We start from the raw sequence: 72,089 nt of genomic DNA, 5'->3' as shown, positions 1-72,089 counted from the left end.
CGGACCAGCCCGCCAGACATAACCCATTTGGCCATCTATAGTCGAACACCTCTCCCTCATCGTCCTTAATCTCACGAGCGGGGGGAAAAGCGAGAGAGAAAACATTATCTCGTCTCACCCCACACAACATACCTCTCCGCATGTCATCTCCGCCTCTCTTCTCGCGTACATCGCCACCTGACGTCTCTACGGAAAAATCCTAGGTGCACCGCAAGAAGCAATCGAATCCACACGCTCTGTGACCCAAGGAGCGTGTCGCCGCATGACCTGATCCGTTTGAGGCACGCCGACAGCTCTGCCACTGCAATAGGGACTGCACACGTCGTACACCCAGTTCGGCATTGGTTTGGTTCGATCTTGAGACACACCAACTTATGGTGCATTAATGACCCTATCCTAGTCCCCAGTTATACCCCTTTAGTTTGGTGAGATATGGAACCTATAGGTTTAAATCATGTTTGAATAAATATCTCATTCAAGCAATATTTAGCTATATGATATATATAGAAACCGTAGCCACATATGGGCAACTAAATAGTGTATCATATCAAGGGTATATATATAGCTTGACATGTGTCAACATCTTGGCTCTCCGGCCTAATGATTGTCCCCATGATTATACATATTTTGTGATTATTATTGCACCACTTAAAAGTCTTCAATGTCGTGCAATTAATTAGAGTGTTTGAGTGCTAATTAAGAAAGGGACTGAAATTGTGATATATTGGGAGACCTTTGCATAATAAGGCGTCAGAAAGACACATGCTAGCTACCATATGTACGAACTATATGCATATCGATATTGTGTGTGAGACTACAAAGTAGAAGTGTATAAGAGTAAGTATAATAAGATGATGTAGACGAGTTGCAAGATATGTCATGCCAGATTTATAGTGGTGTGGAAAAAAAGAAATAGAGAGGCAAAACAAGTGGGTTATAAGCTATATTTATTAAACTTGCTCCAAGGCAGTGCATACCGTTGTTTCATAAAACTATTTGATGGATAAAAACTTTATTTGCATGCATCTTCCCTATCACTACCGGAATTAATCGCTTTGCCGAGTGCCTGAAGCACTCGGCGAAGCCTTAAAAACACTCGGCAAAGGCTTTGCCGAGTGTCACACTCGGCAAAGAAGACTCGGCAAAGACTGCATCGGCAAAGGCTTCTTTGCCGAATGCTTTTTCTCGGGCACTCGGCAAACCTCTTTGCCGAGTGCCAGAGAGCACTCGGCAAAGAAAAGTGGTCGTTACGGCGCCGGGTGACGGAGACGGCGGCTTTGCCGAGTGTCTTCCAGGCAGCACTCGGCAAAGAGTCCATCTTTGCCGAGTGCCAATTGGGATACTCGGCAAAGAGCCCACCAGAGAGGGTCCCCATGTCAGGCTCTTTGCCGAGTGTTCTGTGCGGCACTCGGCAAAGCCGACCTCTTTGCCGAGTGCCAGCGACATAACACTCAGCAAAGAACCTAAGCCGGTGCCTAGGTCTGTGCTCTTTGCCGAGTGTTATGACCCAGACACTCGGCAAAGGGCCTCTTTGCCGAGTGTTACACTCGGCAAAGTGACCAGTATATACCTTTTTTATTTGTTTTTTGTATTCCATCCACACAAACAGAAGATATCACATATATATCACATATATACATCACAAATATCATCACAGACATAAATAGCCAACACAAACATAAAACCGTCACCACAAACATAAATATCCATCACAAACATAAGTGTTCAACACAAGTATCAAACACAAACATAAGTCTCAAACGTCGCAAGGTCTCACATAAGTATCAAACACAGACATAAGTATTATACATAAGTTCTGAAGTCTAAAACAATGAAAACACAACACTCATGGAGGTGGGCGGTTTGACCGGGGCTGCGTTGGGCTGAACCCTTCCGGAGGGTTGTTGGATGCCGCTCCAGATTGGCCCTGCACAGATAAGAGATTGCATGTGTTATACCAAATGCATTACAAAAATCTAACTACAATTTTGATACTCACAGGAGTGTGGAAGAGAGCAGGGTCAACTGGAGGGAACAATGGAGGTGGTGGAGCGATGCCCTGTGCGGCGCCAAGGCTCTGCATGTACTGGAACATCTCCGCCATCCTCTGATGATCTGCCCGGCGCTCCGCCTCCCGCTCCGCCATCATCCTCGCCTCCATCTCGTGACGTTCCCTCCTCTCTTCTTCTAGTTTGGTCTGTAATATTACAAGCCAACGTTATAGTAACTCAAAGAGTAGGTATATAACTCAAGGAAGGACGAGTTACAGAAGCACTAACCTCGAGTTGCTGTATGTGATGCTGTGAGCTGTCGTGCCGAGGTCGAATGGCTGGACTCGAGCCCGTGCTCCTTGCTCTCACCTGAGACAGAGTGGGAGTGGAGGACGAGTCGATTGCCCCGTCGGCAATCCAGTACCGCCCATGTCTCTTGCCTCCTCCGACCCTCATGAGCACATCGGGGTCGATCGGCTCGGTGCTCGGATCATAGTCTGGGCCATAGACCTCCTGCGCCATGGCGGTGTAGTCATGGAGGCGACTGTAGACGGCGGGGTTGGTGTAGGCCTCGGGCCCGTCATCCGGGTTGTAGGTGACGTCGGACGTCGCCTTACCCTTATGGGCTATAGCATAGGCCGAGAAGGTGGAGCAAGGCCTGCCACCATGTGACGCCGACTGCAACGAAAACCAACGAGATAGTTAGAAATAATATCTAACTTAGTGCTATATATCTAAATAAAAAAGGTGGCGTACCCATGCTTCGGCATATTGGCCCAGGCTCCGGCTGCCTTGGTGGTGGGAGGGGCCTTGCATCATCAAACGCCGTTCCCGGCTAGCTGTGTGCGCCTCGTCCCACTCAGCCGAACACCACCTATCCACCATCTGCTCCCAACACAGAGGATGTGTGGCGCACCAATGTGGAATCACCTACAAAGTAAACACATAAAGTGCATATCAGAAGATAAAATAAAATTCATGCATGGAGTACTGGTACCAAACATGCATGACTTTACCTGCAGGTACTGCTCCCTGGTCAACGACATGGTTCGGGCTTGAGGTTTGGTCACCTTCTCCCCAAGGACGGAGCCGTGGTAGGTGATGATGGCCTGGATGCGGGCCTCATAGTGCATGTCCATGACGAGCTTCTTACAGCTCGTGGTGGCCACCACATCCGTCCTAGCCTCGTATCCAGCATCGCATCTGAAGAAATCCTGCATACAAAAACGATGTATCCATAAATTATTTCAAGAATTTGCAACGGATGCGACATATTTTACATTATACTAAGACTTACCCACAACTCTTGCTTCACCCGCTCCGCCTTGTTATTGAATTCCCTGCCGTCCCGGTCTACTGCATCGGGGGCGACGGTGTAGTGGTCGAAGGTGAAGGTTGGGCCCGTCACTCCGGCGTTCCACAAGTCCAGGGAAGTGTTCCCTGCACAGCAGACCTAGGATGTTATTGGGGGGGCGACGATGACCCCCAGCATAGTCCAAAACCGTCCAAGACCTGTCCAAGTGATAAATAAAAAGTATTAGTTTATATTATGATTTTGAACACATAATATGAACAAGAATGAAGAACATAAAGTTACATACCTCTCCCCTTCCGGTCGAATCAGCGGTCGTCTGTCCCGAAGTATGGGACGCGGCGGGAGACTCGCGGGGCCTCGCAGGTAGATGATCCTCGAACTAGAGCCGCCTGAACCTGAGGCGTCCTGCTGCTGGTCGTCGTCATCCTGCTGCTGGTCGTCGTCCTGAGGCGCCGCCTGCTGCTGCGCTGCCTGCTCTGCCTCGTCCTGCTGCGCTGCCTGCTCTGCATCGTCCGCCGTCCTACTCCTCCTCCCCCTCCTCCTCCTCAGGAAACCGCCCACCATATTTGTCTAACAACCTGCAATTAAGAGTAAACAAATAAGCACATATAAAAAGATGTATTTAAAAACAGGTGCGAAATAAAAAGTCATATAGCATTACATCGATTAAAAATAATCTCCATATGTGTCGGGGTTAGCCGGATCATAACTCTCATCATCACTATCAAGCATTTCAATCTCAACACCATCGGAAGACGCAACCTCGTCATTGCCTTCAAGGATTACTAAGTCATTATCATTTTGCACCTCATCATCCTCCTCATCAACAACCATTTCAATATCTACGTCCATTCCGATAGCTTCAGTTAAGTCTATCTCAAATCGCCCTTCTAGCCCATCTTCTTGGAAGAACTCTCCATCATATGTGTCCGGGTCTAAGTTATAATCTTCATCGTTAGGAACAGGTAACCTCCCGTGTGGCGATACCTTATACACAACATCCCAACCCTTAAGATGTTCTTTCGTTTGACACGCATATGGGAGATAATACACTTGTGTGGCCTGTTGGGCCACGATATAGACATCGTCTCCTGCTAAGGTGGAATCATGTCGAATTTCGACTATCCCAAGATTAGAATGTGTCCGTCTCGTCACTTGAGGGTCAAACCAATGACATTTGAATATCACTGGAGTAAGAGGTTTGGAACCATAAAAATTGAGCTCATATATTTCTTCAATTCGTCCAAAATAATCGACATTGTCAAGGCCCGGCGTAAAGACTCCAGAACACGTTGTTTTCCGATTGGGCCGACTTTTGTCGTAGTGTGTTATGCGAAAACGGTATCCATTGACGTCATACCCAGAATATTTCTTGACCCTATAAGCAAAGCTGTTGGCTACTTGTCTCAACTCGGCACTCATAGACGGATCTCTTTGGCCCTGCAAGTATTCGCAAGTTAAAAGACGCTAAATTGAGTTCAAAGACGTATCTCTTTTACAAATTAAGCACGTACCTTACGTTTGAACCAGGAAATGAAATCAGGCAACCCATTTCTCGCACCCTTTCTAAGAAGAGCGTCATATTCCTGTGGAGTGGGATCCCTTGATCGACGCCAGAATTCATGAAGAAATTGTTCCATGTATGGCGTCACCTCTTCAAGGTTGGTCAATACGTATAGCATGATATGCCGCCACTCTTCATGTGTCAGGGTCTTGGTGGTCGAGCCACTTGCGCTTCTGAGTTGGCCTCAAAATATGCTAAGGTTCGATTCATTGTCGCCATCATTGTAACGAGGGGGTGGATTATGCACGCTCGGCAGTTTGTCACCATAATAAGTTGTTGTGAAGTTTGAGACCTCCTCTAGAATGTATGCCTCTGCAATGGAAGCCTCGATTTTGCATTTATTTCTACATTTCTTTCGAATAGTCTTTAGACATCTCTCGATTGAATAGCACCAACGTCCCTGCACGTGGCCCCCCATTCGTGCCTCATAGGGGAGATGAAGAATCAAATGCTGAATTGGATTGAAGAAGCCGGGTGGAAATATCTTCTCAAGCTTACACAGTAACACGGAGGCCAATCTTTCCAAGTCTGCAACAACGGTCCGAGATAACTCTTTTGCACAAAGCTGACGGAAGAAATAGCTCAACTCTGAAAGCGCTAGCCATACATGCTCAGGGACATAGCCTCGAACCATCGCAGGAAGAATCCGTTCAATCCATATGTGGAAGTCATGACTCTTCATCCCTAAGACTCGCATAGTAGATAAGTTCACCCCCCCTACTCAGGTTAGATGCATACCCATCAGGGAACATCAACATCTTGATCCACTGAAGTACTTCCTTCCTCTGGGCCCTGCTTAGGACGAAATCGGCCTTAGGCCTTCTCCACGTCTTTCCGCCACTTGGCGGCTTCATCTCTAGTTTTGGTCTATCACATAACGCTGCCAGATCCACTCTTGCCTTCACATTATCCTTTGACTTATCAGGAATGTCCATAATTGTTGCCCATAGTGCCTCGGCAACATTCTTTTCAGTGTGCATCACGTTAATGTTGTGTGGAAGGAGCAGGTCGTCATAATAGGGGAGCCGAGTCAAGCCAGACTTATGTGTCCACATATGCTGCTCACCATATCCCACAAAACCACCTTCTGTATTGGCCACGAGCCCATCTATCTATTGACGAATTTCGGCACCAGTCATCGTTGCAGGTGGGCGGTCTGTCACTACGACACCTTTCATAAAGTTCTTGATGTCTAGGCGGAATGGATGGTCAGCAGGAAGAAATTGTCGATGTTTATCGAAGGACGAATATTTGCCACCCTTTTTCAACCAAATGAACCTGAGAGCTTCCTTGCAAACTGGGCATGGGAACTTACCGTGAACACACCAGGCACAGAATAGCCCATACGCCGGTAAGTCATGCATGGAGTACTGGTACCAAACATGCATTCTGAAGTTTGTCTTCGTAGCTCGGTCATACGTCCATACCCCTTCCTCCTAGGCACGTACCAATTCATCGATCAAAGGCTCCATGTACACGCCCATTTTGTTCCCCGGGTGTCCGGGAATTATCAACGACACGAATATATTCTGCCTTTGAAAGCACACACCAGGGGGGAGATTGATTGGGATAACAAATACGGGCCAACATGTGTACGGGGCAGCGCTCATTCCATAGGGATTGAACCCATCTGTGGCCAACGCAACACGTACGTTACGAGCCTCTTCGGCTTTCTCACGGTGAATGTCATCAAAGTGTTGCCATGCTTCACCATCTGATGCGTGCACCATCTTGTCAGGATTGTATCGTTTTCCATTTTTGTGCCATGTCATCTGTTTCGCGGATTCCTCTGTCATGTAAAGACGCTGGATCCTCGGTATGAACGGAAGGTGTCGTAGGATTGTCAACGGGATGTCGAGCTGCCTCTTTTGTCCATCACCAGAGTCTACCTCCATAAACCTAGACGAATTACACTTGGGACAGTACTTTGCCTCCGCGTATTCTTTCCTAAATAGCACGCAGCCCTTCGGACAAGCATGAATCTGCTCATACGTCATCTTGAGTGCACGAAGTAGTTTCTGTGCCTCGTACATGCTCTTTGGCAGAACGTGATCATCCGGAAGCAGACTCCCAATAACCGTCAACAAGACATCGAATGCGTCTCTACTCATGTTGTAATGCGACTTGAACGTCATTACACGCCCAATGGCATCCAGTTGAGAAACCTTTGTCTTGCCGTGAAGGGGCTAATGTGCCGCGTCGAACATGTCGTAGAACGCCTTTGCAGTCGGCTTTGGCTCGTCATCCATACATCCTCCCGTGTACTGTGCCTCCTGATAGTCGTTCAACATATCTGCTACCCCCGCATCCGCGTCATAATCCTCGATACGTTTTCTCAACACCTCCTCTCTCGTACGATGCGCTTCACCATGAAATATCCACCGAATATAGCCCGGCGTAAATCCATTCTTCCAAATATGTTCTACCATGGCCTTCTTTGGTTTTCTTTTCCGGTTGTCACATTTGCTGCACGGGCATGGGACTAGACTCACTCCTTTAGCAGCTTCGCCATATGCCCGTTCCACGAAATCATCGGTCTTTCTAATCCATTCTGTGGTGACATCGTTCCTTCCACTACGGCCCGTGTATATCCACTCATGGTCCTCCATCCTATAACATATATAACCGACTATAGTTTAATATAACATGTAAGACATATGCAAAAAATAACTCAAGCCTATCAACAAAAATTCGGCAGCACCTCCCCTCTACGGGGATGTTTACAAAAACCTGTAAATAAAACTAGCAGCACGATGGCTGGCATCCACAAATATATCTAATTGATACACATAGTATAAACTCCCTAAATTCAATAATCACACATAATTCATTATAAAAACATAATATAAACACGTAGTATACACACAATAAATTAAATAAACATGTAGTATAAATTTAATACAACACATAATATGACAACAAACACACATAAATTTAATAAATTAAATAACATATGACAATAATACCGACGGTGGAGGGCGCGGGCAATGGCGGCGGCGTTCCGGGCGCGTGGGGCGGGCGGCGGCTTGGGCGCGGCCGATGGCGGCTTGCCGGGCGCGTGGTGGCGGGCGTGTTACGGCGGCGGCGGCGCGGCAAGCGCGCGGCGAGCGCGGGCGGCGCGCGGGCGCGCGGCGAGGCGTGGACGGCGGCGAGGGCGGCGCGTGGCCGGCGGCGAGGGCGGGCGCGGGCGCGGGCGGGGCGTCGGCGGCGAGCGCGGGCGGCGGCGTGAGCGAGTGAGCATGAGTGAGAGAGAGAAGAAGGAGAAGCCGTCGGTTTGGTTAAGTTCATGTTCTTTGCCGAGTGCCCGCGATGCGGCACTCGGCAAAGATTTTTTTTTATTTTTAAAATTTGGTTTGCCGAGTGCCAGATCGGCGGCACTCGGCAAAGGCGCCTTCTTTGCCGAGTGCCACCCAGGGGCACTCGGCAAAGATTAATTTACACTTCTTTGCCGAGTGTCACCCAGGGGCACTCGGCAAAGCATACTTTGCCGAGTGTCAACTGGTTGACACTCGGCAAAGTACATTTGTATTTTTTTTGTTTTGGGCACCAAAATTTTTGTGGTATGTTCCTAAACTATGTAGACCTACATGTATCATTTTGGGACAATTATAACAGTGTTTGCAATAGCTAGTAGATTTAGTTCGTTTATTTGAATTTCTTTGGAAAATTCAAATTTGAACTGCAGGTCACTCGAAACTTGGAAAACCGTGCATGAAAAAATGATATTCATGGTACTTAGCATAAGTTACGACCGATTTCAGAAGCGTACCGGAAACTTCGAGCAACATGCTCACTAAACATGGCCATGAACTTGGCATCCACATGTTTAAAAATTGTATAAAACACAAACAAAGTTAGAAAATCATGAAACTTGTCCACGTGTCATGATATCATATGTATAGGCTGTGATAAAAAATTTAGAATGTTTGGAGAAAGTTGTGAGACACTATGTGTAGAAACCTAAGAGATCCACATTGAAACTCTATGATTTCATGTGTAGTCCTCTTAGGTTTCTACACATAGTGTCTCACAACTTTTTCCAAACATTCTAAAATTTTTATCACAGCCTATACATATGATATCATGACACATGGACAAGTTTCATGATTTTCTGACTTTGTTTGTGTTTTATACAATTTTTAAACATGTGGATGCCAAGTTCACGGCCATGTTTAGTGAGCATGTTGCTCGAAGTTTCCGGTACGCTTCTGAAATCGGTCGTAACTTATGCTAAGTACCATGAATATCATTTTTTCATGCACGGCTTTCCAAGTTTCGAGTGACCTGCAGTTCAAATTTGAATTTTCCGAAAAATTCAAATAAACGAACTAAATATACTAACGATTGAAACTCTGTTATAATTGTCCACAAATGATACATGTAGGTATACATAGTGTAGGAACATACCACAAAAAGTTTGGGAGACAAAATAAAAAAAATAAAAATACACTTTGCCGAGTGTCTAGAGATGACACTCGGCAAAGCCTCCTTTGCCGAGTGCCTACTATGTGGCACTCGGCAAAGAAGACTATTTGCCGAGTGCCAACCGTTGGCTCTCGGCAAAGACTGACGGCCGTCAGCTTTGGGACGGCCGCTGACGGCCCTTTGCCGAGAGCCCCCTTTGCCGAGTGTTAGACACTCGGCAAACATATCTTTGCCGAGTGCCGTCCTGTGCCGAGTGTTCAGCACTCGGTAAAGGGCCTCTTTACCGAGCGCCTAACTTTACCGAGTGCGGCACTCGACAAAGGCTTTTTTGCCGAGTGCCCGACAAAAGACACTCGGTAAAGAATACAACACTAAAGCCTCGGATTTCGGTAGTGTATGAATGTTTTTTGTTCTCTCCTTGCAAAAAAAAAAGCAAGCCGTCGAGATATATATAGAGAGAGAGTACATGTGTTTGTGTTTGTTTGTTCTCGATCCCGCGTCTCACCGAAAGAAGCTAATTAGCGCCATTGTTTAGTCTGCGCCTCGCTCCGATGGTTCTAGCTAGCTAATACGCGGGAGAATCTGTGGAAAGTTGGTTGGCGCTTGAAGTCTATTGTTTCGGCTCATTCCCCCTCTTTATATTATGATTTCATTTAGGGTTAATTTGGTAAATCTATTTTTCTAAAAGATTTCTATTTTTCTAAAAAAAATTAGTTTATTTTTTCTTGAAAAAATAAAAAATACTTGTGAAAATAGAGTTCTCAAACTTGTCCTTATATATATAAAGGATGATGTGTTAGAATATTTAACTGCTTTGGCGCAAAGAGGAAATGTGAACTGCTGCTTTGGCGCCATGCAAAGGATGTGAACAAAATAGGAGGACAATAAACATATATAAGTTAATTAGGTTTAGGTATACATCCAGATCAATCTATCAAATGGATCCACTAAGTTTCTATTTGTTTGTGATTATAATCAATCCAGATTATATAATCTAACTTATTTTGATCTAACACTTAGTTTAAAATAAAATATATTATATCATCTGAGTAGATTATAATTTCAAAGAAACACCCACTTAGTTTACATTTTTAAATTGACTTAAGTTTGCAATAAAGTAGTGCATTGACCATTAGCTAGCTACTAATAATGCATTTATTGATCTAATCATGGGCATAACGACGACGATGACACGCACTCATGGTATGGGGGAGATGTCAGTGATCACTAGGAAGTGACGAAGGACCTTTTGTGACGATGATGCGGCCAAGCAGGAAGCTGCTTGGAGATGCAAATTTTTGGAACCTACTGAATGGCCTTTTATTTATTTATTTATTTGTTTGTTTGTTTGTTTGTTTTGTGTGACTTTTTTTGTGTTGCTTACATCACCTTTCTTGATATATAGGTCGCAAAGGACAGTGGGTATACATTTTGCAGCGTCGGAGGGGACACAACATCTACAGTGACTAGTGAAGCTGCCCAGCGGCTGCTTCAGTTTGGAACTCGCTTTTGCCAAACACCATCGTACTACAGTATAATTGCTACTTCCATAGCTGGTCACAGGAAAATGGTAATGTAAGAAACAACATGGTTGACACACGAAACCTAGCTACCATACTGTGCAGGACCCCACACTTTTTTCCCTGAGTACACAGTACATGCGCGTCAGGGAACAAGAGGCATTTTCGCGGGCTAGGTACCGTTGATAATAGGTTGTATGTTACCGAAAATAAACTGTTTTTACTGTATACAGCCTATTTTATAGTATCCGATAAAAAATAGCCGAAAATAAATAAGGTTTAATTTTTTGTGGTAGAGACACGGCTGTCGAAAATAACTAATTTTCTACTGTATTAGTGAGCCAAGGAAAATAAGTTTTAAATTTTTGGCAGCCACATCTCTAACTGCCAAAAAAAATTATGGCCAATTTTAAGCAGCCACCCTAGTCGTCGAAAATAAGCCATTTCAGAGGGAAAAATGTTGCACCCGATTCAACAAACATCACAAATATTACAACATTGATGCCTCAATCCATCACAATTGTCGGGTACCCAGGAATGGGATACCCGGAACAAGGCCATAAACCCTTTCTCCCGTCCCCGTCGAGCAAGTCTGCGAGGCAGAGCGGGCGACCATGTCCCCGCCAAGCAAGTCTACAAGACGGAGCTGATGACCAAGATCCACAAATGTTTTGAACTCGCGTCTGTGTTTCGTAATTTTCACTACTTCATTCAAAGGAATGGTGGCCGGATCCATCCTAGGGTTGGTTCAAATCACTTTGTCAAGTTTTGTGTCCGCTGAAGTTTTGATTTGATTTTGTTCTCGCGTTCTTCCCTTCCTTATCTCTTTGGATTTGTGGAAGAACCATCGAGATCTTATGTTGTGGGTGCTGTTGGGGATTGCTTGGTGGTGAATACACTATTTGGATCACTGCATACTCTGTGTTGGTGTAGTTCTTTGTCGTGATTTGAGTTGATCTCCATTTGAGTTTGTTTGAGAAAACCCCAACAAAACCTCAACCTTCTCAGTAAATCTGATCTGCGTTCGAAGTTTTGTTTTGCTTGAGTTGAAACTTTACAAATCATCTTCTTTCCCCTTGCGCAAACTTCCTGTGAAGTTTCAGGCGATTCCGAGCCTCTTTGCTTGCCCAGCACTGCCGCCCCTGTGGGTGGCACTATCAGACTGCTGTGCGGCACTGCTGCTTGTTCCGCTGTGCGTTTTTTACTCTAAAATTTTGCAAAAATGTTGGGCAGGTTCCTATGTAGCAGTTTGTTATATTCAGTCAACACTGGACTGAGTATTATTGTGCTACACAATTTCAGTCGTCCTCTGGGGTTGCTTTGAGTTTGGGATCAAAGTCACGGTGTTCTCGATCGGAGAACTTTGAGTGGCTCCCATTCACCCCTCTGGTCATATGAAAAATAATAAGTTGGCGATGGAGTCGGCTGGGCGAGGACAAGAATTAGTGGATTGGCTATAACATTTGATACAAATTTCTTGTCGTTGTTTTCTTTGACTCTTATACTCACATGGTAGGGGCATTACCTAACTCATGCATGCAGGCACCGTTACACCTTCAATCACTCCCGATAACTCTATGTTGGGCCTGTAGATTCACGCACGCCCATAATCGCTATTTTTAAGGTGTTTAGTTTGAGGAATGAGCTAGTCCATCATCTTCTCACTCCTCATTTTTTCGTTTGGTTTGTGGAATGAAATGAATTGATCCATCCCCACCTCATTCCTCATAGTTAGTTAGTTAGTACTAATATGATTAATAGTGTCATCGCACCAAATTTGAGAATTAGACCCATGATACATCATCTTATTTTGGATGTAGTGATTCCTCAAAACAGACACACCTTTCATGACATGACGTAATAGTGTACCATATCTACTAGTTAAAGTTGTGCCGGAAAGAATTTTCTTTATTAATGTGAATATGTGATACTCTCTTTGAATTTTTCAAGGGATCCATCGATCCAACATATTTATTTAATATTGTTGTTTAATTAAAAGTTATGTCATTACCTGTAAACTCTTGTTTTCCCCTGCTCATATGAACCCTTTGTTTTTTTTTTAAAAAAAAAAGATGATGCAGTGAGATATGTTCTCCGTGTGTTTGTACACAAATACAAAAGATCAGATGGGTGCCCATGAGGCCATGACAAACACAAGCGTTGTACACCGAGGCTTTTCAGCGGTGCCGACCTCCTTTCCTAGTTTATTGGAGATGGAGTTGCAACGAGAACATCAAGAAAAAGTCATCACAGCAAAGTTGGACTGCCAACAGTGAATGCGCGTGCATGAAAATGAACGAACCTCTCTCTCGCCCGCCCGAAAAGCTGATGAGAGCCTGCGCGGACTGCGAACGATGTTGTTGCCACCGGCCCTGCCGCTGCTGCTGGCTGCTGGCACTGTTCTGTAAAGTGATGACGGGCCCACCTAGCAGTCCACTGGTAGCTGTGCTTTTCCCCACTTGGAAACAGGGGATTGGTTGGAAGGCTCGCTTTGACAGCATGTCACCAGTTGGTGTTTTTGCTTTCAGTTCATGTAACACACGGTTCATTTAGTTAATTAGCATTCCTTGAAAAAGAAAAGGTTACACACGGTTTATTTAGTCAATTAGCATTCCTTGAAAAAGAAAAGGTTACACGCGGTTTTTGTGGAGTATAGCATAAGGTTCCGATCACCACTTCCCCATGCATAGCAAGGATACTGTATAGTAATTGTTTGGCCGTGGTCGGTGCCTAGCTTACTCGCTTAATCTTAATGGTGGGAACTTTTTTTTCATTGTCGGCTGCATTTTTGAAATTAAACGAGAAGTTTATACTTTTATGTGTTTCGGCATATATGATTATTTCAAACATTTGAGATGCATTATATAGTGCCCCCCATATGCATATTTTTCTTTTCTTGCTAATGACATGTCGGTTTCTCCAGTAACTGATTATATATTCTATTAATATTTTTTTTTACAAAAGTTACAACCTTGGGACCGGGGGACTTCATTTAACCAACTTGATTTGTAGTTAACAAAAATATATCTCGATATTTATTCTAGGCAATAAGTTTTAAAATATGATACACAACTAATGCTATAGGATTATCGAGATGGACCAAAATCAAAGGTGGACATATTAGGAAACAATGTGACTTTCGATGGCCATGTTAACTTTCGATGGTCATAGAGTTAAGCATCAAAAGTTAATCAAAATTTGCCCAATACAACGCCTTGTCGCCTCTCTCACATGTCTGGTCATCATATTCCTCCCTCTCGTATGCCACCTAGTCGCGTCCCCCGCGCCATCTGCCTTCCTCGTGCCACTCATCTTATGTGTGCCTCGCGCGTGCATCGCCGCCTTGCCCTGCTCCACCATGGTTACGCGCCTGGTAGCCCACACGTCGCGGCGTGCCACCCACTTGGCCCTGCACTGCATCATTGTTGGGCCGTTGTGTGCTCCCCTAGTGTCACCATCGCTCCCGTGTGATCCGTCGTGTTTCTAGTGACTCTACTCATGGCTTTAGTGTTGCTCTACCCCCATCTGTGCCTGCCTCCAATTCCCACCATCGCGAGTCTAGTAAGTAACATTTTTTAATTGGTTAATTTCCATCGCCAAGATTAACTTTCATCAGTCATGTTTCTTTCTTTTATTTTAATTAAGTTATTCATTGTAATTTAAGTTACATTAGTTAATTAAGATAGGTTCTTAGTTCTATTTATTTAGTTTGATGAATTAGTTTTGTTTTGTTGGTTAGTGTATTTTTACTATATATACACGATTAGCGTAACAAAACTTATGTAACAAAAATCATGTTATCAAATAAGTTAGTATAACGAAACTTATGCATAACCTATTTCGATTCTGCATGACGTACATTTGTTATGCATGTACGATGTGTTAGTTCAGAATTGATACTTTTTTACATCCTATGAGTTGTCGAAAGTGTGTGATACTTATAATGAGACACATGTTCGGTCGAGATTGCGATAGCATAGTCATGTTGTTGTATTTTGCAGCACTATTGGTCGTGCAATAGAAGATAGGGGGTATGCTGCCAAAATTTTAGTCAAACTTGTGACTCTTTGTAAGTGTCATGCTCTTTTGGGCACTCTTGGGTGGGTTTAGGACCTATCTTTTTCTATAGATCTAGGAATCTTGATAGGGACCTATTACTATGAACACTCATTATTTCTATTATTAGTTTATAGCGAGAAATATGGTTGATGACAGTTGATGGATGTACGATGGGTGGAGTAAGAGTGGAGATCACTCGAGAGAGTGGATGAACAAGACTCAAAGTTTTACCCATTATGCTTTGTCACTTTTAAAATCTGCTCTATGAGGTGCCCATCCCGTTAGTGTTGAAATTATCAGTCATACGATAAGAGAGAACTGACAATGCATCTTTATTGATTCGGTCTCATGCCAAGCTATGAGGTGTGGGTGCATGACATGGAGCATCCACATAAAAATGCCTTAGTAGTGGAAGAAGTTGACATGTCTCACAATGATAGGCTGGATTAGATGATTGATGATATGCGAGTAGAGATTGATTTAGAGTCAGAGGAACCACATACATCGAAGGTTAAGAAGTTTTATGACCTCCTTAAAGCTTAAGAAGAACAATTACATATGACCATAAACAAGTCAAAAATCTCACATTTGTGACTAGACTTATGGCTATTAAGACAAAGTTTGCATTTTCATGTTATTGTTATAAGGAACTTTTGAACTTAATCAGTGATGTTCTTCTAGCTAGTCACAAATTGCCTAAGGATATGTAGCACTCAAAGAAATTGCTTTCTATCCTTCAAATACACTATGAGAAGATTGATATATGTGTATATAATTGTATGCTTTTCTAGAAAGATCATATAAATGAGAAAAGTGTCTGAAATATGGAAAATCAAGTTTTGTATAGGTTGTGAATGACAATGGTAAAATTGTGACAACTAAAGTTGCACATAATGAACTTCATTATATGTCTCTCACTCCTCATAAAAAATGTTTATTTATCTCAAAGAAAACCACTAAACACATATGGTACCACAAAGAAGGTATACGGGAGAATGAACAAGTGATGGTTCACCCATTTGATAGTGATGCTTGGAAAACTCTAGACAATTTTGCCCAGATTTAACAAGAGATGCTAGAAATGTTTGCATTGGGTTAGTAACAAACAACTTTACTCCTTTCACTGAGAATGCAACATTATGTAATTGTTGGCTAGTATTTTCTATTCCATACAACCTTACAACTACTCTTTGCATGAAATGTGAGTTTATATTATTATGTATCATTTTACCTAGCCTTATCGTCCTAAACTACTCATTTGTGTGATGTTGAAAGCATTGATCGATGAGTTGAAACAACTATGAGGGGGTTGAAGCATAAGTTGTTACAAAAAGCATAAATTCACATTTTGAGCTACATATTTGTGGTCAATATAAGATTTTATGGTCTATGTTATTTTCTTGGGGTGGAGTGCCCATGGAAATCTAACATGCCCTATCTATGGTAAATGGAATTGTTGGATACTTGATTTTCAACCCCTAAAGGTCTTGAAGATCAAGGCAACATAATTAGATCTAGCTTCACCTTCATTGTTTCCTATTAACCTTCTTTCGAAGGTGTGGTTAAGGGAAAGGATGAAGGTAAAACTTCAAAACAAACGGATAAAATATTGATGTGCAAAGTATGGATAATATCAAATAGGAAAGCATACAATATAAATATGAGGAAAAATATATTATTGTGTATTTCTAGGTTTCTGTTATTAAACAAGGGTTTGAACAAGTACCTTCTCCTTTGTAAACTTTACAAAGAGAGGGGAGAAACAAGTTATAGCTTCATATAGATAAAAGTGAAACTTGCCCCGTCCAAAAAGCCTGAACAATGCAAGGCAATTTTCATCTATTTATAGGCACGAGATACAACCTTGGTGAATTTACAATTGTGTCCTTGAGCCTATACATTCAGTCTAATATACATGCTAACGATGAAATTGTCCTCCTCTTCTTCTGAGCTGTTAATTAAGCTTCGGAGGCTTCTCGTGGTTCTTCTTTGCTTCATCGTATATGAACACTTGGTAACTTCCCGAAGCTTCTTCCTTCGAGAATGAGTCTATCGGCAATTTTGGTCGAAACTTACATTCGACATTAACCCTGCAATATGTGAAATAAGGTAGAAAATTGTCATTAGGTAAGTGTTTAGAGGACCTTCGGAGGAAGAAGGCCTCCAATAGTAGCCCCTTCGTGGTGCTAGTTTGTTTTTTATAACGAGCTCAGTCCATGAAACACATGAAGGTTTTATGCCGAAGGCCCGAGAAACACCTTCCTTAAGCGCCTTAATAAAAAACGTGGAAAAATGCTTCACGTCGGCGCACCGATTAGAGGGTATAATTGTCGCGATCGCTCGTATCTACCGCTTACCGGGCTATATAAGTTAGATAGACAAGTATGAAACTTTACAACATTTATTGCTTTTTCCACCACCTGCTACTCAAATTTTCATTGCTTTCGAAGCTCTTTTTCCTATGTGAGGTCCTTCGCATATAGCTTTGACTTTGTTCCAATGGCTAGGGTTTGCTAGACCGCTAGACTCGCCAGCAAGGGTGAGACGACGGACATAGTTGAGACAACTCCGATTTCAGAGGTGATGAGAGAGTCTGGGATTGTTGAGCCAAAGGTTTTGGAGGACATTGATATTGCGGAGAAGAGTGATTCCGAGGCTGAAGCGGATAGCGATGAAGAAGACCTAACATTCTTCGCCCAAGAAAGCCTAGTCACGTTGAATTTGGCAAATCAACTATAAAGGCCAAAGATCTAGATGTGCTGAAAATGCTAGAATATATTGGTCAAAAAGATGATGGTGCAATCAGATTCACTGGTGATGAGATCATTCATGAGCCGAATGATAATGAAGTTGTTGTTTTCATGAGCTTCTTCCGTGTAGGGCTTCGCTTCCCGATGCATGAGATGATCGTTGTGGTACTTAAAAATTGGAATATTCCTTTATTAGCTAACGCCAAATGCAATCGTCAAAATCAACATTTATATATGGGCCCTCTAAATTCAACGTTTAAGCGTAAATACTAAAGGGTTATATAGAATTCATGAACTTCATTATTAGACAAAGTCAAGATCCCTAAATGATTTCCATAAAAACTTTGGGTGCTACAATTTTGCATACAGAAAAGATACCAAGGCTCCGGTATTAGGATATCAGAATAAGTGGCCAACTGGTTGGACCAATGTGTGGTTCTATATGAAGTTGATGTCAAAGATAGCGATGAATTTACGAACACGGTGATGAGCCCGATGAGTTTGAACTTTGGCTTAACGCGATCGGTTTGTGGCATGGCTCTTGGGTCACCGACGCAAGTAGCCCAAGTAACCTTCAGTACTGTAATTGAGCATATTAGCACTCGAGATTTGGTGCAAGAATTTTTTCTTACAAGGTTCTCCGAATACTGTCTAGGTGGGGAGTGCCGAAGCTTAAAGAGAAAGTGAATAAGGGAGACCTTGTTAGGTTGACGTATCATTTTAAGTTCGAAGATGTGTTCAAGGAACCATGCGCTGAATGGCTAGAGATGATTTAGATGATGTGTAATGAAATTTTGGGTAACTTTACGAAGAAAGAAGATCAACTTATGATAGCTTCCTTTGGTAACCGAGAGAAACAAAGGTTGAACAGGGTGGTGGATGCCTTGAAATTTGACTATCCTGATTACCCGAAGCTATCCGAAGAAGTTGCTAGTATAAAAAGGAAGAGAATTGTTAGCATTATGAATAGACAAGCGGAAAGATCTGTCAAAGAAAAGAAGAAGGAGGAGATGACTACAAGACAGTAGAGACAAGAAGCCGAAGAAGGGGAGCTTCATGGTCAGGACCAAAGTCTCCTCCCCAGAAGAGGCAGAATGTTACGAAGGTGAAGAAGCCTTCAAAAGTAGCGAAGGAGGTTGCTGAGACGACATCAGCTTCGTCCATTGGTGTTACAGAAATCTTAGAGGTAATGACTCGACCCTTGCCTTTTTCTATGCTGAGCCCATTGGGGTTAGATCTAACTAGCTTGTTGATGAAGGATAAAGTTTTCGAAGGTGAGGTAGCTAGAAGTACTTTGGAGGTGACTGCAAAAAAAGTCAGCTAAAGCACATACTAAAGATAGTACTCAGAAAAAGCGTCGAATGGGGGCAATAATGAAGGCTATTCACAAAACTCCCCCAATGGAGGCGAAGAAAAAGGCCCTAGTTGTCGAGAAATATGTTGAAATAGCCCCGACTATTGTGGTGGATTAAGAAACCGAAGATAGTGGAGGTGCATATGGAACCACTATGGCTGCCATTGAAAGGCTAATTGTGGAGCTAGTACCTGGGGAGCCTGAGAAAGTTGTTCCTAAGAAAACTTTTGAAGAAATAACTAAGGTTACTAAGGTTGTGAAGCAGAAGAAAGTTGTAGCAAAGGAAATTAGCTTCGAAGGTGAACAAAACTAGGGCTTCCTCTAGCGAGGAGAAAACCTTTGACCTGAGGCACCTGGGCGGTGGCAAACTTAGTGCTGAACAATTGTCTAAACTTCGGGAGTTTGCCATTGACGAAGGTTACTAGTCTGGTATCGTTCTTTTTGGCGGTGTAGATGAAGAAGTGCTAGAATGTCTTCCTGACCAAACTGAAGCTAGAGTGGTTAACACTCTAACACAATCTATCTGCTTTCTAAAGCTAAAAATGAACTGAGCAATTATAGAAAGCAACATATTGCTGGTAGTTTAGTCTATTCAAATTTTAAGGTATGAAGCTACTTATATGATGTGTTTTATAAGTTTATTAGGGTTAGATTATGTGGAATCTTACTATGCTTTGACATTGTTGTAGAATTTTTTAATGAGCAAAGCCCTAAAACTTCAGCAAGAATCAGAGGATCACAAAAATGAGTTTATTATCTCTGAGTTAGAAAACAAAGTTGGAAATTTACAGGGGCTGATTACAGAAAAGATGCAACAATTTTGTCGCTTAAAACAAATCTAGTCAAAGCTCAAAAGTCAAATGAAGACAAGAGGTTAGAAGGAAAGATGAAGGATGAGAGAATTATCGAACAAGATAAATACGTTCGTGATTTAAAGGATGAAATAGAAAATATGAAGACCAATCACAAGGATGATGTGAACCGTCTTTATACATAGGCCAAAGATCTGGGGCAATAGATTAAAACGAAGGATGAAGAAAATTCGAAGTTGACGAAGGTATTGGAGATTTTTTGGAGTACCTCTTTGGGTTCGTCGGTCGATGCTCTAGGCAAATACGTGAAATCTTTGATTCCTTTAGAAAAGGTCAGTTTTGCTCCTGATGATGTGCTCAATGCTTTGAGAAGGCAGGGTGTACCCATCTGAAGGTTGTGAATAGGCTGAACTTCGAAATTTCCGCAGATGACCTGAATGCAGTATCTACCAAAGCTTTTAGTGTGGGAAATAGATTTATTACCCATATTTGGACAAAAGGTGGCAGAGAGGTTGCATGCAACAAAGCTAGGGCAATCTTAGATGAGGTATGCTTCGATTTCATTTTTGTCATTTTTCTATCTTCTCCATTTGAATATTGATACACTTGTGCTTTTTGTAGGATGACGATGAGGATGGAGCTGAATATTAGGACATATCGCTAGAAAGCTTAGAGTACTTGTTAGTGTAATTTGATGGAACAAAAGAATTTGTTGTAATAACTTTGTAAATGTATGAAAGTAACTTATTGTGTTACCTTTATTCTGTCCCTTTATGCTTTGTTGTGGACGAAATCGAGAACAATATTTTGATACTAAAGTGAAAAGCACCTTCCCTTCTTTTTGTTTATGCAAAAATGCCATGATGACATGAAACTACGATGTCTAGATGAATGCTTATGTGAATGCATAATATGATAAGTAATGTGTAATTTTACCGAAGCTTTTATGACAAAGCTAAGGAATTAAATATAAGACTATGCATCCCCTTAGGAACGACTTCGTAGTCTTTTCACCTTTACTAGGTAATTTCTCTGATTCTGCATTCCCTTAGGAACGTCTTTTGAGTCTTTTCACCCTTACTAGGTTATTTCTCTGACTATGCATTCCATTAGGAACATATTTTCAATCTTTTCACCTTTACTAGGTGATTTCTCTAACTCTGCATTCCCTTAAGAACGTCTTTTGAGTCTTCAACACCTTTACTAGGTGCATTAGTCTTCTTTCCTTTTTCTACACTTGATGTAGTCTCAGGTTTAGATTTTACATCATAGGGGAATTTTGCCCTTATATCCATTGGGCTGAAGCATATGAATTACACGCATGCCCCATTAAAAACCTTTCCCTTTCTGAAAGGAAAAAAGGGAACCATAATGATAAAAATGGAAAAATTAAATGGCTATCTATACATAGTACTGATGGAGCTCATAATCCCTACCAGAATGATATTGTTTGTTGTTTCAACCAAACCATTGGACTCTAGATGCCTTACTACTGCAAAATGTATATTAGTGCTAACTTGATTGCATAAAGTTTTGAAAGCTTTATAATCAAATTGAGTTCCATTGTCAACTGTTAAGATCCTTGGCACTACAAAGCGTCAAATGATGTTTTGCCAATAGAATTTTTGGATTGTGGTAGAAGTTATTGTACCTAGAGGTTTAGCTTCGATCTAGTTGGAAAAGTACTCAACTGCCACTAGAACATATCTTAGTTTCCCTGAGCTAGTGGTGACGGGCCAAGCAAATCCATGCCCCACCTTTGTAATGGCCATGTTGGCTAGATTAGCTGAGTTAACGACAAATGTTGTTTCTAATCCCTATCGCATATGTGGCAATTGTCACATTTCTGGACCAGTTTTGCTGCATCTAAAGCAGCCTTCAGCTAGTAGAATCCTTGGCAAAAGATTTTTCCCAAAAGTGATCTGGATCCTATGTGTGAATCACATATGCCTGGATGAATTTATTCCATTAGCTCTTGACCTACAACTCTTGTATGGACTTGTTCTAGCGTGCATCCTTTTGATATAAACTTCATCAACTGAAGGGTGATTGCCTTGAAGGAAAGATATGATTTATGTTCTCTAGTCTTCCCTGTGTGTTGGTGATATTGTTAAGACAACTCTTTCTACGAGATCTACCGAAGGTGCTTTGAGGACTTCAGTAAATTAACCGCTTAGACGTATTATTACGCCTAGTCAACTCAAGCAACTATTTTGCAAACAAGACTGTATACACACCCATTGGGTGTATAGATCGGATTTCTAGGAAAACGAAATCTGCAAAATATCAACGACAGTCGTGCAAAACGACAAACTCGAAGAACTGGCAGAAATCTTCTAGTCAAACCTGAGACAACTGGACCTCTATTAGTTGAACTGAGTCGGCAGCCTCAACAAGCCCTAGCTAGACGCACCCCGACTGGAGTCCAGTCGGCTAACTTTCATTCAGCCAAATCGCTCTCGAGCCAAACTCAATCGGCAAGGCGTCGAAAGACCAAAATAAGATCCAAAAAGGTCAAGCAAATCCTACTGAAATAAGATCATATGGACCTTCGAGTTGATTGATATCCAAGTTAGCTCGAAGCTCGAGGGCTACACCCATTGGGTGCACCTTGGATCCAAACAGGGCAAAGTCGCACTCAAGGAAATATGATCAAATAGGGTGACTCATTCTTAGAGTCTCGAGCCAATTACTCTCAAAAATTGGCTTGAGCCTCGGGGGCTTGTGGGAGATAGATATCCACTAGGTCCTCATAGCGTGGACATGTCCCATGGGCTGCTTGGTGGGCCCCTGATAAGTTGTCCAGTAGGGGTATACTGTTGGGCTGCATCCAAGCGGAACAGACTTCAACAGAAGAAGATGACGCCCAGAGCTAGAGGCGATCCCGAATAACATGGCGCAAGATCGTTAACGTTCCGAAGACATGTCTCTCGCACAACCAAATGGCGAGATACTCGAAAGGAAGCGACCAAACTCCGAAAGATCGGGAGCACTCAAGAATATAGACATGGAATTGATTAGATAAGCTTCATGACTTGTAAAGGGATATCCCTCTAGTCATCAATATAAGGTTGCTCGGGTACCCTTACAAAACTCTCTCTAGCTCTTGCCCATTATCCATTAGATAGATAGGAACTCCTTCATCCACCCTCACAACTGATTGTAATCCGCAAACTCATAGCAATCAAATACTCAACACCACATAGGATGTAGGGTATTACACATTCATGCGGTTCGAACCTGTATAAACCTTGTCTTTCGACATGCACCCACACATACCATTGAGCAGCGGTCGACGTCACCTTCCTCCCAAAAGCATTATGTGGGCAACGCCATAGTGCGCAGCTGGAACCAAACTCCGACAGATTCATGGTTGTGGTCTTTGATGAGTTTACTTGAGGTGGGCGCCAAATGTTTTGGACATGTCGAAATTCTAGAAAAACAACTAGAGGGGCATATTATTATTTTGTTATACCCATCAGGGGCTCTTCGAGGAGAAGATACTATATGTGCAGGGTTACAAATGCCCAATTATGTAGTAGTGGCGCTATTCATTTATTTATATGGACGAGATGATATACACCTTGGTATGCGATTACGACTTTGCCCCTACAATTGCATTGCAACCCTTCATTACGAGGGAGTACAATTACATCATTTTACATCTTGACATGTCGTGTACGCCTTTTTCTTCGTCTTAGAGATCTCGTCGCTTTTCTTCTTTGTAGCCATTACCAAAATGTTGAAGCATATCTTTTCCTTGCTTCGGCTCCATATAAGCTTCCACTTTGCCCATCATCCAAAGCTTCTTTAAGTGATGCTATCTTACCTTCAGTTGAGGCTCTTATCTAGAAAATGTTTATACATTGATCTTATTAATATAGACCTTCAGCTAGAGACCTTCTCCCCAATTGATCGTGATGCTCTTTCCTCTCCCGCACTTGGCTCCGGTGAACCCACCTTCTCTATCCTCCCCTAGGCGAGCCCATTCCTTCGAGCATGGTCCTAGCTCTAGCCATCATGTAGGACCTTCGTTGCCATGCAGGCAAGCGAGTCCACCGCCATGGGCGAGCATTACTGTGGCTACCATGCGGTGTTGCAAATGAGCACGACCTCGTCCGGGGATCAATCCAATACTTCATAAAACCTTTTTGCATCTGATATTGCTTTTGCTTTACTTTTCTCATCTCGAGTTGTTCAATGCATCTCTCCATGAGTTAGCGGTGTTTTGTATGGTCTTGTTGATTCTAATACAATGTCATCGTGCATCTACACAGATGGTTCTAGGTGTTCTCGAGTTTTTGGCCACAAAGGACAAAATCTAAGTAAGTCCAATCGATCTTCGTTGATCTTCTAGTTATTTTCTGTGGGAGGAAGACACGAAAGCAAGTTCGGGCGCGTGCCAGTTGCCTTATAAGATAAGGTTAACTTTGGGCGGCTCGAGGTCACCGTCGAAGTTACCCCTAAATTTCGGTGACTAATTGTTCAGATCGCCAAATTTTACTTATCGTCGGTGACTAAATCTAGGCTGTCGAAAGTTAATCAATTAAGTTTGGCAGCTCTCATCAGTGAGTCGCCGAATTTTTTTTATTTTTTTTACTTTCGGCGCCACGCTATCAACTACCAAAATTAATCTGTTAGCTTTCAGCGGACTAGGCTTAACCGCTAAAATTTAGGATAGCCGTCGAAGCTTTATGATTTATAGTAGTGTTTGTTTATTCTTTTAGGGTGCGTTTGGTTGCGGGACAGTCAGGACAGGGACGTCTTCTGGTGTCCTCTCTCGTTCCTCCAATTTTAAGGGATAACTGAGGACAACACTGGGATAGTCCTGTCCCAACCTTTGACTCTGAACCAAACAAACTTATTTAAGAGATTGTCTCGTCCTATCCCGTCCTGTCATTGCAATCAAAAGCACATAGGGATATGAGGGGATATAGAATCATGGATGTCAGCGTTGTAGCAAATGAAACAAATAAAAACCGGGAAACGACTGGTGATAGCATGCATAGTGCGCATGGGTTAACTAACTAACTAACCGTCGACTTTTTTTAAACTAATATAAAAAGGAATAGTAAATGGGATGGGGTTCTCGCATGCAACGTGGATCTCAATAATAGTGGCCGGGCTCAGGCTGGGCAGGCGCGGCAGCAGAAGAATTAGCAGATAAGCGCGAGAGGAGGAGCGTGCGTGGCACAGCGAGCGGCGCGGCGCGGCGATCGACCGGTCCAACACTCTTCAACGAACTCGTCCCCTGCTAGCGTGCGGCGACCGTGGACGCATGCATCGAGGAGGATGGAGAGGGAGGGAATCCGCCGCGCCGATGCAAACAATGGGCCGGCGGCGGGCGGGTGCGTGGCTCTCATGCAGCAGTACCAGCACCACCAGCCTCCTCTCCCCACTGCCCGGGTCGAGGGCATCCCTGCATGTGTGTAGTCAGTCGCTGCCTGCAGCCATAGCCACCCTCATCGTCCCCAGGGTCGTCACACGCACCAAGGCGGCCGGCCAGAATAATCTCTCGTATTTATTGTTATATAAAACGAGATAAAATCTGCATCGAATTTTCCCATTCATCCTAGAGAACGAGGAGAGCTGTGGATGTTAGAGCAAGACATGCGATTTAAACTAATTTCGTTTATTTCCATTTTAAAATTCGATGCAGATTTTAAAAAGGACATGATTGTGACGAGGGGACCACCCAAGCGTCTTAGTGGTCCAGAGATTCTCGCGAGACTTAATATGATTTGAAACTAAACGAGACTTAATATGATTTGAAACTAAACGAACATGAAAATCGTTTTGAAGGTTATGGATCCGAGCATAATTAGAATCATAAATGTGGTTTATGGGAACTCCCTTATATGAAAGCCTTGATTCTAATGCATAACATTGATGTGATACACCAGAAACGGAATATAGGTGAAAGCATTATCAGCACTTGCAATATAACTAACAAAACAAAAGACAACCCTAAGGTTAGAAAAGACTTGACCTTAATCTGTAGACGACCAACTATGGAGATAGGAGAGAACCAGAAGAAGTCACGTGCTCCTTTCAGTAGACGACCAACTATGGAGATTGGAGGGTAGTGTACAAAGTTAATCCTCGTGAACGACTATATGCTCCTGGTGAAGCTAGTTATGTTGAAAGTCAAATCGAGCAGGAAGTGGGGGCTGCTGAGATTTTCCAAGACGACGAACTTACCAGCACGTTTAATGTACAAACTGAAATGTTGGAAGAATCTTTATTAAGCGATCAAAATGATGTAGAGATTCCTCCAAAAAGAAAAAGAGTGACGAGAAAGAAGAAAGCTACTTGGCGTCCATTGAATCGACGAAAGCAACTAGATCCTGATTTTGATTACGAATACAATTGACGAGTATGGATCATTATTTTATTGTATATTTTATATATATTTTAATTTGTTTCATTATTTTGTTATCGATTTATGTACTAACTTGTTTTTGTTAAAACAGGATGTCAAAGAAAATGAGGTCTTTTGCTCGTAGTTTGCTTGGGACGAGGAGCAGCTCGAGGAGTGAGGATTCGGTTTTTCAGGGCACAGGTACTACCATGAGCAGACGCAGAGCGCTGGCAGAACATTTGCCTCCACACGATGTTAGTTAGTTGTTAAATTACATTATGTGAGTTACTTAATGTTGTATGATGTAAGTTACTTGTTTCATAGGATGCTGAAATCGAGCAACAGTCGACGGAAGATGCTGCAGTTGGGGCGGTGGTAGAGGATCATGCGAGAGATGATGATGAAGATGATGATAGAGATGATGCTGGAGACGATGCTGGTGGGTATTTGTTGGAGACTCGTTCTCAAATGCTATGAATTAAGAACAAGGCAACATAAAATGTTAAATGTTAATGCCCTTCGTCCAATGAAGCATTATTCCTTTAAGGATTAATGAACTTCGGACGAAGGTTAAAAACGATACAATTACGAAGGTTAAATCTTCGTAATTGAACTCTAGTAGATTATATGAAATAATACGAAATATGAAGCATTAAAGACAAATAAATTATAAATAAACAACATCACTTTTATATTATCTCCATTTAATGTATTCAAGTACTAAATACATTTATACCTCTGCCTTGACAAAGATTAATTCCCGATTGACGCGATTGCAATTGCAGGAATGCGTGAACAGTAAAGGAGTACTGTTCACTATTTATAGGCACAAGACATAGCCTGTGAGGAATTACAATCATGCCCCTCATAAAAGTTTACAACAGCGACTCAAACATTTATGGACTAAACGGTCATTCTATTTTTAAGTCGGTTTGTAATTCCGAAGCTTCATGGAGAGGAACCTTCGGTCATCACATGCGGACAGCTTCAGCCGAAGCTGTTTCTTCCTGCAGGACCTTCGGCGACGAAGCATGGTCCCAACAGTAGCCCCTTCGCGGTGCTAGATCGTTTTTCGTAACGAGCTTGATCCGTGAAAAAGTCTCTTAGGCTTCAGGGAGCCGAAGGTCCGAAAAACACCTTCCCTAAGCTCGTTGTCGAGAAACGATTCAGTTTCCGAGCGCGTAGCGGTCCCACCCTGCAGAGTTACTATTTGGTCTCTGCGGTCCACCGCGCAGCGGGTGTAAGCAGCTGTTCGCCTGGTGTAAAAATCCTGACGATTCACCTTCTTACCTGCAGCACTATATAAACAGACGGGTAGGTGTGAAGTTACCATAGCATTCATTGCTATTGCACTGTTTTGCTGCCAAAATTTTTAACCATAGCCGAAGCTTGACTCTCGCAATCAAACGAAGCTTCCAGTTTAAAGCCTACTTCGTCAGAAGAAAAAACTTCGGAAGAAAAAGTTTTTAGTTCCCAAAAAATTCAGAATTAAATGGCCAAAGTGCGCTCTACCGCTAGGGTTGAGCGTGAGGGAGGCGAAGCTGAAGGATCGGAGACTGTTCCCATCTCCGAAGCGATGCAAAGATCTGGACTGGTGACCTCGGAAGGAATCCGTACTGCCGAGACAGAGCAGACTGTTGCCGAGACAGAACAAGTTGCTGCCGAAGCAGAAGAAGGAAATATTGAGGAAGCTGATCCCGATGATGATTACCATATTGTCATGCCAAGCAAGCCCAGCCACTTGGACTTCGGAAAGTTGACTGTCTCTAAGGCTGATCTCTCCAAGATGGTGAAGTCGGGTTACTTCAGTGAGAATGAGAAGAAGCTACTTCGCTTCGGGGGGGAAGAAACTACCCCGAAGCCAGAAAAGGATGAAATAGTCATTTTCAAGAGCTTCCTAAAGGCTGGGTTAAGATTTCCCTTAAATAGGATGATCTCTGACGTGCTGCAAAGATTTGGCATCTATTTTCACCAACTGACGCCCAACGCGATTGTCAGGCTCAGCGTCTATATCTGGGCTCTCCGAAGCCAGGCGGTGGAGCCATTTGCCGACAGCTTCTGTCGAGTTCATGAGCTGCATTACCAAACAAAAGCCAGAAAAGATGGATTGCATGAAAATTTTGGTTGCTATAACTTTGCTTATCGGAAAACCACGAAGTTTCCCGTGATCAGCTACCGAAGCAAATGGCCGGCAGGCTGGAAATCAGAATGGTTTTATGTCAAAGTTGACGAAGACAAAGAAAAGCTGGTTCAGAGCCCTCTTGAACTAACCTTCGGAGAAACAAGACCCCGATGCAGAATGGAAGTAGAAGGTCCAACTTGGGCTGCACTGGGCGAATTCAAAATTATTGCATAACATATTGGCACTAGAGATTTAGTGCAAGAATTCCTGGCCTTCAGGGTTTTTCCAACTATGAAAGAGTGGACAATGCCAAAGCTTAAAGGGGAAAAGAAAAAGGGGGAACTCGTCTGACTGCCCTACCATTATAAGTTCAAGAAATACTTTAAAGTACCCTGCCAAGAATGGCTTGATACAATTGAAATAATGAGCAATGAAATTCTTGGGAATTACTCTAAAAAAGAGGACCAACTGATGACAGCGGCCTTCGGCACTCGGCCGAAACGAAGGCTGAACAGAGTACTTGATGCCATAGGATTTGAATATGCTGACTACGGTCGTCTGGGCGGAGATGCTGGGGGCCCGAAGCGAAAAAGGATTGCTAGCACTACTGACGAAGAAGTCGTCAAGGCAGCAAAAAAGAAAAAGAAAGATTCTGATAACATTAGCGCTGAAGAGTTAAATCCTGAGCCGAAGGTGCCTACGGCAAAAAAGAGAAAAAGTGCATCCCAGAGCCGGAAACGCCGGTCCAAGAAGAAGACACTCCTGCTTCTCCTTCTGCTATTGAAGTAGAAGAAATTATGAAGGTAATGACTGAACCTTTGCCTTTCAGGCTAAGTCCGCTGGCACTGGAACTGACGAAGTTTTTTCAGAAGGACAAGGCAGCTTCGGCAGTAGAAAGTCCTGCGAAGCCAAAAAAGCGGAGAATTATTCAAGTAACAGATGTGATCCATCAGACGCCGCTACCGGCAACGGTGTCAAAAATTGTTTTTGCTGAAACTGCCGAAGCCAAAGCTACTGAAATGAAAACTGCTGAAGCTGAATCCGGCGAAGCCGAAGCTACCGGGGCCGAAGCAGGGGCCACCGAAGAGTCGAACCTGGAAACCACACTTGAGGTTATTGACAACATACTGCTGAAAATGGCTGAAGAGGAAGCTACCGTGGCTACAGTGAATACGGCAACTGAGAAGGGGAAAGAGCAAATTGATGAAATTTCAGAAGAAGAAGATTTTAACTTTCAAGATTTGCTCGGACAAGAATTAACGGACGCCGAAAAAGAGGAGTTGAAAAAATATGCCACATCTTGTGGATACAAATCAGGGGCTATGCTTTTTGGTGGGGTCAACGAAGGGAAATTAAGATGCCTTCGGAACCGCACCGAAGCCAAAATTGTTAGAACCCTTTCCAAAAGCGTTGGCTTGCCGAAGCTGGAAGTGGACTTGTGTCGTTATCAACGACACCACATCGCCGGAAGCTTGCTTTATGCTAACTTCAAGGTAACAAATATTTTTGTTATTTTATTACTATTATTATTAACTTTTGTGTCGTGTTCTGACGAAGATCATTTCGACAGAGCATATTATTAAGCAAGGTTCTGAAGATGCAACAAGATCTGGAGGAAGAGAAAAACAAAACCTTCATTCAAGATTTGACTGAAAAAGTTGAAAATCATGAAGCCAATCTGAAAAAGAAAGACTTCACAATTCAAGATCTTGAAATCATGGTCAAAGAGCACGAAGGTGCACTAGAGAAGAAGGATTTTATTATTCAGACCATGGAGGGCTCTTTGGCTGAAGTCCAAACTGAAAATGACAAATTAAAGAATGAATTGCTCCGTCAATCAAAAAAATTCGAGCAAGAAAAGAAATATTTTGAAGCAAGCCTGAAGACTGAAGTGGATAAATACTCAAATCTGCAGAAATCCTTTACAGAACTTCAGGAGAAATGCTTAAACTTCGGCATCCGATATGTGCAGCGGCTGAAGGACGTGTTTCACTCTGTCGGAGCTAGCTCTTCGAAATTTACACCTTCAGCTGAAAACTTGCCAAGAACATTAGAACATATTGAAGGCGAAGTTGATGCCCTTGACGAAGTTATTGGTGGGCACGCTGACTTCTGTGCCCTGGTAGCTTCTCGGGGCACAGCTGCTGCTTTTTTGAAGGCTGGCTGCACACATGGAAACACTGTGAACAGACCAAACTTCAGCCTGTCAGCTTCAGATTTGTTAGATATCCCAAGCTTAGCCAGAAGCATCGGAAATAGATTCATGACCCAGATCTGGGTAAATGGTGGGCGGAAAATGGCAGGCGACAAAGCTCGAAGCCATCTTAAGCCGGTGAAAAACTTATGTTTGTTACTTTTACCTTCTCCTTTGAAATTTGTACCTTTCTTACTGTGCTGTTTGATATATACAGGATGACGAAGCTGAAGATTGACAGTGCTGAAGTTTGACAAAACTGAAGACGAAGCCTTAGCTGAAGCTTAAAATTGCTTATAATGTGCTTTCCTGCAAAAATTCTTGGAGAAACTTTTGTAATATAGATATGGAGTAACTTATGTAAATTTGTACATACCTTGCAATATATTCTGTCTTCTTTAATCGCATCCAGTCTGCTTTGCTGTGGACGAAACTTCTCTTTTGAGCCGAAGGCGAAAAACACCTTCCCTTCTTTTCGTACACAACGAAGCATAGAAAATTTTTCCTTCGAATCTTTTTCCCCTCTCTTTTTTTCTGAAGCACCTATCTTTTTTGTGTAGCATGATGATGATTCTATATATGTCTAAATGGATGTTCATGAATGCAAATGACATGATGATATGTTATGTGCAAATGAATATTAGGACACATGCTCAAAAAACCATAAGCACGGTCCTTCGTCCTCTCAAGAATGATAAAAATCTTTTTGCCGTTTACTTTTCGGCTTCACCGTTTACTTTTCGGTGTATCAGCGTTGACTTTTCGCTGTAAGCCTCCCTTAGGAGCTTCTTCGCCTTTTACTTTCGGCGGAATCAGCGTTTATTTTTCGCTGTAAGCTCTGCATTCCCTTAGGAACGACTTTTGAGCTTCTCCCTGTTTTCTTTTCTTTCTCTTTGCACTCGAGGGTGCGTTCTCAGCTTTTACATTTACATTTTTGGGGATATCGCTCTTATAGAATTGAAATAAGGAAAAGAAAAATTACATGTTGTGGCCCCATTAAAAACCTTTCTCCCCCTTTGGAAAGGAAAAGGGTGCCACAAAAAAGAATATAAAAAATTACATCAAACTAAACATAATATCTCCGAAGCTCATCCGCATTCCACGATCTAGGAATGTCATTGCCGTCCAAGTCCTTCAACCTGTAGGAACCAGGTCTTGACGAAGATGCTACCAAAAAGGGGCCTTCCCACTTCAGCTGTAATTTGCCTACTGTTTCAGGGTAGCTACTCTTCGAAGTACCAGGTGTCCTGGTTCAATGTTCTTCAACTTGACCTTTCTATCACGCCATTTTATTGTTTTAGCTTGATATTTATTGATGTTTTCCACAGCTTGGAGTCTGATCCCTTCAATAGCATCTTTTTCTATGGAGCAATAAGCTTCGTGTTCGCCCTCTGCCGAAGCTACTGTCCTTATTGATCCTGTTTTAGCCTCTTCTGGGGTTATTGTTTCGTCACCAAACAACAGTTTGAAGGGTGTAAAGCCTGTTGATCTTGAGATGGTTGTGTTATGACTCCACACCACTTTGATTAACTCGTCTGGCCACTTTCCCCTCGGCTGATTGAAGATTGACTTCATTATTCCTATCATTATGATCCCATTGGCTCTTTCAACAAGTCCATTTGATTCTGGGTGTCGGACTGATGCAAAATGGATCTTCGTGCCGATTTGATTACAAAATTCTCTGAAGGCTTCAGAATCATACTGTGTCCCATTATCCACAGTGATAGCCTTCGGCACTCCGAAGCGACAAACAATGTTTTGCCAGAAAAACTTTTGAATAGTAAACGAAGTTATTGTGGCTAAGGGCTTCGCCTCAATCCATTTGGAAAAATATTCCACTGCTACCACCACGTATCTTAAGTTCCCCTGTGCTGGTGGTAATGGACCTAGCAAATCCAGACCCTACCTTTGCAACGGCCAAGTGGGTTGTATTAACTGAGTTAAAGACGAAGGTTGTTTTTGATCTCTTGCACATTTCTGACAACCTTCGCACTTTTGGACTAAATCCGCTGCGTCCGAAGCTGCCTTTGGCCAATAAAATCCTTAGCGAAAAACCTTTCCAAGCAAAGGCCTAGATCCAATGTGAGATCCACACAGACCTGCATGTATGTCCTTCATTAATTCTATACCTTCGGATCTGGATAAGCACTTGAGCAATGGGGAACAGACCCCGCGCTTGTATAACTCCCCTTCTATTATAACATATGGTCGAGCTCTTGCTTCTATTCTCCTGTTATAAGCTTCGTCATCTGAAAGAAAATTACCCTGAAGGAAAAAGATGATCTCAGTTCTCCAATCTTCACTATAAACAGGGGATATGTTAAGGATTGCTCTTTCAAGAAGCTCGACCGAAGGTGCTTTTATTGTTTCAAAAAATACTTCTGAAGGTACAGGCAGCCCCTGGGCTGCTGACTTAGCCAATAGATCAGCGTATTCATTTTCTCCACGAGGAATATTTTTGACAGAGAAACCTTCGAAGGAAGCCTCAATCCTTCGGACTGTATCTAGATACTTTTCAAGCTTCGGGTCTCTTGCTTTGTAACTTTTGTCAATATGACCAGAAATAACTTGGGAATCAGTTTTAAGGATGGCCCTTCTGATTCCCATTGCCTTTAATTTCCGAAGACCCAAAAGCAGAGCTTCATACTCGGCGATGTTATTTGTGCAACTAAAATCAAGTTTTGCCGCATAACAAGTTTTAACTTTGGAAGGTGAAACCAACACAGCAGCCGCTCCCGCTCCGAAGGTTCCCCAAGACCCATCGCAAAACAATGTCCATGCTTCGGCGTCTTTATTTGTTTCTTCCTCCTGAGCCCCTGGCGTCCAGTCAGCAATGAAGTCTGCTAACGTCTGGGACTGAATCGAAGATCGATGAACATATTCAATACAAAATTCATTGAGCTCTGCAGCCCATTTTCCAATCCTTCCAGTAGCTTCTCGGTTCCTCATAATATCCTTCAGAGGTTGTGAATGAGGAACAATTATGTTGTAAGCTTGAAAATAATGCCGAAGCTTCCTGGAGGCCATCAAGACAGCGTACAGTACCTTCTCCAACTCTGTATAATTTTTCTTTGACAAACTAAGAACCTCGGATACAAAATATATTGGGGCCTGCCTCTTAACTTGGCCTTCAAGCTTCTCCTGAACAAGTGCTGCACTTACCGCTGAGTGCGAAGCTGCCACATATAATAACAAAAGAGCCCCTGGCGTAGGTGGAGTTAGTGTTGTCAGATCTATCAAATACTGTTTCAGCTCTTCAAAGGCCTTCTGCTGGATTGGTCCCCATTGAAAGACTTCGGCTGACTTCAGCACTTCGAAGAATGGTAAGTTTCTTTCTGCTGATCTGGATATGAATCTATTGAGAGATGCCAGCCTTCCTGTCAATCTTTGAGCCCCCTTTTTTGTACTTGGTGGCTACATTCGAAGTATAGCTTCGATTTTACTTGGGTTGGCCTCAATTCCCTTTGTTGAAACTAAGCAACCAAGAAATTTCCCCTTCTTTACTCCGAAGACACATTTTTCTGGATTCAGCTTTAGACCAGCCTGTCTAAAATTAGCAAAGGTCTCTTGTAAATCAGCAATGTGGTTATCCTGCTTCGTGCTCTTTACAATGATATCATCAACATAAGTTAGTACATTCCTGCCTATCTGAGAATGGAGAACCTTTGCTGTCATTCTGCTGAAGCTTCCTCCAGCATTCTTAAGCCCTTCAGGCATCCGAAGGTAACAGTATGTCCCACTAGGGGTTATGAAGCTGGTTTTTGGTTCATCCTCCTTCTTCATCCAGATTTGATGATAGCCTGAATAGCAATCCAGCAAACTCATAAGTTCTGATGAAGCTGCTGCATCGACTAGAGAATCTATCCTTGGTAATGGGAACTCATCCTTCGGACAGGCCTTATTGAGATCAGTAAAATCGATGCACATTCTCCATTTACCATTGGCCTTCTTCACCATAATAGTGTTAGCCAACCATTCTGGGTATTTTACCTCTCTAATAACTCCGGCACTGAGGAGTCGTTTCACTTCATTCCGAGCACCTTCGGCCTTATCATCAGACATCTTCCGAAGCCTCTGCTTCCTGGGTCTGAAGGATGGATCAACATTGAGCGAGTGCTCAATAACATCCATGTTAACTCCGCAAAGATCATTAGCTGACCAAGCAAAAACATCTTTATTGTTGAACAAAAACCTTATCAAGGTTTTCTCCTGCTCTTCGGACAATTGAGATCCCAATAGAACCTTCTGCTCTGCTATATCTTCACACAAGAGCATGGGTTTCGGCTGGTCAGCCGAAGCAGCTTTTTCCCTTCTGAACTTGTACTGCTCACAAGCTTCAGTTCCATCTATATTATGGATTGCTTTTGAGTCTGTCCAATTTCCTTCGGCCCTTCTGGCAGCTTCTTGACTTCCATGAATAGCAATGGGCCCTTGGTCCGAAGGTATCTTCATGCAAAGATAAGCTGGATGCAGAATTGCTTCGAAGGCATTAAGAGTACCACGACCAATGATTGCATTGTAAGGGTACTCCATGTCAACAATATCAAACATAACTTGCTCAGTCCTTGTGTTGTTGATGAATCCGAAGGCCACTGACATTGAGATTTTGCCAAGTGCTACAATCTGCCTTCCTCCGAAGCCGCAGAGGGGATGTGTGGCATCAAGAATTTTATCTTCGGGCTCTTGCATTTGTCTGAAGGCCTTAGCAAATATGATATCAGCTGCACTGCCTGTATCAACCAAAACATTGTGGACCAGAAATCCTTTGATAACACAAGAGATAACCATAGCATCATTGTGTGGGTAATCCTTGAGTTGAAGGTCCTCTTGGGAAAAGGTAATAGGAATGTGAGACCATCTTGACTTGACGAAGGGTCCTTGCACCCTGACATGTTGTACCCTTCTCTGTGCTTCCTTCTTCTGTTTCTTGTTGGCTGGTTCTGAACATGAACCGCCCGTTATCGGGAGTACCAGCTTCAGAACCAAAGCAGTTCCAGCTTGAATATTGAACGAAGCCATTAGCTTAGAAAAGTGGAAGTGAGTTCACCGGAGGTGGGCGCCAATGTTGGAGACTCGTTCTCAAATGCTATGAATTAAGAACAAGGCAACATAAAATATTAAATGTTAATGCCCTTCGTCCAATGAAGCATTATTCCTTTAAGGATTAATGAACTTCGGACGAAGGTTAAAAACGATACAATTACGAAGGTTAAATCTTCGTAATTGAACTCTAGTAGATTATATGAAATAATACGAAATATGAAGCATTAAAGACAAATAAATTATAAATGAACAACATCACTTTTATATTATCTCCATTTAATGTATTCAAGTACTAAATACATTTATACCTCTGCCTTGACAAAGATTAATTCCCGATTGACGCGATTGCAATTGCAGGAATGCGTGAACAGTAAAGGAGTACTGTTCACTATTTATAGGCACAAGACACAGCCTGTGAGGAATTACAATCATGCCCCTCATAAAAGTTTACAACAACGACTCAAACATTTATGGACTAAACAGTCATTCTATTTTTAAGTCGGTTTGTAATTCCGAAGCTTCATGGAGAGGAACCTTCGATCATCACATGCAGACAGCTTCAGCCGAAGCTGTTTCTTCCTGCAGGACCTTCGGCGACGAAGCATGGTCCCAACAGTATTTTGCAGGCGTGGATTATGGTGCTGGTAGAGATTCTGCAGCTGGATCTGGAACTTCTCGAGTTAGGAGAACGAGTAAGCTGCATTTTGTTGGACCACCTCGAGAGCTTCCACCCGAATCTCGGGTTTTGATACAGCCTGGTGGAAAGTGAGTGACGTATCTTTGCTTAATTGTTATCGAAAGTTATGTTTTTATTTCTACATTGTTTTATGCTTGCAGGACTTGGATCGATGACTCGTTCACAGGCATAGGATACTACAGGCAGGTGAACATGGTCCTTGGTAATCTTGTTCGTCTCCACTGGCCTGGTCTTGTGACTTTTCCTAGTGGCGAGTCTGTCCCCGCCACCACTTGGGAGCATTATCGCTATGGTGTCTGTAGAACGTTTGGCAACACACAGGCACTAGTTTGGGATGCATTCTTGGTATGAATTGTTTTTACTAATTTAGTTATCCCATATATGGTTGCTTGTACGATAACACTATTTGTTTGCAGAAACGGTACAAGTTGCCGGAAGATGGATCATATGATATGAACGCTCGTTACGTGTTTGAGTATAACATGAACGATGTCATTGCAGATGCAAAGTACTATGCACGAATTCAGGCTATAAAGGCATGGTACAGAGCAAGTGCTGATGATCGGCCCATGCCGAATACCAAGGCGGAGTGGTCATCAATTTACCTTACGGAGGAGCAATACCTTGAGGTAAACAAGTTGTTGCATCTCATATCGTTTTTTGCTGATTCTTGTTTTGGGTACATGTTAATCCATGTATTTGCTTGATTAAAAAAAATTCATATAGGTGTCGGTGCCGTGGATGGCCACCCGATAAGAGGGTTATCGGGCCTTGTGCAGATGGTGGCTTCCCCTGAGTTTCGTGCCATTTCTGAAAGGAACAGAGGAAATCGTGGACTCAGTCGTTCCATAACTACGGCGGCGATGGACTTGTGCGCTTGGCTAAGCGATTGGTATGTCACAGTATGTTGTAACTTCGAATTACATAAAAATGTGTCATTCTAACTTGTATGTACAGGAAGTCAAATCCGGCCGTACGCCCATGGATGTGGAGGTGTATATGCAAGGGCATAGGGGTTCTGATCCTCAGAATCCTGATGTTTTATGCACTCAGACGGCCACCGACCGTCTAGTGAGTTTTTGGTACTCTATTATGTGTTTGTGCATCTAATTGGTGATGCACTTATATTTGGTATGTTTGCCTCCAGGCTTCGGACGGGCAGGAGATGGTTCAATGCCATGGACATGAGTACGATTGGAGGAGCCAGCCAATCGACCCTCAGGCAGCATATGCTAGCGCAGAAGGACAAGCTCATGGACGGTGGGAGTATTTGATTTGGATTTCAAAATTATCCTCATTTGCTTGCGATTGAACTAAGTACATGATTTACTGTACTAAGTGCATGGTTCACTCTTGTAGGTCGGGTATTTTTGATTCTACGATTAATTCTAGGGAGCTGAGATGCCGTGAACGACAGTCCACATCCTCGTCTTCGCAGACGTCCCATTCTCGATCATCCGCATAAGAGATAGAGCTTGCAGTGTTGCGTCAACAGGCAGAGTATCATCAATCAGTTTTGAGGGAACAAATGGAGTACCAGAGACAACAAGCTGAGTACCAGAAGAAAAAGGACGGGTATTATTCAAACCTCCAGGCCCATAATCAAGCTCTTCTCTCGGTAAGTTGAAGTAACATTTTGTTCATAACAACTAAAAACACATGATGTGTATCTTATTTTCTCAACAATGGCTTGTATATAATTTGTAGCAACTGACACAACAAGCGAGCGTCCTGATGCCGACATATGGGATGCCGCCTCCGGACTTTGCACTGCCGATGACAATGCTGTCGCCTCCACCTCCGTCTCTGTCACAATTCCCTATGGTATGTACACATATGCGTGGGTGACATGTTCATAGATGTCTTATGTGTTAAAATGAAAAACTTAGTGGTTAATATTTCACGCATATGTGTTATAGGGATTTCAGACACCACCCGCTTTAGTTGCCGCACCTGGAGATGGGTCTGGCCAAGACGACGCATCGCATTCTTGGGTGAACAACCTTTTCAACACCCAGAGTCCACCCGGAGGAAGTGGCTATAACTTGAACCAACCAGGTGATGGATATGAGTGATAGTTCATCAAATGTGTTTGATTTAGAACTGTCACTGTTCATGTCAAAGACTATGTGTCGAACTATGTCAGTTTTTAATTTGGAACTATATGTTGATGTAAAAGACTTGTTGCAACTATTTGGGACTATATGTTTGTGAATGTGGTGCTGTTAAATTTGTGAATGTGAATACTTATGTGAATTGATGTTTGTGAATGTAAATATGTGGTTGTATATGAAATCTGTGTATATGTGTATGCAATATGTGATTTTTTCTGTAAATATCAAAAATTTATAAAAACATGATTTTTTTTGCAATTGCTGAAATTCGTTATGTCCGACGGCCTACGCTAGGCCGTCGGACATAAGGGTTGTAGGCCCCACAAGTAGTCGTTAAAACGGTTGACGAGAGTTATCTTCGACGGCCTGGCGTGGCTGTCGAAGGTAGCCTATGTCCGACGGTCACCGTCAGAAATAACACTATTTCCGACCAGTTACGGCCGAGGGCTGGGTACCGTCGGAGATAAGGATTTGGCCGTCGGAAATAGACTATTTCCGACGGTTTAACCTTTATATCCAACGGTTTTGGCCGTGTTGGACATTCTATATTTTACCGTAGTGACGATAATTAGATATGCTTTCGATCTCCATGTAATCTTCCCCGGCCTGCCATGCATGCCCACTACTTTATTTGCCTGCTCGTTCGTTCGTTGTAGCTACTGCATTGCCGTGATCGTTCATTATCATCATGCAGTCATGCAGATGCCAAGGGTGATGAGGCCGCGCCGCGCGCAGTGCCTCCCCTCGATCTCCTCTCCACCACCTAAAGCAGCAGCAACCGCACCACTACTCCCTCCGTTTCCTCTCTACTTCACATGCACACCAACTCGTCTCTCCCTCTCCCTATATAACACCCCCTAGTCCAGCCCCCAAACCACCAACACAACAACATCTCTTCCAGCTCCCACCAGCAACTACAAGAGAACATCACATCCTAGCTAGCTACTAGCTCGAGCTCTCATCAGAAGAACATACTGATCATCGATCACCAGTCACCACCACCACCTAAGGCTCTCAGACGACCTCAGAGATTGAAAGCCACACATCAGCCATGGGGCTCCTTCCTACCGACCGCATGGACAGCCTCTTCTCCCCGCGCTGCCAGTGGGTGAACGGCCCCATCATCGTGGGCGCGGGGCCCTCGGGTCTCGCCGTGGCGGCGTGCCTGCGCGAGCAGGGCGTCCCCTACGTCATGCTGGAGCGCGCCGACTGCATCGCGTCGCTGTGGCAGAGGCGCACCTACGACCGCCTCAAGCTGCACCTGCCCAAGCAGTTCTGCGAGCTGCCGCGCATGCCCTTCCCCGACCACTACCCGGAGTACCCCACCCGCCGCCAGTTCATCGACTACCTCGAGGACTACGCCGCCAGGTTCGAGATCAGGCCGGAGTTCAGCACCACGGTGGTGTTGGCGCGCTACGACGAGACGTCGGGCCTCTGGCGCGTCACCACCTCGGCGCCCGCCAACGGTGGCGACGTGGAGTACATCGGCCGCTGGCTCGTCGTCGCCACCGGCGAGAACGCCGAGGCCGTCGTGCCCGACATCCCGGGTCTCGGCGGCTTCCACGGCAAGGTCACCCACGTCAGCGACTACAAGTCAGGGGAGGCCTACGCCGGGAAGCGCGTGCTCGTGGTCGGCTGCGGCAACTCCGGGATGGAGGTGTCGCTCGACCTCTCCGACCACGGGGCCCGCCCGGCCATGGTCGTGCGCGACGCCGTGCACGTCCTCCCCCGTGAGGTGCTCGGCAAGTCCACCTTCCAGCTCGCCGTGCTCCTCAGGCGCTGGCTCCCGCTCTGGCTCGTCGACAAGATCATGGTCATCCTCGCCTGGCTCGTCCTGGGCAACCTCGCCAAGCTCGGCCTCCGACGCCCCGCCGCCGGCCCGCTCGAGCTCAAGGAGACACACGGCCGCACACCCGTCCTCGACACCGGCGCGCTCGCGCGCATCCGTGCCGGAGATATCGCCGTCGTCCCTGCCGTGACACGTTTCGGAAAGGGCGGCCAGGTTGAGCTCGCCGACGGACGCACTCTTGACTTCGACGCCGTCATCCTCGCCACCGGATACCGCAGCAACGTTCCCCAGTGGCTCGAGGTAAATCCGTAAATCCAATAATTCGAATGCCAATAATATCCAAGTATGTACTACTGTTCCATTGCTAGAACATTGTTGATCTGATCAATCTCCATCTCCAATTAATTCTTTCAGAGCAGCAACGATTCCTTCAACAAGGAAGGATACCCCAAGACGGCCTTCCCTCACGGGTGGAAGGGTCAATCTGGGCTCTACGCCGTGGGTTTCACCCGGCGTGGTCTCTTGGGCGCCTCCACCGACGCCGTGCGCATTGCCAAGGACCTCGGCAACGTCTGGAGGGAGGAGACCAAGCCCACGAAGAGGGCCGGCGCCTGCCACAGGCGCTGCATCTCCGTCGTCTTCTAATCCGACCCACCAGCATGACGACGACGAATGAAGCTAACTTAATTACTGAAGCACACACAAACAGACACACAGACAGATACACTTGTTCGTTCATGGTGTTTTAGTTAGTCAGTCCAATCCCCTTGGTTCGTTGTTCATTAATTTGTTCTTTGCCTGCCAGGTACATTAGTAGTAATACGGTGAGAGTGAGTTGAGTAAAAAAAAAAACATGGAGCCCTCCCATCAGTAGGGAAGAAGTGAGTGAGCCCTAGAGGGGATTTTTTTTACTGCAGCTATGGCCGCTAGCTTGGTGTATAGTAGCAACCTGTTGATGGAAGAAGAGGCTCTCTTTATTTTTCATTGACCTACCAGCATGTAAATTATTTAATTTATTTGTTGTTCTATACACACCACCGGTGTATTAGTTACTCTACTGCAGTTTGTAGCTTGTAGTAGTAGCCAGTTTTAGTACTGTATGGTTATAGTGATGAAGAGGTATATCACATCTTGTTGAATTCCTCCTTTTTCTTCCCTGTTTACCATACATCATCAGTTAAATTAGTCTCCAATGTGAATTCCAAGTTCGCAAATTAGCAAAGCAAAATGATGAAAGGAGATGTGAAGTGTCTCTTTCAGAAATAATGCAGCAATTGAGAAAGATTCAGGGGGCCGGGCCGGCCGCAGGGGACATGGCAGTGTGGCGTTTGCTGTGGAATTCCTGGCACTTGTCCTCTGGTTGTCCCTTGCAGCACTAGAACTGCAGGGTCACTATTGGCTCCTGGTGCCCTGGAAAGTTACCGGTACAAATCAGATGAGATCTCTCTCTCTCTGCTGCTAGCTGCACTGCACCACACCACCACTACCTGCCTCTGCCAGTCTGCAGGCACCGCACAACCGGCCGCCCAAGATTCCAGATTAACCCGAAGTCAACTTTCACAAACAGGAGACCAAATAAGGGTGTGAGTGAGTGTAGCTGTGGGGTTAGTGATTAACATATACAAATTCAATCGTAGCCGTTTTTTTTTTTGCAGCTTTAAACTGCGTACGAAATTGTCCAAAGAAGTGCTTGGTTCCTAGGTTTTTTTTGTTTGCTCACAAATTCATAAGTCACTCAGTGTTGGTTAGGAATGGAAATTAGGCAATCCGAAAATTGCAGTACACAGTTCCTCAAATAATTGCACACTGGCTTGCTGTTCCTAAAATACTAAGTTTACATGTGAAATCGCGTGTGATGAAAACATTGTCTTAGTTGACATTGGAACATTGTGGTTAATTGTTATTGGCTTAGTAAAGTGGTTTATATGCTTTTGGTCGCAATGTAAGTATGCAAATATATGTTTTCGATATTTATGTAACACACTCGGCGGAGTGGTGTTGCGTGGATTAACCGTAGGTCAAGTCGTGAATTTGTGCTCGTACACGTATGGTTGCGTGCGTTGTTGATGTGCATGTGTTGATCGAGGTGAAACATGGTCAGCAACTACGACGAAACTAGTTTTTGGTACAAAGTTCAGGGAGGAACTAGATTCATTAGTCGAGGATGTTGTGCCGAATGTTTTGGGTCGAAGTCGATGTTACATATCGTGATCACGTCCCCGAAGATGTGCACGGAGTGTCGTGGTGAGATATATTTGAAATACCGAAATGTATAAGAGAAAAAACGGAAAAAAAACATAAAGAGGATAAGGGTGTGTTTAGTTTGGCTTTAGACTTTGTCTTTTGCCTAATAAAAGCCAAAAGATAAATAAAGGGCTTGACCCAGAAAGCAACTTTTTCCAAAAGCTTATTTTCTTGCATTGCAAAACTGAAAGCACCTATAAACTTGATTTTTTGTAACTTTTGGATGGAATATGAAAATATATAGAATAACTTTTAGTGACTTCCACCAATCATTTTTTAGCTTTTCTATAGTTCACAACACACAACAGCTTTTTTCATAGCTCACAACAGATTTTGGCATCTCTAAAAAATACCATGGTTTTGAGAAATATTATTTGAATATAACATTGTAAACCATAGTATTAGGAAAAACCTAGCCATGCCATGAAAATTTTGGGTTGGAGTGGAGTTTCTAATACTCCAAAAATACCATGGGTCGTACGGAGTCAATGTAACGCCCCGAATTTTGGAGTGGAATTTTTTTCTTTTCTTCACTCGCCAAATTCGGGCGTTACCCTTTCCTTTTTCCTTTCCCCTCGCTAAGCCTTGACCTTTTCCAAAGTTATAGCGGGATTCGGCTTGAGATCTCGTGTAAAACAAAACCCTAGAAGTACTTTATTTTGGTTGACTGCACCATGCCGAACCATGCATTTATTTTGGTTGGTTGAAATTGTGAAAGCCTTCATCTAGAAAATAGGTTTTAGAAAAAGGAAAACCTTTTCTTTTCTCCCTCCCCCCTTCCTCCCCTTTTCGGCCCAGCCTGCCCCCTCCCCTCGCGCGCGGCCCAGCTGGCCAGCGCGACCCAGCCGCCCCCCTCTCCCCTTCCCGCTGTGGGCCCCATGGCGGCCCAGCCGCCCCAGCCGGCCCCCCCCCGCTCCCCACGCCGCGCCCAGCGCGCGGACGGTTGGGAAACCGTCGCCGCCTCCCCGCGGGCCCCACCCGTCAGGCCCTCCCCACTCCCCAAACCCCTCCCTCTCTCCTCCCCTGCTCGCCCCCACTCGCCTGCCCGACCCGCCTACTCCCCTGCTCGGCTCGCCGCCGAATCGCCCGCCACCGGCCTCCCTCCCCCGCGCGGTAAGCCCCTCCCCCTCCTCTCTCCTCTCCCCTCCCTCCCCCTTCCCCGACGCGGCCCCGTCCCCGGCCTTGGCGCGGCGGCCCCGGCGTGGCCCTGCCCCTGCTCGGCGCGCTCCCCCGCCCCGCCCGACACGCCTTCCCCTCGCGCGCGCCCGTGCGGCTTGCCCAGCCATGGCACGGCGTGGCTCCGGCTCGCCGGCGCGCGGCCGTGGCGCCCCCTCCCCCGGCGTCCCCGCGCAGCCCCGTGCCCGTCCTCGGCACGCGGCTTCGTGCCCGCGCGGTCTGGTCCCTGTGGCTCGTCGCTCGCGGTGGCTCCGACCTCGCTGTGGCGGCTCGGCCTCGCCCTGCCCCTACTCGGCGCCCTCCCCGCGTGCCTGCTTGCCCCCGGCGTGCGCCCCTAGCCCGGCCGTGGTGCGGCCCCGTCGCCGGCCATGGCGGCTCGGCCCCGCCCGCCCCGTGCGGCATCGCCCCGGCGCCCCGCCTTGCCCCGGCAGCCCGCCCGCCTTGGCGTGCCCCACCCCTGCCCGGCGCGGCCTTGAGCTCGGCCCCACGCGGTCGACCTCGACATGGCCCCGTTGTCGCTCGCGGCGCGCAACGCAGCGCGTGCGTGCTCGCATGGTGCACGGTGCTTTGGCATGGCTCGCCGTGCCTTTGGCGCGTTTGCCTTCCCCTAGACATGCCCGTCTACCCCCCCCCCCCCCCCCCCGTGTATTCCATGCGTAGTGATCGCGTTATTTGATTAATAAATGGAAACTCAATTTGAAAATCGGTTACGTTAGTTAATTCATGTAGTTAATCATCTACCTTATTTAATGTTGATCAATTGAAAATGGTTATGATTCTATTAGTGCATGTGACTAATCCTCATTATTGGAACTAAGTGGAACCAGAGCACATAACGATTAGTTATGCATCTACACATACTACGCCTCGAGTATAGCTTTAACCCCTGCGAGACCTTCTTTCTTCTTTTTCTAGCCATGGCAAATGCAATATCGTATGTTATACTCTATGCATATTTAATCTATTTGTTCTCTTGTATGGTGTACTGTTTGTTTCCTAATTTGAATGGATGGATGTATGTTTGCGCTCGCATAGAGAACAATCCGGTTGAGGAGCCCGAAGAACTCACAGGAGAAGCCCCTGAGCAACAGTCGGTTGGTGGAGGCAAGTGTCCCTTGACCTATCTCTGTCCTATACATTCTTTAATTCACCTCCCGCATTACACATTTATACCTAAGGATTGACTAGCTTTTGTTATCCATGTCCTTGTTTACCTATCTGGGTTGGATTATTATTGCTTGGTCTTATGCTATTGCTCAACTCTAATCAATGAACATGATGAGAATTATCAATGATACGTTGTTTTCCCCTCTTTTATTATGATGTTATACTTGTGGCCTTCAAGGGGGCCCGAGCGGTTTCTCGAGTGCCTCTCCGTAAGGACCTGTTCGTTGGATGACCGCCCAGGAAAACAGTGCAACCATGAGGGTGGAATGGGGTGCCCTTAGCTGAATAATTAGAGGATCCGGGGTGTAGTTTGCTTAGCCGTTGTGCCGTTAATGGGGCTCGGTGTATGCGGCTCGCTCTGCCAAGCTTGGGTTCGCCCCTTGGGGAGGAGTACGGTGCATTTAGGAAACCTAACGGGCGGCTATAGCCCCGGGGAATCTTTGTAAAGGCTACGTAGTGATGCCCTACTGGGCCACCTAGGTAGTGGTCAATGGGGAGTAGCTCTCTCCGGGCAGAAAGGGAATCACGACTTGTGGGTAAAGTGCACAACCTCTGTAGAGTGTTCGAAAACTGATATATCAGCCGTGCTCGCGGTTATGAGCGGCCAAGGGAGCTCCAGTGATTAGTGGTACTTGATCAGAGACATTCGGGTTACAGGTGGCAACGAGGTTGATGGTTCTTGGTAATGACTCTAGTAATGGTAAGTGGTACTCTTTCCATTTGGAAAGGAGTACGTTTGGGTTAATGACGTGGGCTAAATCTAAAACTTGGCTTTCTCTACTAGTAATAATAATCTGACCAACTAAAAGCAACTGCTTGACTTACCCCACCACATAAAGCTAGTCCACTACAGCCAGACAGGATACTTGCTGAGTATGTTGATGTGTACTCACCCTTGCTCTACACACCAAACCCCCCCTTTCCAGGTTGTCTGCATTGCAACCACTGCTCAGGCGAAGATGAAGTCGTGGAAGGAGACTTCCAGGAGTTCCAAGACTACGACGAGTTCTAGGCGTGGGTTAGCGGTAACCCCCAGTCGGTTGCCTGTGAAGGCCGCATTTATCTACGTTTCTTTTCCGCACTTTGATTTATTGTAAAGACTATGTGGATGTCTCAGACATATGATGTAATCGACTATTATTTCCCTTTTTAATACTATTTGAGCACTGTGTGATGATGTCCATGTTATGTAACTGTTGTGTACGTGAATTGCTGATCCTGGCACGTACATGGTTCGCATTCGGTTTGCCTTCTAAAACCGGGTGTGACATAGGTGGTATCAAAGTCGTGCTGGCTGTAGGACCGCTAACCTAGAGTAGAATGGTCGTTCTAAGGATTATAGACCTCTGTCCCTGCCTTGATTTTGATATCTCTTCAAAAGTTGGTCATACCGACCAAAACTATGTTCTACTATATACTATACCTTGCTGAAAATTGTGTTTTATTCTAATCCTTCATTTATTTATGGTTTACTTGCTGATCATACTAGTTCTATTCTCACTCTTATGCTTGCGGTGTCTTTTGTAGATGGCTCGTCTTAGGCACACTGCACGGAAGTCTGTCATCCCCTTCTTACCCTCTCGTCTCGTGGAGCATCCGCTTCACCGTCCTGTGACCGGTCAGTCCAGCCACTTGGAGAGGCTGCACCACCGCCTGCATGAGGAGCAGGAACGTCGACGACAGGAGCAGCAAGGCTCTTCTTTCTCACTCCAGCAGGAGATAGAGTCTGTGAGGAGCTGCTCCCCTGTGCTTCCCCTGGAGGCGCCCCCTGCACCACCACTGGATGCCCCAGCCCCTGGAGTAGCTGCTGGAGGAGACCCAGACGACGGAGGTGGCGACAGCAGCTCGAGCCACGACACTGACTTTTCTGCCGACCAGGAGCCGGAAGGATGGGTTGCTCGACCCATCACTCGCGACGCTGCTCGCGGGTGTCACTTCCACGATGCGCTCGACACCCTGCTACGTCGGGCACTTGACCGGCGTACTTGGTCTATCGAGTATCGCTGTGTGGTCTACCAGCATAGTCGCGGGGTCTACCCGGACCGCTAGGAGGCGACCTGCTTGGTGCGCCGTCCGGAGAACAGTCTCTGGGGTGCTGAGGTCTGCTCAGAGCACTATTCTATCTCTGAGCGGGACTCAGTTGAGGCGGCCATGCAAGATGTCGCACGACGTGCGCTTTCGCACTACTGCTCAGTTTCGGCGGGGTAGCCGATGGTCTCAACCTGAAGTATTACCCCCACCGTCCATCTAGCAGCACAGGAGGCGTGATTGTCTCACCTGTTGGTGAGGACAATCCTAGGTTGAGCAGCACAGTCAACCTAGCCACCGTGCTAAACACGGAGCTGGACCATGCGCTAGACGAGCTGAGTAGGGCTCGTGCTGAGATCGCCCTGCTGCGGGCTGAGCGCGCGGAACGTCGTCACCTGAACGATGGTTCTCCCGCTCCCGTAGGGACTCAACACCCGTACCGCTCACCTCGGCGCGGACACCGGTCTTATGGCAACCCCGACTGTAAGACCAAGATAGACTTGGAATCATAGATCGTCAGTGTTGAGTCTTGTAATAAATGCTTAATATAGAAGTTTTAGTCTTAGTCTCAGTCTTAGCGTTAGTCTCGCTCTTAGTCAGTCTTAGTTAGACAGGGTAGTTTGCTTATCCTGTGCATTTATGTTTGTCATGATGAACTATGCTTGAGTTGGATCTTTGTAATGACTGTCACCAGAGTGTGGGTATCCCCTGCATTTTGGTTTATCTGTTATGTTAATGAAGTTAGTTATCTAGTTGGGAAGCCTTTTATTCCACTTTCCTCTTTATCTGAGAAGCTGTGTTGGTCTGTGTTGGAGATCAGTGAAGATGCTCATCTGTTCAGTGTTGTGGAGGATTCTATACTCTTTTCTTATGCTGCAAGATTTGCAAGATCAGTTCTGATGTGTGGTTGCATTCTGCAGATGTCAGAAAACAGGCGCAGAGGAGGAAGGCGTGCTCAGCAAGAGCAAGCCGCTCAGCAGGATGAAGTACCTCAGCAACAGCAGCTGCCGCCCCTGCCCCCGATGTACATCGAGCAGATGTTCCTGATGCAGACCTAGGCAGTTCAAGCCATTGGACAGACTCTGGCCGCCATTCAGCAGCAGCAGCAGGCACCACCTCAACCTCAGATGCCCAGAGACAAACGTGTTGAATTCATGAGAGGTCATCCCCAACGTTCGCTCATTCTTCTGACCCCATGGATGCTGAAGACTGGCTGCGCACGGTGGAGCGAGAGTTGCATACCGCTCAGTGTGATGAAAGGGAGAAAGTTCTGTATGGTCCCCGTCTGTTGAGAGGAGCAGCCCAGTCTTGGTGGAAGTCTTATCTCGCCACCCATGCCAACCCCGACACCATCACCTGGAAACAATTCAGAGGTAGCTTTCGTCAGTACCATGTTCCTGTAGGTCTGATGACCGTGAAGAAGGAGGAGTTCCTGGCCCTCAAGCAAGGGTCATTGTCTGTCAGTGGGTACCGGGACAGGTTTCTACAGTTGTCCCGCTATGCTCCTGAAGATGTCAATACCGACGCCAAGCGACAATATCGTTTCCTAAGAGGCTTGGTTGACCCTCTGCAGTATCAGATGATGAATCATACCTTCCCGACGTTTCAGCACCTGATTGACAGAGCAATCATGACAGAAAGGAAGCGTAAGGAGATGGAGGATCGCAAGCGCAAGATCAGTGGACCCCAGCCTGGAAGCAGCAATCGTCCTCGTTTCTCAGGCAATCAACCTCAGTAGTTCAGGCAGAACCAACGTCCACCTCAGCATCAGCAATTCCAAAGGCAGTATCCTCAGCACCAATATCAGAATCGCCAGAACAATCAGTCAGGAGGAGGTCAGTTTCAGAGGCAGAATCAGCAGACACCTCGTCTTCCTGCCCCAGCAAACCAGCAGAACAATCAGGCAGCACCAGCTCAGGTTGGAAACAGAGCATGTTTCCACTGTGGAGAGCAAGGCCACTGGGTGATGCAATGTCCGAAGAGGGCAGCCCAGCAGCAGTCAGGCCCCAATGCACCAGCAAAGCAGAATGTGTCTCATCCTGGAGCAGGCAACCGCTCTCAGCCACGTTATAACCATGGGAGACTGAACCACTTGGAGGCTGAAGCAGTTCAAGAGACCCCCGGCATGATAGTAGGTATGTTCCCAGTCGACTCCCATATTGCAGAAGTGTTATTTGATACTGGAGCAACGCATTCTTTCATTACTGCATCATGGGTAGAAGCACATAATCTTCCGATAACTACCATGTCAACCCCCATTCAAATTGACTCAGCCAGTGGTAGAATTCGAGCCGATAGCATTTGTTTGAATGTAAGTGTGGAAATAAGGGGGATAGTGTTTCCCGCTAACCTCATAGTAATGGGTACTCAAGGAATAGATGTCATCTTAGGGATGAATTGGCTAGATAAGTATCAGGCAGTTATTAGTTGTGATAAGAGGACAATCAAGTTGGTGTCCCCACTAGGCGAGGAAGTGGTGACCGAGTTAGTCCCGCCTGAGCCGAAGAAAGGAAGTCGTTACCAGATGGCTGTCGATAGCAGTGAAGCAAACCCAATTGAGAGTAACAAGGTTGTGTCCGAATTCCCAGATGTGTTTCCAAAGGACTTACCAGGTATGCCACCAGAGCGGAAAGTTGAGTTTGCTATAGAGCTTCTTCCTGGCACTGCCCCCATTTTTAAGAGAGCTTACAGAATATCCGGACCAGAGTTGGTTGAGCTTAAGAAGCAGATCGATGAGTTGTCAGAGAAAGGTTACATCCAGCCAAGCACCTCGCCTTGGGCCACCCCTGTCCTATTCGTGGAGAAGAAAGATGGCACCAAAAGGATGTGTATCGATTATCGAGCTCTGAATGAGGTCACCATCAAGAACAAGTACCCCTTGCCCAGGATAGAAGACTTGTTCGACCAGTTGAGAGGAGCCAGCGTGTTCTCCAAGATAGATCTGAGGTTAGGTTATCATCAGCTCAGGATCCGACCTTCAGATATTCCGAAGACGACATTCATTACCAAGTATGGGTTGTATGAGTTCACTGTAATGTCTTTCGGTCTAACCAATGCACCAACCTTCTTCATGAATTTGATGAACAGTGTATTCATGGATTATCTTGACAAGTTTGTGGTGGTATTCATTGATGACATTCTGATATATTCTCAAAGCGAAGAGGAGCATGCAGATCATTTGAGGATGGTATTGCAGAGATTGCGAGAGCACCAGTTGTATGCAAAGTTGAGCAAGTGCGAGTTCTGGATCAGTGAAGTCCTGTTCCTGGGTCATATAATCAACAAAGAAGGATTGGTTGTGGATCCGAAGAAAGTGACAGACATTCTGAACTGGGAAGCGCCAACAGATGCTCGAGGAATCAAGAGCTTTATTGGAATGGTCGGATATTATCGGCGATTCATCGAAGGGTTTTCGAAGATTGCGAAACCAATGACAGCTTTGCTAGGCAACAAAGTTGGGTTCAAATGGACCCAAAAATGTCAAGAGGCCTTTGAAGCGCTGAAAGAGAAGTTGACTACAACGCCTGTTTTAGTCTTGCCTGATGTGCACAAACCCTTCTCGGTGTATTGCGATGCTTGTTACACTGGTTTGGGATGTGTGTTGATGCAAGAGGGAAGAGTTGTGGCTTACTCGTCCCGATAGCTGAAGGTTCATGAGAAGAATTATCCAATCCATGACCTAGAGTTGGCAGCAGTGGTTCACGCACTGAAGACATGGAGGCACTATCTGTATGGACAGAAATGTGATGTTTACACAGACCACAAGAGTCTAAAGTATATATTCACTCAATCAGAGCTGAATATGAGGCAACGAAGATGGTTAGAGCTGATCAAAGACTATGAATTGGAGATTCATTACCATCCAGGCAAAGCGAACGTAGTAGCAGATGCTTTGAGCAGGAAGAGTCAAGTCAATCTGATGGTCGCTCGTCCGATGCCTTATGAGTTGGCCAAAGAGTTTGACAGATTGAGTCTCGGATTTCTGAACAACGTGCGAGGAGTCACAATTGAGTTGGAACCTACCTTGGAGCGGGAAATCAAAGAAGCACAGAAGAATGATGAGAAGATCAGTGAGATCCGGCGACTGATTCTAGATGGCAGAGGCAAAGATTTTCGGGAAGATGCAGAAGGTGTGATATGGTTCAAAGACCGCCTGTGTGTTCCCAATGTCCAGTCTATTTGGGAGTTGATTCTCAAAGAAGCTCATGAGACCGCTTATTCAATTCACCCTGGCAGTGAGAAGATGTATCAGGATCTGAAGAAGAAATTCTGGTGGTACGGAATGAAGAGAGAAATCGCAGAGCATGTGGCTATGTGTGATAGTTGTCGAAGGATCAAGGCAGAGCACTAGAGACCAGCTAGATTGTTGCAACCGTTGCAAATTCCTCAGTGGAAATGGGATGAAATCGGTATGGATTTCATAGTCGGATTGCCTCGCACTCGAGCCGGCTACGATTCCATTTGGGTAGTGGTGGATCGCTTAACCAAGTCAGCCCACTTCATACCTATCAAGACCAACTACAACAGTGCAGTATTGGCAGAATTGTACATGTCTTGGATCGTTTGTCTTCATGGTGTGCCAAAGAAGATAGTGTCAGACAGAGGAACGCAGTTCAGCTCTCATTTCTGGCAGCAGTTGCATGAAGCCTTGGGTACACACCTGAATTTCAGTTCCGCCTATCATCCGCAGACAGATGGTCAGACCGAAAGGACCAATCAAATCCTTGAAGACATGTTGAGAGCCTGTGCGTTGCAAGATCAGTCCGAATGGGATAAGAGATTGCCTTATGCAGAGTTTTCCTAAAACAACAGTTACTAGGCCAGCTTGAAGATGTCACCATTTCAGGCGCTTTATGGAAGGAGTTGTAGAACTCCATTGCAATAGGATCAGCCTAGAGAAAAGCAAGTGTTCGGACCGGACATTCTACTTGAAGCCGAAGAGAACATCAAGATGGTTCGAGAGAATCTAAAGATAGCGTAATCAAGGCAACGAAGCTATGCAGACACAAGAAGAAGAGATCTGAGTTTCGAAGTCGGTGATTTCGTCTACCTGAAAGTGTCACCGATCAGAGGAGTCAGAAGATTCGGAGTTAAAGGCAAGCTAGCACCCCGCTACATTGGTCCGTATCAGATTCTCGCAAGGCATAGAGAAGTGGCCTATCAGCTCAGTTTGCCAGAAGACTTGTCCGCAGTGCATGATGTCTTCCATGTGTCTCAGTTGAAGAAATGTCTGCGTGTGCCAGAAGAGCAATTGCCAGTTGAAGGTCTGGAGGTCCAAGAGGACTTGACCTACATTGAGAAGCCAACGCAAATCCTTTAGACTACAGACAGAGTCACCCGAAGGAAGACCATCAGAATGTGCAAAGTCAGATGGAATCACCACTCTGAGGAAGAAGCAACCTGAGAGCGTGAAGATGATCTGATGGCTAAATACCCTGAGCTCTTTGCTAGCCAACCCTGAATCTCGAGGGCGAGATTCTTTTAAGGGGGATAGGTTTGTAACGCCCCAAAATTTGGAGTGGAATTTTTTTCCTTTTCTTCACTCGCCAAATTCGGGCGTTACCCTTTCCTTTTTCCTTTCCCCTCGCTAAGCCTTGACCTTTTCCAAAGTTATAGCGGGATTCGGCTTGAGATCTCGTGTAAAACAAAACCCTAGAAGTACTTTATTTTGGTTGACTGCACCATGCCGAACCATGCATTTATTTTGGTTGGTTGAAATTGTGAAAGCCTTCATCTAGAAAATAGGTTTTAGAAAAAAGGAAACCTTTTCTTTTCTCCCTCCCCCCTTCCTCCCCTTTTCAGCCCAGCCCACCCCCTCCCCTCGCGCGTGGCCCAGCTGGCCAGCGCGGCCCAGCCCCCGCCTCTCCCCTTCCCGCTGTGGGCCCCGCGGCGGCCCAGCTGGCCTTGCGGCCCAGCAGCCCCAGCCGGCCCCCCCGCTCCCCACGCCGCGCCCAGCGCGCGGACAGTTGGGAAACCGCTGCCGCCTCCCCGCGGGCCCCACCCGTCAAGCCCTCCCCCCTCCCCAAACCCCTCCCTCTCTCGTCCCCTGCTCGCCCCCGCTCCCCTGCCCGACCCGCCCGCTCCCCAGCTCGGCTCGCCGCCGGCCTCCCTCCCCCGCGCGGTAAGCCCCTCCCCCTCCTCTCTCCTCTCCCCTCCCTCCCCCTTCCCTGGCCCGGCCCCGTCCCCGGCCTTAGTGCGGCGGCCCCGGCGCGGCCCCGCCCCTGCTCGGCGCGCTCCCCCGCCCCGCCCGACGTGCCTTCCCCTCGCGCGCGCCCGTGCGGCTTGCCTAGCCATGGCGCGGCGCGGCTCCGGCTCGCCGGTGCGCGACCATGGCGCCCCCTTGAAAGGGAATTAGGCTTACACCTAGTTCCTAAATAATTTTGGTGGTTGAATTGCCCAACACAAATCTTTGGACTAACTAGTTTGCCCAAGTGTATAGATTATACAGGTGTAAAAGTTTCACACTCAGCCAATAAAAAGACCAAGTTTTGGATTCAACAAAGGAGCAAAGGGGCAACCGAAGGCACCCCTGGTCTGGCGCACCGGACTGTCCGGTGTGCCACCGGACATGTCCGGTGCACCAGGGGGACTCAGACTCAAACTCGTCACCTTCGGGAATTCCCAGAGGCGACTCGGCTATAATTCACCGGACTGTCCGGTGTACACCGGACAGTGTCCGGTGCGCCAAGGGAGGTCGGCCTCAGGAACTCGTCTACTTCGGGAAACACCGACGGCTAGTCCACTATAATTCACCGGACTGTCCGGTGTGCACCGGACTGTCCGGTGCGACTCCGGAGCAACGGCTAACTCCGCGCCAACGGCTACCTGCAGAGCAATAAATGCGCGCGCAGGAGTCAGAATCGCCCATGCTGGCACACCGGACAGCAAACAGTACCTGTCCGGTGTGCACCGGACACCCAGGCGGGCCCACAAGTCAGAAGCTCCAACGGTCAGAATCCAACGGCAGTGATGACGTGGCAGGGGGCACCGGACTGTCCGGTGTGCACCGGACTGTCCGGTGCGCCATCGAGCAGACAGCCTCCCAACGGCCACTTTTGGTGGTTGGGGCTATAAATACCCCAACCACCCCACCATTCATTGCATCCAAGTTTTCCACTTCCCAACTACTACAAGAGCTCTAGCATTCAATTCTAGACACACCAAAGAGATCAAATCCTCTCCAATTCCACACACAAAACCCTAGTGACTAGAGAGAGTGATTTGCTTGTGTTCTTTCGAGCTCTTGCGCTTGGATTGCTTTCTTCTCTCTTGATTCTTTCTTGTGATCAAACACTCACATTGTAATTGAGGCAAGAGGCACCAATTGTGTGGTGGCCCTTGCGGGAAGTTTGATTCCCAAGTGATTTAAGAAGAAAAGCTCACTCGGTCCGAGGGACCGTTTGAGAGAGGGAAGGGTTGAAAGAGACCCGGCCTTTGTGGCCTCCTCAACGGGGAGTAGGTTTGCAAGAACCGAACCTCGGTAAAACAAATCCGTGTGTCTCATTTCATTATTTGCTTGCGATTTGTTTTGCGCCCTCTCTCGCGGACTCGTTTATATTTCTAACGCTAACCCGGCTTGTAGTTGTGTTTATATTTGTAAATTTCAGTTTCGCCCTATTCACCCCCCTCTAGGCGACTATCAATTGGTATCAAAGCCCGGTGCTTCATTAGAGCCTAACCGCTCGAAGTGATGTCGGGAGATCACGCCAAGAAGGAGATGGAGACCGGCGAAAAGCCCACTACAAGCCACGGGAGCACTTCATCGGAAGAGTCCCGCACCAAGAGGAAGGAGAAGAAGAAGGACTCCTCCAAACGGAAGGAGAAAAAGTCTTCCTCTTCTCACCACAAAGAAAAGAGGGAAAAATCTTCTTCCCACAAGCCGCATTGGAAAGGCGACAAGCACAAGAGGATGAGGAAGGTGGTCTACTACGAGACCGACACTTCATCAACGTCTACCTCCGACTCCGATGCACCGTCCGTCACTTCTAAGCGCCAAGAGCGCAAGAAGTATAGTAAGATCCCCCTACGCTACCCTCGCATTTCCAAACATACACCTTTACTTTCCGTCCCATTAGGCAAACCACCAACTTTTGATGGTGAAGATTACGCTAGGTGGAGCGATTTAATGCGATTTCATCTAACCTTGCTCCACAAAAGCATATGGGATGTTGTTGAGTTTGGTGCACAGGTACCGTCCGTAGGGGATGAAAACTATGATGAGGATGAGGTGGCCCAAATCGAGCACTTCAACTCTCAAGCAACAACAATACTCCTCGCCTCTCTAAGTAGAGAGGAGTATAACAAAGTACAAGGGTTGAAGAGCGCCAAGGAGATTTGGGATGTGCTCAAAACCGCGCACGAGGGAGACGAGCTCACCAAGATCACCAAGCGGGAAACGATCGAAGGGGAGCTCGGTCGGTTTCGGCTTCGCAAAGGGGAGGAGCCACAACACATGTACAACCGGCTCAAGACCTTGGTGAATCAAGTGCGCAACCTCGGGAGCGTAAAATGGGATGACCACGAGATGGTTAAGGTTATTCTAAGATCTCTTATTTTCCTTAACCCTACTCAAGTTCAATTAATCCGTGGTAATCCTAGATATACTAAAATGACTCCCGAGGAGGTTATCGGGAATTTTGTAAGTTTTGAGTGCATGATCGAAGGCTCAAGGAAGATCAACGAGCTTGATGATGCCACCACATCCGAAGCTCAACCCGTTGCATTCAAGGCAACGGAGGAGAAGAAGGAGGAGTCTACACCAAGTCGACAACCAATAGACGCCTCCAAGCTCGACAATGAGGAAATGGCGCTCGTCATCAAGAGCTTCCGCCAAATCCTCAAGCAAAGGAAGGGGAAGGACTACAAGTCCCGCTCCAAGAAGGTTTGCTACAAATGTGGTAAGCCCGGTCATTTTATTGCTAAATGTCCCATATCTAGTGACAGTGACCGAGGCGACGACAAGAAGGGGAGAAGAAAGGAGAAGAAGAGATATTACAAGAAGAAGGGCGGCGATGCCCATATTTGTCGGGAGTGGGATTCCGACGAAAGCTCAAGCGACTCCTCCGACGACGAGGACGCCGCCAACATCGCCGTCACCAAGGGACTCCTCTTCCCCAACGTCGGCCACAAGTGCCTCATGGCAAAGGACGGCAAACGGAAGAAGGTTAAATCTAACTCCTCCACTAAATATGAGTCTTCTAGTGATGATAATAATAGTGATGAGGAGGATAATTTGCGTGTTCTCTTTGCCAATCTTAACATGGAGCAAAAAGAAAAATTAAATGAATTGGTTAGTGCTATTCATGAAAAGGATGACCTTTTGGACTCCCAAGAGGATTGTCTAATTAAAGAAAACAAGAGACATGTTAAGGTTAAAAAGGCTTATGCTCTAGAAGTAGAAAAATGTGAAAAATTATCTAGTGAGCTAAGCACTTGCCGTGAGATGATTGACAACCTTAGGAATGAGAATGCTAGTTTAAATGCTAAGGTTGATTCTCATGTTTGCATTGTTTCAACTTCCAATCCTAAAGATAATAATGATGATTTGCTTGCTAGGATTGAAGAATTAAACATTTCTCTTGCTAGCCTTAGATTAGAGAATGAAAATTTGATGGCTAAGGCTAAAGATTTTGATGTTTGCAATTCTATTATTTCCGACCTTAGAACTAAGAATGATATGTTACATGCTAAGGTTGTTGAATTAAAATCTTGCAAACCCTCTACATCTATTGTTGAGCATGTATCTATTTGTACTAGATGTAGAAATGTTGATGTTGATGCTATTCATGATCATATGGCTTTAATTAAACAACAAAATGATCATATAGCAAAACTAGATGCTAAAATTGCCGAGCACAACCTAGAGAATGAGAAATTTAAATTTGCTCGTAGCATGCTTTATAATGGGAGACGCCCTGGCATTAAGGATGGCATTGGCTACCAAAGGGGAGACAATGTCAAACTTAGTGCCCCTCCTAAAAGATTGTCAAACTTTGTTAAGGGCAAGGCTCCCATGCCTCAGGATAACGAGGGTTACATTTTATACCCTGTCGGTTATCCCGAGGACAAAATTAAGAAAATTCATTCTAGGAAGTCTCACTCTGGCCCTAATCATGCTTTTATGTATAAGGGTGAGACATCTAGTTCTAGGCAATCAACTCGTGCTAAGTTGCCTAAGAAGAAAATTTCTAATGTATCAAAAGATCATGCTATTTCATTTAAAACTTTTGATGCTTCTTATGTGTTGACAAACAAATCCGGCAAAGTAGTTGTCAAATATGTTGGGGGCAAGCACAAGGGGTCAAGGACTTGTGTTTGGGTACCCAAAGTTCTTGTGTCTAATGCCAAAGGACCCAAAACCATTTGGGTACCTAAAGTCAAGAACTAAAATTGTTTTGTAGGTTTATGCATCCGGGGGCTCAAGTTGGATACTCGACAGCGGGTGCACAAACCACATGACTGGGGAGAAAAGGATGTTCTCCTCCTACGAGAAAAACCAAGATCCCCAACGAGCTATCACATTCGGGGATGGAAATCAAGGTTTGGTCAAAGGTCTTGGTAAAATTGCTATATCTTCTGACCATTCTATTTCCAATGTTTTTCTTGTAGATTCTTTAGATTACAATTTGCTTTCCGTTTCCCAATTATGTCAAATGGGCTACAATTGTCTTTTTACTGATATAGGTGTCACTGTCTTTAGAAGAAGTGATGATTCAATAGCATTTAAGGGTGTGTTAGAGGGTCAGCTATACTTAGTAGATTTTGATAGAGCTGAACTCGACACATGCTTAATCGCTAAGACTAACATGGGTTGGCTTTGGCACCGCCGACTAGCCCATGTTGGGATGAAGAATCTTCACAAGCTTCTAAAGGGAGAACACATTTTAGGATTAACAAATGTTCATTTTGAGAAAGACAGGGTTTGTAGCGCATGCCAGGCGGGAAAGCAAGTTGGAGTCCATCATCCACACAAGAACATCATGACGACCGACAGGCCGCTTGAGCTACTCCACATGGATCTATTCGGCCCGATTGCTTACATAAGCATCGGCGGGAGTAAGTATTGTCTTGTAATTGTGGATGATTATTCTCGCTTCACTTGGGTATTCTTTTTACAGGAAAAATCTCAAACCCAAGAGACCTTAAAGGGATTCTTGAGACGGGCTCAAAATGAGTTCGGCTTAAGGATCAAGAAAATAAGAAGCGACAACGGGACGGAGTTCAAGAACTCTCAAATCGAAGGCTTCCTTGAGGAGGAGGGCATCAAGCATGAGTTCTCCTCTCCCTACACGCCACAACAAAATGGTGTAGTCGAGAGGAAGAATCGAACTCTATTGGACATGGCAAGAACCATGCTTGATGAGTACAAGACACCGGACCGGTTTTGGGCCGAAGCGGTCAACACCGCCTGCTACGCCATCAACCGGTTATATCTTCACCGAATCCTCAAGAAGACATCCTATGAACTCCTAATTGGTAAAAAGCCCAACATTTCATACTTTAGAGTTTTTGGTAGCAAATACTTTATTCTTGTTAAAAGAGGTAGAAAATCTAAATTTGCTCCTAAAACTGTAGAAGGCTTTTTACTTGGTTATGACTCAAACACAAGGGCATATAGGGTCTTTAACAAGTCCACTGGACTAGTTGAAGTCTCATGTGACGTTGTGTTTGATGAAACTAACGGCTCTCAAGTAGAGCAAGTTGATCTTGATGAAATAGGTAATGAAGAGGCTCCATGCATCGCGCTAAGGAACATGTCCATTGGGGATGTGTGTCCTAAGGAATCCGAAGAGCCTCCAAATGCACAAGATCAACCATCCTCCTCCATGCAAGCATCTCCACCAACTCAAAATGAGGATGAGGCTCAAGTTGATGAAGGGCAAAATCAAGAAAATGAGCCACCTCAAGATAATGGCAATGATCAAGGGGGAGATGAAAATAATCAAGAAAAGGAGGATGAGGAAGAACCAAGGCCGCCACACCCAAGAGTCCACCAAGCAATCCAACGAGATCACCCCGTCGACACCATCCTCGGCGACATTCATAAGGGGGTAACTACTCGATCTCGGGTTGCTCATTTTTGTGAACATTACTCTTTTGTCTCCTCTATTGAGCCACACAGGGTAGAGGAAGCTCTCCAAGATTCGGATTGGGTGGTGGCAATGCAAGAGGAGCTCAACAACTTCACTAGGAATGAGGTATGGCATTTAGTTCCACGTCCTAACCAAAATGTTGTAGGAACCAAATGGGTCTTCCGCAACAAGCAAGATGAGCATGGTGTGGTGACAAGGAACAAAGCTCGACTCGTGGCCAAAGGATACTCACAAGTCGAAGGTTTGGATTTCGGTGAAACCTATGCACCCGTAGCTAGGCTTGAGTCAATTCGCATATTATTGGCCTATGCTACTTACCATGGCTTTAAGCTTTATCAAATGGACGTGAAAAGTGCTTTCCTCAATGGACCAATCAAGGAAGAGGTATATGTTGAGCAACCTCCCGGCTTTGAAGACAGTGAGTATCCTAACCATGTTTATAGGCTCTCTAAGGCGCTTTATGGGCTCAAGCAAGCCCCAAGAGCATGGTATGAATGCCTTAGAGATTTCCTTATTACAAATGGCTTCAAAGTCGGAAAAGCCGATCCTACTCTATTCACTAAAACTCTTGACAATGATTTATTTGTATGCCAAATTTATGTTGATGATATCATATTTGGGTCTACTAACGAATCGACTTGTGAGGAATTTAGTAGGATCATGACACAGAAATTCGAGATGTCTATGATGGGGGAGTTGAAGTATTTCTTAGGATTTCAAGTGAAGCAACTCCAAGAAGGCACCTTCATTAGCCAAACGAAGTACACTCAAGACATTCTTGCTAAGTTTGGGATGAAGGATGCCAAACCCATCAAGACACCCATGGGAACTAATGGGCATCTCGACCTCGACACGGGAGGTAAGTCCGTGGATCAAAAGGTATACCGGTCGATGATTGGTTCATTGCTTTATTTATGTGCATCTCGACCAGACATTATGCTTTCCGTTTGCATGTGTGCAAGATTCCAATCCGACCCTAAGGAATCCCACCTTACGGCCGTAAAACGAATCTTGAGATATTTGGCTTATTCACCTAAGTTTGGGCTTTGGTACCCTCGGGGATCCACATTTGATTTGATTGGTTATTCGGATGCCGATTGGGCGGGGTGCAAAATTAATAGGAAGAGCACATCGGGGACTTGCCAGTTCTTGGGAAGATCCTTGGTGTCTTGGGCTTCAAAGAAGCAAAATTCGGTCGCTCTTTCCACCGCCGAAGCCGAGTACATTGCCGCAGGTCATTGTTGCGCGCAATTGCTTTGGATGAGGCAAACCCTGCGGGACTACGGTTACAAATTAACCAAAGTCCCTTTGCTATGTGATAATGAGAGTGCAATCAAAATGGCCGACAATCCCGTCGAGCATAGCCGCACTAAGCATATAGCCATTCGGTATTATTTTCTTAGAGATCACCAACAAAAGGGGGGTATCGAGATTTCTTACGTTAACACTAAAGATCAATTAGCCGATATCTTTACCAAGCCTCTTGATGAACAAACCTTTACCAAACTTAGGCATGAGCTCAATATTCTTGATTCTCGCAACTTCTTTTGCTAGATTGCACACATAGCTCATTTACACTTTTGATCATATATGCTATGACTAATGTGTTTTCAAGTCTATTTCAAACCAAGTCATAGGTATATTGAAAGGGAATTGGAGTCTTCGGCGAAAGACAAAGGCTTCCACTCCGTAACTCATCCTTCGCCATCGCTCCAATAAACGGACCTTGTCTTTGGGGGAGAGAGTAAAAGCCCAAAGCAAAAGGACCGGACTTCGTCTTTGGTATAATCTTAACTCATTTACTTATGACCAAAGGGGAAGATAGTACTTTGAGGGCTCTAATGATTCCGTTTTTGGCGATTCATGCCAAAGGGGGAGAAAGTATGAGCCCAAAGCAAAAGGACCGCACCACCACCAATTTCAAAAAAAACTTAGTGCTTTCCAAATGTATTTATCAATTGGTATCCTATTGTGTTCAAAAGGGGGAGAAAGTAGTATTTCAAAAATGGTATATCAAAATCCTCTTGAACAATAAGAGGAGCATCTCATTTAGGGGGAGTTTTTGTTTAGTCAAAGGAAAAGCATTTGAAACAGGGGGAGAAAATTTCAAAATCATTGAAAATGCTTTGCAAAATCTTATTCATTTACCTTTGACTATTTGCAAAAGAACTTTGAAAAGGATTTACAAAAGAGTTTGCAAAAACAAAACATGTGGTGCAAGCGTGGTCCAAAATGTTATATAAGAAAGAAACATTCCATGCATATCTTGTAAGTAGTTATATTGGCTCAATTCCAAGCAACCTTTACACTTACATTATGCAAACTAGTTCCATTATGCACTTCTATATTTGCTTTGGTTTGTGTTGGCATCAATCACCAAAAAGGGGGAGATTGAAAGGGAATTAGGCTTACACCTAGTTCCTAAATAATTTTGGTGGTTGAATTGCCCAACACAAATCTTTGGACTAACTAGTTTGCCCAAGTGTATAGATTATACAGGTGTAAAAGTTTCACACTCAGCCAATAAAAAGACCAAGTTTTGGATTCAACAAAGGAGCAAAGGGGCAACCGAAGGCACCCCTGGTCTGGCGCACCGGACTGTCCGGTGTGCCACCGGACATGTCCGGTGCACCAGGGGGACTCAGACTCAAACTCGTCACCTTCGGGAATTCCCAGAGGCGACTCGGCTATAATTCACCGGACTGTCCGGTGTACACCGGACAGTGTCCGGTGCGCCAAGGGAGGTCGGCCTCAGGAACTCGTCTGCTTCGGGAAACACCGACGGCTAGTCCACTATAATTCACCGGACTGTCCGGTGTGCACCGGACTGTCCGGTGCGACTCCGGAGCAACGGCTAACTCCGCGCCAACGGCTACCTGCAAAGCAATAAATGCGCGCGCAGCGCGCGCAGGAGTCAGAATCGCCCATGCTGGCACACCGGACAGCAAACAGTACTTGTCCGGTGTGCACCGGACACCCAGGCGGGCCCACAAGTCAGAAGCTCCAACGGTCAGAATCCAACGGCAGTGATGACATGGCAGGGGGCACCGGACTGTCCGGTGTGCACCGGACTGTCCGGTGCGCCATCGAGCAGACAGCCTCCCAACGGCCACTTTTGGTGGTTGGGGCTATAAATACCCCAACCACCCCACCATTCATTGCATCCAAGTTTTCCACTTCCCAACTACTACAAGAGCTCTAGCATTCAATTCTAGACACACCAAAGAGATCAAATCCTCTCCAATTCCACACACAAAACCCTAGTGACTAGAGAGAGTGATTTGCTTGTGTTCTTTCGAGCTCTTGCGCTTGGATTGCTTTCTTCTCTCTTGATTCTTTCTTGTGATCAAACACTCACATTGTAATTGAGGCAAGAGGCACCAATTGTGTGGTGGCCCTTGCGGGAAGTTTGATTCCCAAGTGATTTAAGAAGAAAAGCTCACTCGGTCCGAGGGACCGTTTGAGAGAGGGAAGGGTTGAAAGAGACCCGGCCTTTGTGGCCTCCTCAACGGGGAGTAGGTTTGCAAGAACCGAACCTCGGTAAAACAAATCCGTGTGTCTCACTTCATTATTTGCTTGCGATTTGTTTTGCGCCCTCTCTCGCGGACTCGTTTATATTTCTAACGCTAACCCGGCTTGTAGTTGTGTTTATATTTGTAAATTTCAGTTTCGCCCTATTCACCCCCCCTCTAGGCGACTATCACCCCTCCCCCGGCGTCCCTGCGCAGCCCCTACCCGTCCTCGACGTGCGTCTTCGCGCCCGCACGGTCCGGTCCCGGTGGCTCGTCGCCCACGGCGGCTCCGACCTCGCCGTGGCGGCTCGGCCTCGCCCCGCCCCTGCTCGGCGCCCTCCCCGTGTGCCCGCTTGCCCCCAGCGTGCGCCCCTAGCCCGGCCGTGGTGCGGCCCCGTCGCCAGCCATGGCGGCTCGGCACCGCCCGCCCGGTGCGGCCTCGCCCCGGCGCCCCGCCTTGCCCCGGCCATGGCGCGACCTCGGTAGCCCGGCCGCCTTGGCGTGCCCCGCCCCTGCCCGACGCGACCTTGAGCTCGGCCCGGCGTGCCTATGGCGCGCGGCCTTGAGCTCGGCCAGCGCGCGGCCCCACGCGGTCGACCTCGGCATGGCCCCGTTGTCGCCCGCGGCGCGCAACGCAGCGCGTGCGTGCTCGCATGGTGCACAGTGCTTTGGCATGGCTCGCCGTGCCTTTGGCGCGTTTGTCTACCCCCTAGACGTGCCCGTCTACCCCCCTCCCCGTGTATTCCATGCATAGTGATCGCGTTATTTGATTAATAAATGGAAACTCAATTTGGAAATCGGTTACGTTAGTTAATTCATGTAGTTAATCATCTACCTTATTTAATGTTGATCAATTGAAAATGGTTATGATTCTATTAGTGCATGTGACTAATCCTCATTATTGGAACTAAGTTGAACCAGAGCACATAACGATTAGTTATGCGTCTACCCATACTAGGCCTCGAGTATAGCTTTAACCCCTGCGAGACCTTCTTTCTTCTTTTTCTAGCCATGACAAATGCAATATCGTATGTTATACTCTATGCATATTTAATCTATTTGTTCTCTTGTATGGTGTACTGTTTGTTTTCTAATTCGAATGGATGGATGTATGTATGTTTGCGCTCGCATAGAGAACGATCCGGTTGAGGAGCCCAAAGAACTCGCAGGAGAAGCCCCTGAGCAGCAGTCGGTTGGTGGAGGCAAGTGTCCCTTGACCTATCTTTGTCTTATACATTCTTTAATTCACCTCCCACATTACACATTTATACCTAAGGATTGACTAGCTTTTGTTATCCATGTCCTTGTTTACCTATCTGGGTTGGATTATTATTGCTTGGTCTTATGCTATTGCTCAACTCTAATCAATGAACATGATGAGAATTATCAATGATACGTTGTTTTCCCCTCTTTTATTATGATGTTATACTTGTGGCCTTCAAGGGGGCTCGAGCGGTTTCTCGAGTGCCTCTCCGTAAGGACCTATTCGTTGGATGACCGCCTGGGAAAACAGTGCAACCATGAGGGTGGAATGGGGTGCCCTTAGCTAAATAATTAGAGGATCCGGGGTGTAGTTAGCTTAGCCGTCGTGCCGTTAATGCGGCTCGGTGTATGCGGCTCGCTCTGCCAAGCTTGGGTTCGCCCCTTGGGGAGGAGTGCGGTGCATTTAGGAAACCTAACGGGCGGCTACAGCCTTGGGGAATCTTTGTAAAGGCTACGTAGTGATGCCCTGCTGGGCCACCTAGGTAGTGGTCAATGGGGAGTAGCTCTCTCCGGGCAGAAAGGGAATCACGGCTTGTGGGTAAAGTGCACAACCTCTGCAGTGTGTTCGAAAACTCATATATCAGCCGTGCTCGCGGTTATGAGCGGCCAAGGGAGCTCCAGTGATTAGTGGTACTTGATCAGAGACATTCGGATTACAGGTGGCAACGAGGTTGATGGTTCTTGGTAATGACTCTAGTAATGGTAAGTGGTACTCTTTCCGTTTGGAAAGGAGTACGTTTGGGTTAATGACGTGGGCTAAATCTAAAACTTGGCTTTCTCTACTAGTAATAATAATCTGACCAACTAAAAGCAACTGCTTGACTTACCCCCCCCCCCACATAAAGCTAGTCCACTACAGCTAGACAGGATACTTGCTGAGTATGTTGATGTGTACTCACCCTTGCTCTACACACCAAACCTCCCCTTCCCCAGGTTGTCCGCATTGCAACCACTGCTCAGGTGAAGATGAAGCCGTGGAAGGAGACTTCCAGGAGTTCCAAGACTACGACGAGTTCTAGGCGTGGGTTAGTGGTAACCCCCAGTCGGCTGCCTGTGAAGGTCGCGTTTATCTACGTTTCTTTTCCGCACTTTGATTTATTGTAAAGACTATGTGGATGTCTCAGACATATGATGTAATCGACTATTATTCCCTTTTTAATACTATTTGAGCACTGTGTGATGATGTCCATGTTATGTAACTGTTGTGTACGTGAATTGCTGATCCTGGCACGTACATGGTTCGCATTCGGTTTGCCTTCTAAAACCAGGTGTAACAGTCAAGGTGTTGAGCCTCATGCCAAAGCCTTTGGCGAGGCCTTTTGACAAAGGGAACTAGGGGCCTTCACAACAACTTTGGTTGTTATAATTTTGCTTATCCAAGGGGTGTTTAATTTCTGGCTCTTGCATACCGATGCATGTTGGGAGCCTTCGTCTTCCGAAGGTCCTCAACAACACGACTAACTGAAAGGGAAATGTGCCCTTGGGCCATTTCTAAGTATTTTGGTGATTAAGTGACCAACACAAGTGCTTAAGTGTTAAATTATACCAAGTGATGGACAAAGTGCAAATCAAGAGTAAAGGTATGTTTCTAAGACTTAGTACATTGTTTTGGAGACTAATGTATTGTGTCTAAGTGCTTGAAACAGGAAAAGACCAATTTGGAAAAGACTTGGCTGAGCAGCCAAGACTCTGCTCGGTCTGGGTGCACCGGACAGTGTCTGGTGGTGCACTAGACAGTGTCCGGTGGTGCACTGGACAGTGTCCGGTGCGCCAGGCTGGCGTCTATCAACTGGCTGCTCTCGGGACTTCGACGGCGGTGTACGGCTATAAATCACCGGACTGTCCGGTGAGCCAACAGTCGGCCGGGCCAACGGTCGGCCACGTAATCCGCGCGCGACGCGTGGCAGAGCCAACGGTCAGAAGGGGGCACCGGACTGTCCGGTGTGCACCGGACAGTGTCCGGTGCGCCAACGGCTCTGGATCTTCAACGGTCGGTTGTGCCACAGAAGGAAAGAAATCCGCACCGGACAGTGTCCGGTGGTGCACCGGACTGTCCGGTGCGCCAGGCGACAGAAGGCAAGAATTGCCTTCCTGGAATGCTCTCAACGGCTCCTAGCTGCCTTGGGGCTATAAAAGAGACCCCTAGGCGCATGGAGGAGAACACCAAGCATTCTCTAAGCATTTCTAAGCACCAAGACTCCAATTCCGTGCATTTGATTCTTTGTGATAGCAACTAGAGCTCCATTTGAGTAGTGAACAATTTGGGTTGTGTTGTGAGCTCGAGTTGTGACTTGTGTGCGTGTTGTGCTCTGATTTTATGTCTTGTGTGCGTTGCTCATCCCAACCTTACTTCTGTGCTTCTTTGTGAACATCATATTGTAAGGGCGAGAGGCTCCAAGTTGTGGAGATTCCTCGCAAGCGGGATATAGTAAAAAGCAAAACACCGTGGTATTCAAGTTGGTCTTTGGACCGCTTGAGAGGGGTTGATTGCAACCCTCGTCCGTTGGGACGCCACAACGTGGAGTAGGCAAGTGTTGAACTTGGCCGAACCACGTGATAAACCCCTGTGTCTATCTGTGTTGATCTTTTTATGGTTATCGTATCTTGCAAGAACTCTTCTCTAGCCACTTGGCTTTATTGTGCTAACTCCTAACCAAGTTTTGTGGCATTAAAGTTCAAGTTTTTACAGGATCACCTATTCACCCCCCCTCTAGGTGCTCTCAATTGGTATCAGAGCCGTTCTCTTCACGTAAGGGACTAATCGCCCGAAGAGATGGATCCTAAGGGCAAGGGGATGGTAGTCAATGATAAGGAGAAGGAGTCCTTCGTCAATGATCCAAAGGATGACAAGCCTACTGACTCGGGCGCGAGTCACAAAAGAAAAGACGGGAAGAAGAAGAAAACGAGACGCATCAAGGAGATCGTCTACTACGACGACAGCGACGAGTCCTCTTCTTCCCAAAAGGATGACGACAACGACAACGAGAAAAAGAAGACAGTTAATTCAAATTTTTCCTTTGATTATTCTCGTATTCTGCAAAGTTCCAATACTCATTTGCTTTCCATACCCCTCGGTAAACCCCCTCACTTTGATGGAGAGGACTACAGATTTTGGAGTCACAAAATGTATAGTGTCGGGGACCATAATTAGGGGTACCCCCAAGACTCCTAATTCTCAGCTGGTAACTCCCATCAGCACAAAGCTGCAAAGGCCTGATGGGTGCGACTAAGTCAGGGATCGGTCCATTCGAGGGACTCGATCACGCCTCGCCCGAGCCCAGCCTCGGGCAAGGGCAGCCGACCCCAGAGGATCTACGTCTCGCCCGAGGTCCCCCTCCAGCGACGAACATACTTCCGGCTCGCCCGAGGCCCAGTCTTCACCAAGAAGCATCCCTGGCCAAATCGCCACGCCAACCGACCAAATCGCAGGGGCATTTAATGCAAAGGTGGCCTGACACCTTTATCCTGACGCACGTCCTCCAGTCGACAGAGCCGAAGTGACCGCAGTCACTTCGCCGCTCCACTGACCGGCCTGACAGAAGGACAGCGCCGCCTGCGCCGCTCCGACTGCTGTGCCACTCGACAGAGTGAGGCTGACAGGCAGCCAGGCCCGGCCTCTGGCACCATAGGAAACTCCGCTCCGCTCGACCCAGGGCTCGGACTCGGGCTCAGCCCCGGAAGACGGCGAACTCCGCTCCGCCCGACCCAGGGCTCGGACTCGGGCTCAGCCCCGGAAGACGGCGAACTCCGCTCTGCCCGACCCAGGGCTCGGACTAGGGCTCAGCCCCGAAAGACAGCGAACTCCGCTCCGCCCGACCCAGGGCTCGGACTCGGGCTTAGCCCCGAAAGACGGCGAACTCCGCTCCGCCCGACCCAGGGCTCGGACTCGGGCTCAGCCCCGGAAGACGGCGAACTCCGCTCCGCCCGACCCAGGGCTCGGACTCGGGCTCAGCCCCGGAAGACGGCGAACTCCGCTCCGCCCGACCAAGGGCTCGGACTCGGGCTCGGCCCCGGAAGACGGCGAACTCCGCTCCGCCCAACCCAGGGCTCGGACTCGGGCTCGGCCCCGGAAGACGGCGAACTCCGCTCCGCCCGACCCCAGGGCTCGGACTCGGGCTCAGCCCTTGAAGACGACGAACTCCGCTTCGCCCGACCCCAGGGCTCGGACTCAGCCCTGGCCTCCGCCGACGGTCTCCGCCTCGCCCGACCCAGGGGCTCGGACTCGACCTCGGCCTCGGAAGACAGACTCGACCTCGACCTCGGAGGAGCCTCCACATCGCCCAACCTAGGGTACGGACCGACCACGTCAACAGGAGGCGCCATCATTACCCTACCCCAAGCTGACTCAGGCTACGGGGAACAAGACCGGCGTCCCATCTGGCTCGCTCCGCCAGACAAGTAATGATGGCGCCCCGCACGCTCTATGACAACGGCGGCTCTCAGCCCCCTTACGGAAGCAAGAGGACGTCAGCAAGGACTCGACAGCCCCGACAGCTGTCCTTCCGCCAGGCTCCAGCGCTCCTCCGACAGCCACGACACCACACGAACCGGGTGCCAAAACCTCTCCGGCTGCCACGATGGCATGTACTTAGGGCGCTAGCTCTCCTCTACTAGACACGTTAGCACTCTGCTACACCCCCCATTGTACACCTGGATCCTCTCCTTACGCCTATAAAAGGAAGGACCAGGGCCCTCTTACAGAGGGTTGGCCACGCAGGGAAGAGGACGGGACAGGCGCTCGCGTGAGGCCGCTTGCTCCACTCCCGCGTGGACGCTTGTAACCCCCTACTGCAAGCGCACCCGACCTGGGCGCGGGACAAACACGAAGGCCGCGGGATTTCCACCTCTCTCTCGCTCCGGCTGCCTTTTTCCCCCCTTCGCGCTCCGTCTCGCGCCGACCCATCTGGGCTGGGGCACGCGGCGACATTTCACTCGTCGGCCTAGGGACCCTCCGGTCTCGAAACGCCGACAGTTGGCGCGCCAGGTAGGGGCCTGCTGCGTGTTGACGAACAGCTTCCCGTCAAGCTCCAGATGGGCAGTCTCCAGCAACCTTTCCAGCCCGGGACGGTGCTCCGTTTCGGGAGTCTTGAGTTCATGTCCCTCGACGGCAGCTACGACATGATACTCCTTCCCCCGCCGTGCGACAGCGACAATGGCGGCCGACAGCCCGCCCGCCGGCGGCGGAATCGACGACGTCTTCCCCGCGTGGTGGAAGAACAACATTCGAGCTCACCCCGCCCTCTCCCCCACCGACGGAGGAGGAGGCGGGGCAACCAAGGCCAAGCAGGAGGCGGCACCTCGTCAGCTGTCGAGCGAGTCGACGGCGCCGGCGCTCCAACGGGGGGCACGTCGGGCATCGACCTCGCGTTTGAGACGAAGACGAGCGCCGTCTTCCCGCAACACGCCAATTCCAAGCAAACGGACGACGCCAGCACGCTCGCAAAAGGCTTGCTGGGCATCACCCTCGTACCTGAGACGACGGTGCAGTCAGTCCCTGACGTGACTTCGTCACCGCCCGTCGACCAAGAGGTACCCACCGATTCCCATCTCACGCCCTTTGGATTCAGCCTCGACCCGCCAAGCGACTTCGCTTTGGCGGACGCTCTCGTAGAGGCGAGTCCAAACCCTCTGGGGTTTCGTATGCGGTCACCCTGGGACCGGCTGACGGACGTCTCGACCTACGGGCCCTCGGGGTCCGAGGAAGATGACGTGTCCGACTTCTATTGGGATTTCTCCGGACTTGGTAACCCCAGTGCCATGCGGGACTTCATGACCGCATGCGACTACTGCCTTTCCGACTGTTCCGACGGTAGCCACAGCCTCGGCGACGAGGACTGCGGCCCAAGTCGTGAATGTTTCCACGTCGATCTAGGGGGTCCCTCCGAAGGCAACCATCTTGGTATGCCGGAGAATGGTGATCTCCCTAGGCCTGTGCCTCGAGTTGACATCCTACGGGAGCTAGCTGTGGTCCCCGTTCAGGCGGGGGGTCATGACCCACAGCTCGAGCAAATCCGCGGGGTGCAGGCCAGGCTCGACGAGGGAGCAGGAACACTTGAGCCGATCCGCCGGGACATCGGGCAGGAATGGGCGGGCCAACCTTCGGCCAGAGAAGTGCGCCATCTACCCCAGGGTATCCAGCACTGCATCGCCGACGATGTCAGGGTGAGGCCGCCACCCGCTTCCAGTGGAGTCGGCCAGAACCTAGCTGCAGCGGCAATGCTTCTCCGCGCTATGCCGGAGCCATCAACCACCGAGGGGCGGCGAATCTAGGGAGAGCTCAAGAATCTCCTGGAGGGCGCCGCGGTCCAACGGGCCAAGAGCTCCGCCTCCCAAAGGCAGGGGTACCCCTCGGAACATCGCGTCGCGACTTCCTGATTCATGCGGGAAGCCTCGGTCCACACCGGGCGCACGCGCGACACAGTGCCTGCGGCCCCGGGTCGCCTCGGCAACGAGCACCATCACTGCAACCGTCGGGCCCACCTCGACGAAAGGGTGCGCCGAGGCTACCACCCTAGGCGTGGGGGACGCTACAACAGCGGGGAGGATCAGAGTCCCTCGCCCGAACCACCTGGTCCGCAGGCTTTCAGCCGCGCCATACGACGGACGCCGTTCCCGACCCGGTTCCGAACCCCGACTACTATCACAAAGTACTCGGGGGAGACGAGACCGGAACTGTGGCTCATAGACTACCTGCTGGCCTGCCAACTGGGTGGAACGGACGATGACAACTTCATCATCCGCAACCTCCCCCTGTTCCTCTCCGACACCGCTCGCGCCTGGTTGGAGCACCTGCCTCCGGGGCAGATCTCCAACTAGGACGACCTGGTCCAAGCCTTCGTCGGCAATTTCCAGGGCACGTACGTGCGCCCTGGGAACTACTGGGACCTCCGAAGCTGCCGACAGCAGCCGGGAGAGTCTCTCCGGGACTACATCCGGCGATTCTCGAAGCAGCGCACCGAGCTGCCCAACATCACCGATTCAGATGTCATCGGCGCGTTCCTCGCCGGCACCACTTGCCGCGACCTGGTCAGCAAGCTGGGTCAAAAGACCCCCACCAGGGTGAGCGAGTTGATGGACATCGCCACCAAGTTCGCCTCTGGCCAGGAGGCGGTTGAGGCTATCTTCCGGAAGGACAAGCAGCCCCAGGGCCGCCCACCGGAAGATGCCCCCGAGGCATCAACTCAGCGCGGCGCCAAGAAGAAAGGCAAGAAGAAGTCGCAAGCGAAACGCGACACCGCCGACGCGGACCTTGTCGCCGCCGCCGAGCACAAGAACCCTCGAAAACCCCCCGGAGGTGCCAACCTCTTCGACAAGATGCTCAAGGAGTCGTGCCCCTATCATCAAGGGCCGTCAAGCACACCCTTGAGGAGTGCGCTATGCTTTGGCGCCACTTCCACAGGGCCGAGCCACCCGCGGAGGGTGGCAGGGCTCGCGACGACGACAAGAAGGAAGATCACCAGGCAGGAGAGTTCCCCGAGGTCCGCGACTGCTTCATGATCTACGGTGGGCAAGCGGCGAACGCCTCGGCTCGGCACCGCAAGCAAGAGCGTCGGGAGATCTGTTCGGTAAAGGTGGCGGCACCAGTCTACCTAGAAGGAAAGCCTCCGAGGCCTACATCAATGACATCGTAGTCAAGACGAGGAAAGCCTCCGACCTCCTTTCCGACCTTGAAGTGACATTCCGATGTCTCAAGGCGAAAGGCGTGAAGCTTAATCCCGAGAAGTGTGTCTTTGGGGTTCCCCGAGGCATGCTCTTGGGGTTCATTGTCTCCGAGCGGGGCATCGAGGCCAACCCGGAGAAGATCGCGGCCATCACCAGCATGGGGCCCATCAAGGACTTGAAAGGCGTACAGAGAGTCATGGGATGTCTTGCGGCTCTGAGCCGCTTCATCTCACGCCTCGGTGAAAGAGGTCTGCCTCTGTACCGCCTCTTAATGAAGGCCGAGTGCTTCACTTGGACCCCTGAGGCCAAGGAAGCCCTCGGGAACCTGAAGGCGCTCCTCACCAACGCGCCCATCTTGGTGCCTCCCGCTGCCGGAGAAGCCCTCTTGATCTACGTCGCCGCGACCACTCAGGTGGTTAGCGCCACGATTGTGGTTGAGAGACGAGAAGAGGGGCATGCATTGCCCGTCTAGAGGCCAGTCTACTTCATCAGCGAGGTACTGTCTAAGACCAAGATCCGCTACCCACAAATTTAGAAGCTGCTATACGCGGTGATCCTGACGCGGCGGAAGTTGCGACACTACTTCGAGTCTCATCTGGTAACTGTGGTATCATCCTTCCCCCTGGGGGAGATCATCCAGTGCCGAGAGGCCTCGGGTAGAATCGCAAAGTGGGCGGTGGAAATTATGGGCGAAGCGATCTCGTTCGCCCCTCGGAAGGCCATCAAGTCCCAGGTCTTGGCGGATTTTGTGGCTGAATGGGTCGACACCCAGCTCCCAACAGTTCCGATCCAACCGGAACTCGGGACCATGTTCTTCGACGGGTCGCTGATGAAG

At 46.9% G+C, this 72,089-nt stretch overlaps 1 protein-coding gene across 1 annotated transcript; it reads left to right on the top strand.

Annotated features, from left to right (window-relative positions):
* The first annotated feature begins 39,197 nt into the window (after window positions 1-39,197).
* LOC100281570 (uncharacterized) lies at window positions 39,198-41,249 on the top strand. Its single transcript, NM_001368031.1, has 2 exons — window positions 39,198-40,410; window positions 40,525-41,249. The coding sequence occupies exons 1-2, from the start codon at window positions 39,373-39,375 to the stop codon at window positions 40,753-40,755; spliced, it is 1,269 nt and encodes a 422-aa protein (NP_001354960.1). The 5' UTR covers window positions 39,198-39,372; the 3' UTR covers window positions 40,756-41,249.
* Window positions 41,250-72,089: the final 30,840 nt, after the last annotated feature.

Source organism: Zea mays, chromosome 10 (assembly GCF_902167145.1).
Source record: "Zea mays cultivar B73 chromosome 10, Zm-B73-REFERENCE-NAM-5.0, whole genome shotgun sequence".
Taxonomy (NCBI): domain Eukaryota; kingdom Viridiplantae; phylum Streptophyta; class Magnoliopsida; order Poales; family Poaceae; genus Zea; species Zea mays.
The sequence above is the reverse complement of the archived record's forward strand: the minus strand, read 5'-3'. Positions and strand labels throughout refer to the sequence as shown.

Bases quoted from the DNA above. Each gene is read 5' to 3' on its own strand.
- LOC100281570 (NM_001368031.1), top strand. From the start codon at position 39,373: ATGGGGCTCCTTCCTACCGACCGCATGGACAGCCTCTTCTCCCCGCGC. The intron at 40,411-40,524 runs GTAAATCCGTAA...TAATTCTTTCAG, and splicing joins ACGTTCCCCAGTGGCTCGAG to AGCAGCAACGATTCCTTCAA.